Raw genomic sequence first — 70872 nt, 5'->3', positions numbered from 1 at the left:
CAGGCTCCAGGCATGTGGGCTGCACTGTACTACATGGTTTGATTTCAGGAGGTCTCTCTAAAAAACAAAAAACAAATTAAAAAACAGGCTTAAAAACAATAATTATTCATCAGGATCAGTTATGAGAATCACCATAACTTAAATATTAAAATGTTGGGAAAAAAAATGCTAAGCAACATTTAATAATATTAATAATAACGTGTGTTATGTGATTAAATTCCAGAGGTCACAAACAAAAGTTTAGTACAAAATCACAGTGTAGTCTCATGTTCTTACCTGTGACATCAGCTTTTACAGTTTCCTGCTTCATCTCAAGGTTTCTGAGCATGTCCCTGGTTTTCAAAAGCTCCAACACTTATTAAAACAATAAAAATAAGAAAAGACAAAACTCAATCAGTAATATTTTCGGTTTCACTTTATCTCTTTATCTACACAGCCAATGAGACAGTTGTTGTTACCATAACCTCTTATTTCAGTTCACCTGTAGTGCTGATTTATTCACATTTGAGCAGGCTTTGGTAGCATGCAGGTAAAGAATATGTGCATATAACCAGAGACCAAAGTAACTTTTTTAATCTTAAAATCTTTGGCTACTCTAATATTTAATTTTTAATTGAATATAATTTTTTATATATATGCTAGCCTTAACATTTAATAAAGTTAATGTGTTAAAAATAAGAAGCTAGCTAGGTATTCTTCTTTCATCGATGGCTACAGGTGTGTTGCTTAAGATTCATGAAGAAGAATGTCTGAGTCACAGTTTAATTATGATTTTTAACTTAGCGTACAAATAAAAATAATAACATATTAATTATGACAAAAATCATGAGCTAAAAAGCATAGTTTCCCCACAGAGTAAAACACATTCAAAAGTGGTTGTGTTATCCATCCAATTTATGGTTTAGGTCAGCGGTCCCCAACCTTTTTTGCGCCGCGGACCGGTTTATGCCCGACAATATTTTCATGGACCGGCCTTTAAGGTGTCGCGGATAAATACAAGAAAAATAAAACTAGTACCGGTACTGAAAAAAAGAAGATTTATTCATAACACACGTGAAAAGACCAAGGAAAACCGAGTAAACGATAACAAAATAACGCTAAAAACCCTGAAAACTATACATTTCACACCTGAGCCTCAACTCTCGCGGCCCGGTACCAAATGACTCACGGACCGGTACCGGTCCGAGGCCCGGGGGTTGGGGACCGCTGGTTTAGGTCACAACTCAAAAGTTTTTCCTTCACAATTTTATAGTAAACATTCTGATTGTTAATAAATTTATGGTAAATTAGACACTTATTTAATTAAAGCTATGAAGAAAACTACAAACTCACAGAGATAAGTTACCACAAGAGCCGATACCAGGAGAACACAGACAACCAGCGCGGCCACTCTGAGCTTTAACGCATTGTTTGATTTTGCATGTTGAGAATCAAGAGCTTCACCTGATTTAGAGGAGACAGAAAGTGAACACACAAGTACATAAACATTTAATAAATAGTTCTAACTCTAGTGCATCTGAGGACAGATGCAAAGATATTACACTGCTTAATGTCATTTCAGTGTTTGTCTAGTACAAAAGTTTAAAATTGGTGAGAACCACAGCTGGATTAGACCAACGGGAAACATGAAACACTGCATATTACAGAACAACATGGTTTCCTTTGTTATTTTTTTCTTCATAAATGAGGTGTTAAGGAAGAAACGCTTTTATGAGTTTTATGTTGCATTAAAGTATATGTTCATATTTTACTCTTAATAGGAAAAGAACAAAATGTACTACTCGCTCTGTCTCTAGAAACAGGAAGCTCACCCTGTGACATTTACCACAAGAGATTAACACACACACACACACACACACACACACACACACACACACACACACACACACACACACACACACACACACACACACACACACACACATATGCAAAATTAAAGGAAACTGCTATGCTTGTTTCACCCTGCTATAAATAAAGACGATTGCTGTAGCTCGGTGTGAGTCCCTCTCTGAACCCTCACCCGTCCAGCACGTTAACAGTCTCCAAGTGTCTCAGTGTTGTTTATTCACCTAACTGTTTGATAACTGTATATCTCTGACATGAGGTTTTTCTTTTTCTTTTTTTTTTTTTTTTTTTTGTGTCCCGTTTGGATCTTTAGCCATCAGAATTGTTGTCTTAAGGCCAAGAAAGATGCCAAGCGGATTTATTTTACCAAGTAGATCATCATGGCCTTGCCATATTGGTCCATTTGATTGACCTTTATTATAATTATGAATTTATTTTATTTTCAGTTGCTACAAACGGGACAGACATGACTGGGGGATAGGACAGGGAGAAAGAATGAAAGAAAGAGAGGGAGAGAAAGAAAACCAAAGGGGAGAAGAGACGGTGAGAAGGGGGGGAAGAAAGAAAACAAACAAACAAAAAAAAAAACACCTGGATCACCTGTATGGAGTGTTATGTTGTGGCAAGGATTTGTCCACCAGGGGGCAACAGTGGTTGGGGAGCTTTCAGTCTGTGGGGGCGCATGCCCCGGTTCTCTTAATAAAGAAGCAACTGTGAGCTAAACATGGTCTCCGTGGTTCCTTGGTCTTAGGATATCACATATGGCGACGAGGGTAAAAGCCAGGTTTTGCTGTGAAGTTACACCGTGCTAAGTGACTTATGAACTGAGGTTGGCAAGTGGTACAGCGCTAGCATCTGTGGGAAGTGGAGCGTAACCCTCGGTGTGGAATAATGGCTACCACTTTGGGCTCGGTGGCACCGTTCGACAGCGAGCTGCAATCCTGGGAGGAATATTGTGAGATTTTGGATTACTTCTTTGTGGCGAATGATATTAAGGAGGAGGAGAAGAAGCGAGCGGTACTGTTGAGTTGCGTGGGCGCACAGACCTATGCCCTGATTAGGAACCTACTCAGTCCGGTCAAGCCAGGGGATCGTTCTTATGCTGAGTTGGTGGGATTGTTGAACAATCATTTTCACCCTAAGCCGAGTGAAATTGTGCAGCGGTGGAAGTTTAACACACGGAATAGAAGGCCGGAGGAAAGTGTGGGCGATTATGTAGCGGAGCTGAGGAAGCTCGCACAGGACTGTAACTTTGGTGACTCCCTGACGGTGATGCTGCGGGATCGTTTAGTATGTGGAATAAGCGACGACAGAATACAGCGCAGATTGTTAGCAGAGGATTCGCTAACATTTGAAAAGGCGCTGAAGTTTGCTCAAGCAATGGAGGCTGCTAACAGAGACATTGTGGATTTGAAGAGCATGACAGAACAGTCGCGATTCACTAAAGGATTAGGAGCCGTGAACAAGATGGAGGACGGCGGCTCGACGTCACAACAGGTTGTCAGGAAGTGCTACAGATGTGGAGGACTAAATCATGTGGCCAAGGACTGCAGGTTTGTTTCAGAAAAATGCCACAACTGTGGAAAGGTGGGACACATAAAAAGGGTTTGCCGAATGAAAATGGAACAAAAAGGAGGGCGTGGCAGACAAGGTAAACAAGCCCATTTCTTGGAAGAGGAGAATGTGGAGAGTGAGGAAGAAGGAGCTGAAATGCACCACATAAAGGCAAGTGTGACTATGTATAATGTGCATGAGGAGATTAGCATCCCAAGGGAAGAACCCATCAGACAGAAGCTAAAAGTAAATGGACAGAATGTGACATTTGAAGTAGACACAGGCTGTGGTTACACTATCATGTCGAAGGAGTCATTTAAAAAACTTTTTGAAGGCAGTAAGGCGCCCAAAGTAAGCAAGTGTGGAATCAAACTGAGAACGTATGGAGGCCACAAGGTACCCGTGTGGGGAGCAGCCCAAGTGCAGGTGGAATTCAGAGACAGTAAGAAAACACTGGATGTGGTGGTGGTTGAAGGGGCTGGAACTAGTTTGATGGGTCGGGGATGGATTAAGGCCCTCCAATTAGACTGGCAACCTGTACATAAGATCGAAGGCGGAGAGGATGCCTTACAGCGGATACTGGCCAGACATGAAACAGTGTTTAAGGATGAGTTGGGAACGCTGAAGGGGTTTGCGGCAAAGATACATGTAGCTAAGGATGCTAAACCGTGCTTCTATAAGCCCCGATCAGTTCCGTTTGCTATGAAAAAGAAAGTGGAGCAGGAACTGGAGAGACTGTTGGAGGAGAAAATCATCCAACCAGTGAAATTCTCAGAGTGGGCCGCACCCATTGTACCCATACTAAAGCCAGACTCCAGCGCCAGAATTTGTGGTGACTACAAACTGACTGTTAACAAGGTGTCGCCTGTAGAACAATACCCCATTCCACGAATGGAGGACATGATAGCGGGGCTGGCGGGAGGAGAAAAATACACCAAGTTAGATATGAGTCACGCATATCAACAGGTTGTACTTGATGAGGAATCTAGAAAGTATGTCACAGTGAACACACACAAGGGTTTGTTTACATACACCAGGTTGCCATTTGGTGTGAGTTCAAGTCCTGCCATTTTTCAGCGCACCATGGAGAGTGTGTTGCAAGGTCTGACCAATGTCGCAGTGTATCTGGATGACATCATCCTGACGGGAAAGAATGACAAAGAACATCTTCAAACACTGGAGGGAGTGCTGCAGCGCTTGGAGGAGGCGGGCCTGCGCTTAAAAAGGAGCAAATGTCAATTCATGGAGAAGGAAGTGACATTTTTAGGACATCGGGTGGATAAGACCGGTTTACATCCAGTGCCGGCAAAAGTGAAAGCAGTGCAGGAGGCGCCACCCCCAAAATCAGTGACAGAGCTCAAAGCTTATTTGGGGTTGTTGAACTTCTATAATAAGTTCTTGCCAAACTTGTCCACACTGTTGGCCCCACTGCACAAGCTTCTGAGAAAGGGGGAACCATGGTGTTGGGGACCAGCACAGGAGAAGGTTTTCGGCAAATCAAAGGAACTGTTGCAGTCAAGCAGTGTATTGGTACACTATGATGAGCAAAAGGATTTAATTCTTTCTTGCGATGCGTCCCCCTATGGAGTGGGAGCAGTACTAGCTCACCGCATGCCAGATGGTCAGGAAAAACCCATTGGGTTTGCATCGCGTACCCTGAATGCAGCAGAAAAGAACTACTCACAGCTGGATAAAGAAGGATTGGCTGTGATATTTGGTGTACAGTATTTTCATAAGTACCTGTACGGCAGGAAGTTCATGATTATCACGGATCATAAGCCATTGATAAGTTTGTTCCATGAGTTGAAGGCCGTCCCTCAGATGGCGTCACAGAGGATCATGCGATGGGCAGTGTTATTAAGAGCCTATGAGTATGTCATTAAATACAGAGAAGGCAAAAATAACAGTAATGCTGATGGTCTGAGTCGTCTCCCTCTTCCAGAGAACCTCCCTAAAGAGGTGGCAGCTGAGGACCAAGTGTTGATGGTAGATCAGGACCAGGAGGGCGTGATGACATCTGAGCAGCTGCAAAGATGGACAACCAAAGATCCCATACTCTCCAGAGTGCGTGAGTATGCTATGAGAGGATGGCCCACTACACAGCATCCTAATTTTCAGCCCTACAGACAGAGACAACAGGAGCTGAGTGTGCAGGATGGGTGTGTGCTGTGGGGGGCGAGGGTGGTGATACCAGAACGAGGTCGACGCCCCCTTTTGGAACAGCTACATCAGTCACACCCAGGAATGAGCCGCATGAAGGGCCTGGCCAGAAGCTACATGTGGTGGCCGCATATGGAGAATGACATTGAAGACAAGGTGAGGTCCTGCAGTACATGTCAAGAACATAGACACAGGCCACAAGAGGCACCGCTACACCCCTGGGAGTGGCCAGAAAAGCCCTGGAGAAGGATACATATCGATTATGCTGGCCCGTTTTTGGGTAAAATGTTCTTAGTAATAGTGGACGCCCACTCCAAATGGTTAGATGTGTATACAGTTCCATCCGCTACAGCAGCTGCAACCATAGACTGCCTGAGAAATTGTTTCAGCACGCACGGCCTTCCTGAGATGGTGGTCTCAGATAATGCCCAGTGTTTTGTAAGTGCACAAACTAAAGAGTTCATGGCAAAGAACGGAATCACTCACGTCACCTCCGCTCCATATCACCCCGCCTCCAATGGGTTAGCAGAAAGAGCAGTGCAAACGTTCAAAGAACTCATGAAAAAGAGTACTGGAGACACACTGGCAACCAAGTTAAACAGGGCTCTGTTTAGTTACAGAATCACACCACAGTCCACAACAGGGAAGTCTCCCGCTGAGTTGATGATGGGCCGGAAGTTGAGGTGTACTCTTGATCTCATACACCCTGACTTGAAACAAAAAGTGACAGCAAAACAAGATAGCCAAAGACGGTATCATGATAGACATGCCAAGGAACGCATGTTTGTTATTGGAGACACAGTATATACCAGAAACTATGGCAGAGGACCCAAATGGATACCAGGACTTATACAGGAGATGACGGGGCCTGTTTCCTACTTGGTGATGCTGGGCAATGGGACAGTGGTGAGGCGTCACGTCGATCAGCTGTTTGCCCGCCTGGAGCCGTGCCTGGCAGCAGGAATGCCTGAAGGCCACCCAGGCGAGCCCCCAAAGGCAGCCCCAAACATCAGCGCTGAGACAGGAGACGAGGATGAGAGACACATAGAGGTGCAAGTTACACCAGTGGTGAAGCCACATATGGAGAGTAGTGATTCGCTGGAATCACCTGCCACTGGGTTACGGCGATCGCAAAGGACCAAGAGAAAGCCGGAGCACCTGAGAGACTTTGTGCCGTGATTACGGTGAACTGTTATAGGTTAACCTAAGACTGTTGGACTAAAGGTTCACTATTCCGGAGTGAAATTTCAATAAAGGCTGGGGACGGGGTTGTTGCATTTTTTTTATAAAGGTGAAGTTTTTGGTTATGGGTATTTTCTGTAGTGATTAAAACTACAGAGTAGTTCCAGTTTAAGGGGGGAGGAATGTTATGTTGTGGCAAGGATTTGTCCACCAGGGGGCAACAGTGGTTGGGGAGCTTTCAGTCTGTGGGGGCGCATGCCCCGGTTCTCTTAATAAAGAAGCAACTGTGAGCTAAACATGGTCTCCGTGGTTCCTTGGTCTTAGGATATCACAGGAGAAAAAAAAAAACAGAAGAGAAAGCAAACAACAAAGAGCAACATAATAATAAAAAAAAACGGCACCATCACAATTAACTAGCTAGCAGTAGATATCAGTAGATACTAAATAATAAACTATATTGTGCAGCACGCAAGATAGACAGACATGAGGTTTTTTCACATTTTCGTATGATAAAACCCAGAAAACAGGCTTAAGATATTTTACCCAAAAGAGTATTGTTTAATTTCACAACACGTTACGTTGTATGAAAACAACATTGTTCACAAAAAGTGTGTATTTTCTCCTCCCTGTTGATTTACCACCACATGCTGGTTTTTAAGGTTCTTAACGGTACTGCACCTCCTTACCTGGCAGAGCTTCTTAGCATTTACCGCCCCAGGAGATCTTTGAGGTCAGCAGACCTGATGCTTTTAGATGTTCCCAGGTACAGATTAAAGACTAGGGGAGAGAGGGCTTTTGCTATGGCTGCACCCAGACTGTGGAACAGTTCCTCCTCACATCAGATTCTCCACAAGCCTAGGAACTTTTAAAACTGCTCTTAAAACTCACCTCTTCTCATTGGCTTTTAGCAAGGTTTAACTTACTGTATTAACTTATTGTTTTATCAGTGAGGTGTTTTATGTACTTGTGTTTAATTGTATTTTATATTTGTATTTTATTGTACAGCACTTTGGTCAGCCTTGGTTAAATAAACTTGACTTGACTTGACTTGACATTAATGTTCTTACCTTCTATGTATTTCTGTGGATGGCTCATCATGCTGAGGCTTCAAGCTCCTGACTTCAGAGTTAGTCCAACTGTGTCTGAATCACAATAAAAAAACAACAAACCAATTATTTTAATCAATTCCTTCAATATTTACTGAAAATTTAGCATCAAGATTCACCTCTACGACCCTCACCTCAGGCTTTTCAAAGAGAAGTGAAACACAACACCTTTCACAGCTCTGTTAAAAAAAACAACAACTTCCTGATGACTTTAAAGGATGGGGAGGAGAGCCTATCTACAGCGCAGCTCATCTATTTCAAGACAAATTCAAAGAGATACTAGAGCAGAACAAATTATTTCAGCAACAAAGCTTTTCAAACATCAGTTAAAAAACCTGCTCAACACTAATGAGCTGTACGAAAACTAGTTTCAGTTCGTTAAGCTACAAGTATGACAAATATTATCATTAAAACATCAATATTTGTGTTTATTTACCTTAAACACAACAATAAAATATAACAAAGTGGAACAGAAGACCAGTTACTGTATATTTAACAATAAGAATAAATGTTATGATAGGAACTTTTATGCCTTTCTGGCTTAACATGCTAAACATTTTCTTGTGCATGACTCAAGTTGTGTTTTGATTTTTGTCAGAAACTTTGAATTTTAGTTTTTCACAATAAACTTTCAAATGTTTATGAAAAGACATTTCTGTCCTGCTTGTTTACTATTTACTACTTTACTACTTCACAGTGTAGCTTTATGGAGCTACAATGACATTAAATGTGTTTGTCAATTATTAAGATTTCTCTCACTGCACACTCCACATTTCAATAACAATTTAATTTGTCTTTCATTTAAAATTATAAAATTAATTATTTTCAGTATCATCATGGTCAGCTAAGCTCTGGTGGTCCATTTTTAGTTAATATGATTTAAAACAACAAAATATGATTTAGTAATAATGGCAGTTTACTCTAAGTTTTGTTCCCAACTTTCTTTGAAAAAGTAATAAATGTTTTGAGAAAAAAAACTTAATAAGAAAAGCTGGGTAATAATGGATGTGAGCCATCATATCAAATTGCACTGATGGTCCAAGTTTAATCCAGTTTTATAGTATAGTATAGGAGTATCCCATTCTTACCCGTGATATTGCAGTTTTACAAACTTCAAGGTTTGTGACTTTTTCTGTGGGTTTTTTTTTTTTTTTAGCTCAAACAACTGTTTAAGAAATTTAATGCAAATCTATAGCATTTTAGATTCACTAAACTTGATAAAAAATACATCAGATTAAAAATTAGCAATTCAACCTAATTCTTTAGTACCTTTCTAGCATCTGTTTTAATTCTGCTTCTACAACTCACTAGTTGGGGGTTAGGTTAATTTTTTAAGTACTTTTTTAGTTTCTATTTTCATTCTGCCTCTAGTGCTAATTTTATTCACCAATAACATTTGCACAGGTTGTGTTTGCATTCAGGAAAATGGTACAAAGTATAATATTTGAAAAAACGGCATATTAAAACCAGCCGCTATCCTCTGACATTTTGTGAATTCACTCAGTTTTGATTGAATTCACTATATCCAACAAACAATTTGCTTGTTTGTTGAAAAAAAAAAAGTAAATAATTTTACCTTCAACATTTTCAGACATGTGTACCATCAACTCCAGTAAATCAAAAGTATAAAACTATAATAATAACAAAAGGGCAAACCTTTAATTATAAATTAGGTCTTAACTAATGAGACTAACAACACTACAAGGAGGGGCTTGGCAAATATTGCCATGTAAACTCAGATAATAGTAGATATATATTTTTATCTTAATTTAGATGCTGGATTCATCTGTCTTGTAGCTTGTTTCTTTTTCTCTTTTTGAAATTAAAGTTGTGCCAACTGATTTAAAACAAAGAAGTCATAAGCTGGCCATGATGTTTATGCACACAGTATTTCACAACTTTTCCGTGAACATTCACTTCCTCTTATTTATGGTAAATCAGATAGCTGTGACAAACACAGCTGCATGAACCAAACAGGAAACAGAGCACACTGTGTACCAGACAACAACATGGGTGACTGAGGAAACCACTAGTTAAATTATCACATAATCTAAGAACACTAAGCACTACTTTCCCCTCCTGAGTTGATTGAGTAATATTGAAGTCTGTTTACGTAGTTTAAGTTTCTTACAGGCAAACGTTTCAGATGTCGACATGCAGCACATAATATTTATTCACATTTATTTTATTATACACGATGCAGAATTTCTTTTTTCACTGAGCATTTCTGAAAGGCAGCTTTAAATGTTTGTGGTATTAGCTTTACATACTCTGCTCAAGTTGTTTAAAAAAATACATGCTGACCTGAATTTTAGACACATACAAATATATGGTGTCCGACCACTGCTGATTTCTCACAAATACTTCCACGAGATCTTTTGCAGGAGTTATCAAACCAATACACTGGCCCCATCCTACCACAGTCCTCTCCATCAGGATCTTTCCCTTTCCAATCATCTGGCTCAAAAAACCTCCAAAATGTCAAACTAAAGGATGAAAAACAGAAAGAATGTTAAGAGTCAAGTAAAGTAAGTAAGTAAAAGCTGAACTATGATTCTGGAAATGAACAAAAGTGTTTTTGTAATGTGTTCAGTCTTTTTTACGCCACTATTGGATGTCATAAAACTTGTCTTCTCTTTCCCTGTGTTTGTGTTCTGTCCTGGTCTCTGTGTGTGTTTCCTCTCTTTCTTCACTTTCCACTTACCTCCTCACTCACTTTAATAAAATGCTACTGGGATTGTCTGATTTTTGCGGTCCCTTTTTTCCTCACAGTATAATGCACCTTAAGGTGACTATATATGTATATATTAGGAGTGCAACAATACTCGTATCGATATTGAACCGTTCGATACAGTGCTTTCGGTTCGGTATGCATATGTATCGAACAATACAAGATTTTTTATTTATTTTATCAACTTTTCTTCTGACGATGCTGTCTGTGTTGAGCGCTCAGTGGATCTGCGTTCGACTACTCCGCCTAGGCTGCACTGTCGAGTGCAGATCCACTGAGTGCAGCGCAAGCTAGCAAGACAGAAGCTAAGCTCGTTGCAACATGGCAACTGCCCCAACGCTATCCAAAATTGAACCTCCCCACCCTCATTCAGATCTGGCGTTTGGAACTATCTTGGTTTTCATGTGAAGCATGACCCTGATGGTAAGCGCATCATGGACAAAAGTAAAACAGTATGTCGGATGTACCACGCAATGCTCAATTGGTGGGAACTAGTGCGTTAGCCCAGTTAGCTTGTTAACGTGTTGACGCCGTCCAGCCCCACGCACGGGGCGATGCGCGGTAACTCGTTAACGGAGATTTGTGGCGTTATGGCGTTAATGTAATTTTAACGAGATTAACGCTGACAGCACTAGTGGGAACACAACGAATATGACTGCACATTTACGCCGAAAAAATATTGGACCGTATAGAACCGAACCGTGAATTCTGTGAATCGTTGCACCCCTAATATATACATATATATCGATACTTTGGAGTCACGGTTCAATATTTTTTCGATAAAAAAAAATGTCCATGCCTTTTTAATTTGTCATTTATTAAAATTATAAATATATACTTTAACTCAAAAGTACAATTTTTAAATTTAATGTTGCTGAAAGAACAAAATAATAAAAATAATTAAATCTATCTAATCGAGGAATCACTCATCTTTGGAAAAGAGAGTTTATTACAGAGAAATGGCTCTTTCCAAAATAAAAGCTATACTATACGCTTCTTCTGGGCTATATTCTCAGCAGCATATTAAACATATCAGGTCCCCATAAGGAGAATCACGTGCTAACGGCTGTCTAAATGACTCGGGTAAAGTTTGTATCATGCGTGCTTGTTGTTTTTGTCTGCTTCAACTTGTCTGTGCACTAGGATGATGTTGGCGTTTATATAGATCTATCTATCGATATATAGATATATAGATATATATGTGTGTGTGTGTGTGTGTGTGTGTGTGTGTGTGTAATGTTGTATAATCTAATTAGATTGAATTAAACCTTTCATTTAGTGGGGAGCCATCCACCCACAACCATCTGCCCTCTTCTGCTAAGTCTGTCAGTCCGATCCAGAAAGGGATGTCATGTATCTCCATTTTTTGTTGAACATTTTTCCTCAAGAAATTCTAAACAGGAACATTTGATTAAATTATTTTGGGAATCTTTCAGTCCTGTGATACTGAAACATCAGGATGAGAACATGAACCTGCAGAAATGTTTTATACCTGCTCTTCTTCGCTGTCTATTTTAACCAGGTCTCCTCCTTTAGTTTTACATACAGTTCTGCTCTCATTCCAGGAGGATGAATTGGTGGAGAAGTAATAGCAATTTCCTCCATGTTCCTTCCAGTCATCCTCACATTTATAACATGGTTCATCTTTGAAGAGATTACAGGAAGATATTTCTTCAGGTGGAACAAATCATGTTTATGTTTGTGAGATTTGGAGGCAGAAGGAGGTGCCTCTGTGCTGCAGTTACAGTTTATCTTATCATTTCTGTCAGTCCATCAACTTTATTTCAATCACAGGATAAAAACATTGTCAAAGACAAAATCTAAAACTTACTCATGTTTACTTCAGGACGTTGTGAGGTTGTGGTTGTAGGCTTTATTGTGCTGTAAGGTTGTGTTACTGTTATGAAAAAGAAATTTTAAAAAGTTTACTCAATAAATTTTTCATCACAATCGTCTCTTTGTAGCAGGATGCTCTTTTGATCCTGTATATGTTTTTATTCCATCTCTTTCTGCAGATACAAGTCATGGCGAAAAGTTAATAACTTACTTATTTTCATTTCAGGCTGCAATGGACATGTGGGCGTCACTGTATTGCATGGTTTGATTTCAGCCAATTTCTCTGAAAAAAACAAAAACAAAAACAAAACAAACAAAAAAACAGAATAGAAAATGAATGTTGGGAAAGTAAAGTAAAAGTTTAGGAGAAATGTTGTGTTATGTGATTGAATTCCAGAGGTCATAAACAAAATTGAAAGTCCACAATTGCAGTGTAGGAGTCTCATTTTCTTACCCGTGACATGAATTTTTACAGTTTCCCGCTCCAGTTCAATTTTTCTGAGCATTTCCTTGGTTTTCAAAAGCTCAAACACTTAAATAAGAAAAAAAATGTAACTCAGTCAGTACTGTTTTTGGCTTCACTTAATCTCTGTAAAGAATATCTGCCTTTGATTTTCCAGAGTCAATAGCCAAGGAGAAGGTCTTGTTACTAGAACTGCTATTATTTCAGCAAACTTGTAGTCACGATTTTGTTCACACATGAGCAGGCTTTGGTAGCATGCAGGTAAACAATATACCCATATAAACAGAGAGTAGAGTAACTTGGCTGATTTTGGTTCAGCTTAAAATCTTCTTTTTTTTAATTGATGTGTTTATTTTTGTCTTGGACATCACTGATATGTGACAAAGAAGGTGTGAATTCCTTCAGATTTGGTCTGAGTGTGATAAAGAATATTTAACAAAACATCCTGTCAAAATTACATTCATGAGGTTGCACTAAAGCCGGTAATAAATTTCTGACATATTTTGATTATGTCATAACCTATTATAGATATGTTATAACACAATTTTCATCTTTTTTTAGTTATGAATTGATATTTCATTAACTGAATGCAGTATGAATCAAGTATTTTATTATATAACTGTATGGTAAAATCATATGTTTTAAATGTTATATAATTAGTATGTTTATGCAAATAAAAAAATTAATATAATTAATATGTTAAAATAAATGGCAAGTCAGACATTTAGTCAGACAACTTTCACTGATGGCTAGTGTGTTGCCTGAGACTCATGAAGAAGAATGTCTGAGTTGAAGTTAGATTATTTTTAACATGTCAATTACAAATAAAAATAACAAGTTAAATATGTTAACATAAATTACTATAAAAATAATTTAATGTAAAGTAAAACATTATGACTGACTATTTCTGACAGGTTTTAATAACTTTAATAAATACAAATTTGACTGTATATGTTGCTTCTGTAGCGCTACAGGAGCAAGAACTTGATGCTTATTGTGGAAATTAGGTGATAGTATAGTTCACTGGACATTATTAACAGCTAAATTACTGTTAAAAATGTTTTTATTTTAATTAAAATACAGGACAAATGTGTCCTGAAGCCTTTTAGAATTTTAAAATAAAAGTATGATGTAGATTAATTAAAAAGTCATAAATCACAATTTTTTTTTAAAGATCCTGATTCTCATGTAAATTTATGATAAACCAGACACATGAAAAGCTACATAATGCTACATGAATAAAACTACAAACTCACAGAGATAAGTTACCACGAGAGCCGATACCAGGAGAACACAGACAACCAGCACGGCCACTCTGAGCTTTAACGCATTGTTTGATTTTGCATGTTGAGAATCAAGAGCTTCACCTGATTTAGAGGAGACAGAAAGTGAACACACAAGTACATAAACATTTAATAAATAGTGCTAACTCAACGCAACGGGAATCTTGACACACTGTATATTAGACATCAACACACTTTCTTATTTTTTTCATAAATTGATAAAACCCTGAACACAGGCTTAAAATATTTTAGCTACATTGGGATCATTTTCCACTACATATCACATTGTATGAAAACAGCATTGTTCATACAAAGTGTAGATTTTTCTCCTCCCTATTGATTTACCACCACATTAATGTTCTTACCTTCTTTGTATTTCTGTGGACGGCTCATCATGCTGATGCTTCAAACTCCTGACCTCAGAGTTAGTCCAACCGTGTCTGAATCACAAAAACAAAACATCAAACTGGTGCTAATATGGAATCAGTTCCTTCTATATTTAAAAGAAAGATTAGCATCAAGATTCACCTCCGCGACCCTCACTTCAGGTTTTTCAAGTGAACCACAACACCTTTCACAGCTCTCTGTAAAAAAACCAACTTCCTGATAGGTAGGGAGGAGGGTCTTTCTACTGCTTACTTCAACTATTTTGAAACAAATAAATAATACGTCTTTGTACATTTATTAATACAGCAAGTTTGATAATAATACAGTAATTATTTTTAGTTTCTATGCCTGACGTTACATTAGTGTATTATGACATGCTAAAGGTTTTCTCTTGCGTGAGTCAAGTTTTATTTTGCTGCACAGACTTGTAATTTTAGTTTTTTACAATAAACTACCAAATATTTTTTAAAACATGTTTCACTCTTGCTTGTTTAACACTATACAAACATTTCAGTAAGGACAGATCATTCAAAGGAATAAACATGATTCATTGATGAACAAAATATAGATAAATGTTTGGCGGTTTGCCCGTCTCAGCCGAACGGAACCCCAGCTGTGAAAGGGATTAGAGCAGGACCCGAGCCTATACGCTGATGGTGATGATGAAGGTGGCTTGAGAGATGAGAGGTGGAGATGGGGAGGAGGTGGGTTGCACAAAAGCATCTGCAAAGGAGAAAGACAGATGCGCAGTGAGATATAAAGTACGTGGCATGAGTGCTGATTGGCCTGGAAAAGGCCGGGATAAGGTGATTGGACTACACCAGTGATGACACAAACAGCTTGACAGTGTGGCAAAGTGGAAGTGATAAAGCTTATATTTAGCTGGCATAATCAAACTTTATCAAAATTTATTTTATTGCATTCGTGTTGACTTGGTAAAGTAAAACTGTGAATACGTTTGCTTTAAAGGGTATTTTACAAGCTGAAGAATAAACTTTTGTTTGTATCTTTTCACATTGGATTTTACTGATTTGATTCTGATTCAGTTTTGACTCAGACAGTCAGAAATATTATAATTTTGATCATTTATCAGTACATATCCATATTTTTATATAAAAACAAAGCTGACACTTGTGAGACTTCATCAGAGGTGTGAGCATCACAGCAGACACCTTTGTGTCAACGTAACTGAGGAGAAAACAGAAAAACATGAAGGAGATTTTCCTGGCCTGTTTTTTTTTATAGCAGATAAAATGTTACTTAAAAATATTCTGCAGTTGTTAAAAAATGGAAGAAAACCATGAAACAACATATGAACATGCTGCTGAGAGCAAATTTACAGAGGTTTTGTTGGAGACCCAGCTAAGTATTTTGCAATTTGGTATAGTTTGTAAAAGTTTTCTTCATACTGAACAGCAGAAATTAGGCTTTCTTGTCAGAGGTCATTTTTGAAAAAAAAAACAACAACCCCTAAACAGTGGCCTACAGCGCTGTAAACAATGGTAGACTGGTGCGCAATAAGCAAGCAAATAATTCAGAAAACAGAGATTTGAGATGGGAAACTGTTCTTGAAGTACACTGAGAGAGAGAGGGAGAGGGAGAGAGGGAGAGGGCGAGAGAGAGAGAGCTGTGCAGGAAGTGCCATTTTATTGTGGTGAAAACAATAAAATCACAAAACAGACAAAGTAGGAAGTGTACTTTTCATCCTCTTTTGCTGCTGGTTCAGTGAATTCTGGTTGGAGAGTGACGAAACCTACAGCTTCAGAATCTGTGAGATGTCGGATTCCAACACCCAACGGCATGTATATGTACGTGTCGTCGGGTGAACGGAGGGATGTGTTTGTGTCTGTGTTCACATCTTTGTGGAGAATCTGTTTACTTGCTCTCATTTGCTGTTTTAGCTGTTTGGTGGTTGTTGAAATGGTTTTGTGAGTTTTAACCTGAGATTCTGGGGTTTGTGGCAAAATACATTTATATTTAAAAATCGATTCAGGATTTAATGAATCAATATCACGTTATTTAAACTAAAATTGATTTTAATCGGAAAATAAATTTTTTAAACCCACCCTTAGGCGCACCCCCTAGGGTTGTTGAGAATGACTTCCAGACAGATGGACAAACCGATGGTGACTAACCAACCGGACAAAGAACACGACCACAGTGATAGATGTAGCTATACCGAGTGATAGCAACATCAGGTAAAAGGAGCACAAGAGCTCAAGAAGTACCAAGGGCTGAGAGAAGAGCTTGAACTGTCTCTGTCCAGAAGAGCACAATCCTAGGAGTCTCTCCCAGGCCTCTGGTAGAGGACCTGAGCTTGAAGGATAAAAGACCGCCTGCAGGGTGAGAGGGGATTTAAAAAAAATTGAAGCTGTAAACAGCGATGAGAGGGCCCCTGCACTACCAGACCCGCTTAGGTTGTTCTGTGCTGTGGTCGACTTGACTTGCAGCTTGGGTGTGCTGTGGGTCAGCAGAGTGAACACCTCTTATGCCCACTAGGTGGCAATGGAGAACACCCACTAACTGTGTGCCCTGATTTATATCATGCCTCAAACCACCAACTGAGCCAATTTTACACAGGTATCTGTACTGCTACCTAAGTAAAGAATGCCTGGTCTTTTGCCACCTCTGCATTTGCCAATGTTATGGGAATGTTCCCGACTAGCGGAGAGTGCAAAGGAACATTAGCAAAATAGCATGCTAACCCATTAATCTCTTTTAGTAGTACAGCCTTATGCTCCAGCTTAACACAACTAAAAGGAAGGGGGCACCATCTTGTGGCAGTATTATGCAATTGTGCTTTAATTCACAAAGAGGCAGACAATTTCTTCTTCTATGGCATTATGAAAGTAATAGTGGGTCAATGTAGTGTCCAGTCTGGCCTCAGTCTAACATAAAAAGAAGAAGAGAGAAAACTTTTCTTTTTTACAGACTGTGATCATGACCTCTTGTCAATTATACTGAAAGAGTTGAAGCCAGTGAAATAATAAACACAAATATGTTGCTAAACTGATGTATTTTAGTAAACATGTCATTTAATGTCCCTTCTCTGAACAGCAGCGTATACACCCACAGTAAATGAACAATGATGAGCCTGATTCCCTGAATGTGATTTTGTTAGATGTTATGAGAGTGTTTTTCTTACTTACTAAATTATTCTGTCATCATCCACTTTAGTTATCTTCTGTGGGCTTTCAGGTCCTCTGGTGTTGCTGAAATGACAAGTTCATTCAACTTATCAGGCATGCTTTAGCTGCTCCTTGTGTACCTTGCTCCCCCAGAGTACTAATATCATCTCTCCTTGTTTTCCCAGTGTGGATCCCTCCTTTGGCCACAAGAAGTGGATCCCTGTTCATCATTACCTCACCTGCTGCTGCAAGAGCTAGTTGCTTTTCTTGGGGTGGCTGTGGCTCAGGAGGTAGAGCAGCTCACCTACTAATCAGAAGGCTGGTGGGTTGATCCCTGTCTACAAGGCAATTATATTTGAGCAAGATACTAATTCCAGTGCATCCACCAGAGTGTGAATGTTAGAAAACACTTACATAGAAACAGTATGAAAAAGCCTGTGCCTCCCCTAGTCCTGAAAATCCCCATTGGTTCTCATTGCTGTTACCTGTAATCATTTTGTTAAATTACAACAACTTTAGAAACGAATCATGGTCAACATACAACGCATACAAATCAAATCAAATCACTTTTATTGTCACATCACATGTGCAGGTACATTGGTACAGCACATGTGAGTGAAATTCTTGTGTGCGAGCGTCACAAGCAACAGAGTTGTGCAAAATACAATAATGTAAACAAGCAAAATACAAGAATGGCTACATCTGAAACTAATAAATATATGTACAATATATAACATCTAATGTGAATTGCAGAAGCATCAAGTGAGGATTGATTTCTTTTTTGTGGATTATTTTTTAAGTATATATGTTTTTTTCCCTTATTTTTAACAGGCTTTAGGTGCATAAATGTAAACAGTCATTGTGCAGCATAAAAGAGGAACTTAGTGGCCAAAATACAATTGTTCACTATCTATGGAGCATGACTTAGCTTTTTCTTAACTTTTCAAAATGTATCAGTGTTTGTGAACAATGACCTGTATCTACCTTTAGCATTGTTGGTGGCTTTCCAGATGTACACACACATTCAAGACAAGCTGGATGATCGCTCTCATCTTTAGTCCAAAGGATGTGGGGTTCATGTTTTCCAAATATAACTTTAGATTTCAGTTTGTCTGATTATAGAACAGTTTTCCACTTTGCCTCAGTCAACTTTAAATGGGCTTTAACCCAAAGAAGATGGTGGTGTTTCTGGTTTCTGGGTTATGGTGCCATCATCATGGCATCATCTCTACATGACAGAGCTTTGACCTGCATTTGCGGATAGCACAGTTAGCTGTTTTTACAGACAGTGATTTCTGGAAGGGTTCCTGAGTCCATGCATGGATTTTCAGGTTTGCCACTTGTGAACAGAGTTTGTTCAAGATTGTCTGAATCTTTTGATTTATGTACTGTAGATAAGATATTGAAAATCTTCTCAATTTTTCACTGAGGAACTCTGAAATTGTTCAATTTGTAGACGGGTCATTGATGTGACATGGCAATTTCACTGTCTTACCAGACAAAAACGAAGCTTATACGTAAGTTCATTAAGGAAGATCTGTAGTCACACATCGATCTGCTTCCTGGATGATTTGGATGCTTTGCATCACTTTCATGCTGTTAAGCTCACATCCAATCATCTTTCTGCCTGCCTTCTTCAGGCCAATCAGCCTCCACTTGGCATGCTTTAAATCTCACTGCTCATCTGTCACTCTCCCTTGCAGTCGCCTCCCTGCAACCCACCTCCTCTCCCATGTTACTCAGGCTCCATCCAAACCTCCATCTTCATCGCCATCACTAGCGTCTAGACTGTGGGAAGTACTTCCCTAATTCTTATCACCACTGGGATTCAATTTTGCTGTCATGGCCCATCTGAATCTAATCACCAAATAATTTAATTAATTTCTGTATATCAATAAATCATGTTCAGTTGCTTCTAATGATCTCTGCTTATTGAAATGTTAGTTAATATTGTCCTCATTTAAAATGCTGCAAATGGTTCAAAATTTATGTTTTACATGGACGTGTTAAAAAAATACTTTATTTTTTAAAAACTTTGTGCCAAATACTTGGCCCTGTGTGAAAAATTCAGCCTTTGTCTCGTCAGTTCATTTTTCTTTAGATGTTGTTCTGGCTTCTTTTGTGAGCTCATGCATGAGTCGTTGATGTCTTCTTGGAGTAATTTTGGTAAGTTGGCCCCTAATTGAAAGATTCCCCACTGCTTTCTTCATTTGTGTATAATGACTCTCACTGTGGTCACTGGAGTCCCAAAGCCGAAGAAGTGGCTTTGTAACCATTTCCAGACTGATAGATGTCAATGGCTTTAAGTGATTTTCTTGATTCAACAGGTCTGACAGCAATCAGTAACCACATTATTTTCAAATATTGAAAACACAATGACAAGAAGTCAGCAGACTGGAGGTGTTTATTTCCATCAAGCACAATAGTTTTTTCTGGATCAGTGTCATTCAAACTCTTCCAGGAAATAGTTTTTGCAAAAGCTTAAAAAAATAGAAAAAAACAAAATAAATGGTTGGAAACTGTTTCACAGAAAGCACGAGAACAGCGGCTCATAATAACAATGTGAATGAAGACAAAAGATATAAGACACGAAATATTATTCAAGTATATATCTGGCATGTAACTGGTGACCTGTTGAGGGCGTACTCCTCCGCTCGCCTTCTGACACTTGGGACTACACCCCTCCCCCTCCTTCTCCCCCCACCAAAATTTAATTGATTAAACAGGTAAAGCAATTAGAAGGATAGGTTTTCCATGTTATATTATTCAACACTTCTCTTTAAGTTTGTCCTTGTAGTTTCTTTTAAGAGTTGGTGACATCAGAGTTGAAAAGTGTCATTTCACTATCTTTACCCTGTACTTAGATTGTTTTGTACGTGAACTTGATGTAAACTGAATACAAACTGTCCAGTTAAGTTATTTCTTTGAGGTATAGTGCACCATTTATCAAACCAACACTTCAGGCCAGGAGCGCCACCTTTTACCTCCGTCCTGTCACAGACTTCTCCATCAGGATTTTCCTCATACCAGTTGCTGGTATGAGGAACCAGTTGTCTGGTTCTTTGTTGTTCCAGTAAATCACCCTAAGAGATAAAAACAAACAAACAATAATAGCTTCAGTAAAAACTGGTATTTTTTAATTCCGGGAATAAAAAACTATTTTAATAACAGTGAAACTTATTTATTAGTGATGAGCTGCTCACCCACAACCATGCACCCTCTTTTGTAGTTAAGTGTTCTTTTCTAAACACTAATATAGACTTAAGTGTCACCTCAGTTGGTACAATCCAACTTTTATTATGCACAAGTATTGGTTAGCATTGCTGCCTCACAGCAATTTCAATTCCACCATTAGTACTTCACAGCACTAATGTACAGTAGTTTACAATTTCACAGATAGTGACAGAAGTTCATGTTACAGATAGAGACCATTGTGCATTAATGCAATCATCAGAACAAATGAAAAACCCATCGTGGTAGTATATCACTTTTATCCAGATCAGTAGATGTTTAAAGCGTGGAGACTGATTCATGCTGTTTTTATAATATACTGCAGGGGTGCAGGGGAAGGTAGGACCGAGTCCCCAGGAGGGGCAATTGCAAGCCTTGAATGAAAAGGTGTTTTTGTTTTTTTGCATTTTTTTTTTAAATTTCTTGCAATATGTGTCATAATTGAGACAAATGATGCAAAATGGTTATGCCCACCCTGCACTTGGACTCAGTCACCTACACAGAATAACTGCATTAGCAACTTTCTGTCAAAAGAAATGTGCGCAGACACAATGAACAGGTTAAGAATGATTTAGCAATAAGCAGAATCAGTGACACAATCGAAATAACTCAGCACAGCTTAACACCATCAAATCCTTTAATTTCAAAAAGAGCCAGAGAGAGTGAAGCAGCAGCAGGTCTGTCTCCAAATGATGTGACTCAAACTGAGATCATGTAGCACCAACCAAACGTTATTCCAAGCGATCCCTCATTCACCTGTAAGCTTATCAACACTAACACCAAATGACATTAAGCTTTATTGTATGTTGGCCCAGTGGTTCTTAACGGGTGTGCCATGAGGTAAGCAAGACATTTTGAGGAAGTAGGTGTTCTTCAGGGAGATGAAACAGCATTTTAAAATGCCACAATGAAAAAAAAAGAAAAATGTAGGGAGTCACATATATTGTCTATAACAATTTTTGTTGCTAGTTTTAATTTAATGTGAGCTGCAAGCCTACACTCTTGCCAATGTTTTCATGTCTTGTGTGTGTGTGAATTGTCTTGTGTATTGACTTTCAAGTATCTTTCATGTCAGATGTGATTTTGTATTTGATGAGCGTGAAATCGTCTCTTCACAGACTTCCTGTGGCTGCAATAAAGTGCTGAAGTCAGAAGATGGCCAGTGCATTTGTGAGCTGACAGCACATATAAATTCTGTTTCTTTGGTAATTTAAAGCAGATCAGAAATGTTATTGATTTTAAATAAAGTTTATGAATAAAAGTGTTTAAACTCACAGAAGTAGAACGTCAAAAAGACAGCAGTTGCCAGGAGAACACAGACAACCACCACCGCCCCTATTTTTGTGGTGACCATTGACCCTCTGTTTACTTGTTCATGTTGAGGTTCAAAAACTTCGTCTGTTGAATATTTAGAGGAGACAGAGGGTGGAATAATTAAATAACACAAAATAGTGTAGCTGTGTACAGGTAAAAGGACTGTAATATTTATTAGTAATGATCTAGTATTTATGAGTTATAGCATTTAAAGGTTGCAGGACCACAGCTGCAAAGAAACACTGACATGCTAAATAAGGGATAACTACATGTTAAATACATCACAATCCCCAATCGTTCCTCTTTTTTAAATCATTTTCTAAGTTACTTTAAACTTACAATTAAATATCTGTCTTGGCATTTTCTTCTATCAATAAAACTAAAACTTAACAAAGTCTGAATGCTTATATTTTGCAAATGTGCAAAGTAAATATCATCATCTAGACTTGCAGCATGATGATAGATTTTAAGATATGTGCAGATGATCCTGTTTTTATTCCAGAATAAACATATTATGTTCAAATAGCTTTTATACAGAACAAAAGAAGAGTCGTCTTTACCTTCCCCCACATCGCTGTCTGAATGGCTCATCGTTTCAGGCTTAAAGATCCTGAGTTCAGCGTTAGTCCAGCTGTCTCTGAATAATAGAAGTACTTTAATAAAGATTTATGTTTTACTGAAGCTTTTGACAAAAGCAGAAAAACACAAGTACTTGGCGATATTTCTCCTGAAGCTATGTTTGCTCTTACCTCTCTTTAGAATGTTCAAAAGAAACACTGTACCTAATTTTCATGTTTCACAACTTTTTCATGAATCATAATAACAGGGAGGAGACTTTCACCACAGTCTACTTCCTCATATTTGAATAACACTTTTCACAAAATCCATTTTTATACATTTCATGGAAACTACTGTTCTTTTGTAAATTAATAAAAATAGCACAAGGACCACAGCCCTGCAGGCGCTGCAATCTTCTCCAGAGTTTGATTGCAGGACTCACAACCTTCATCTCTTTTCCCCTTCCTCTTTCCAGTTGTTCAGCACCAAGAGCTCAGACAAAAAACTGACATCACCAGGAATTAGGCATAGAGAGCTACTAAATGCAAAATATAACCTCACAGTGGATAAGGAACAAAAAGAAAAAGTAGCCTTCAAAATAAAACAGGAAAAACTCAGAAGACAAAAACCATATAATCATTTTCCAGAGAGGACTCTCTTTTAACTTGTGGATTTTACATTTTAATCAACTATACATGCATGCATGGTTGATAACCCACTATCTTCTTCAGGTCATCTTCTACCTTTACTGGTCTTGTGGTCTCAGCGAAAGCTCAAGAGAGACAGAGTATTCTGAACTCTTGTCTTTCCTCTTTCACTACTAGCTGTCAATCTCACTCACACTGCATCCTGTAGTCATGAAGTCACAACTGCTCTCCAAAGTTTTCTTTTTACCATTACATTGTTGTCTGCGTATGACAACAATGAACTTGAGTGACATCCCATTTTCATCTGAAAGGTGTTTTATTGAGTTCAGGTCAAGACTCTGTCAGTCTTCCACACCAAACTCACTTATAAATGTCTATATGGACCTTGCTTTGTGCACTGGCAGCAGTCATGTTGGAACAGGAAGGGCCAGCCACAAACTCTTCCCACAAAGAGCATTAAATTGTACAAAATATCTTGGTATGCTGAAACGTTAAGAGTTCCTTTCACTAGAACTAAGGGCCCGGGCCCAGCTCCTGAAAAAACAATCCCATTAATGTACAAACTGTAGCTGCCTCTGTCCTCTAGATGGAGCTTTAATAACTGAATCAAGACCATCTGCTGGATTAAAATAGGAGGCTAGAGGCAGAGATAAGGTGCAGACTAACCAGGCTTTTATTCACCAAGATTAACAGAAAGCAAAACATAAGAAAAACTAAAACAATACAGCACAGAGATGTAGCAGGACAGTTATCCAAAGTGTAAGTCACTTGTTTTCCAGCCATAGGACCTGAGCACCTTGCAGTCATTGTTTAAACCATGAACTTCTCTGTACACCAAAGTATTCAAGAGTCAAATGTAACGCAGAGAGAACAATGATCCCAGGAACAGCAGCAAATCTGCAAAACAATTCTGAAAAGGAAAATAGTCAACATGTTGCAATGGCCCAGCCAAACTACACACTTCAGCAGGGCCGTGCAGAGAGGTTTAAAGGGGCGGGTGCTCAAAGTTAAAAAGGGGCACATTGAACCAGGCTGAATAACAACAACACACATTCATCAAGAATCTAATATGGGCAACAAGGCAAAGCAAACGTAGCCAATGTTTTAGCTGTTGAGGGGTTGCTGCTGATAGTGCTGGAGGGCAGGGCTGTGTTGATCTGAGACTGTAGACAGTAAAAAGTCCATAGGAGAGATGGTAGCTGATTAAACAAGTATCATGAGATAATAACAAAATGCAAAGATTGGTGACAGCGCTTGGAACCATAAGGCAACAAAAAACTGTGAAAAATAAATTAGGCTCTGCCTGTGATTCACTCTTTGCTTCTCTTCTTCCTTCCATCCCATCATTTCATATATCACTCTCCACTTGCTGTCTATGTGAGAACAAGGCACAACTTGCTATTGCGATAAACTATAATTTAATTATCCACACCTAACAACTCTTGCACTTAATCTATAATAAAATGATGACAGAAAAATGTTATAGCACTGCCTTTAGTAGCCTCACACAGCTCCTGCTGTTTCCTCCTCATGTCCTTACCAGGCATGTCTGGACAATGTTATATCATGAGTAATATTTTTTTTTTTAAAAATCCATCTAAATAAAACACACATGCACGCACACACAGGGACATTTTAGACCTTCTTCAGAATACTGTATATACTATGGGCATCATGGTGCTGATCCAGAATCTTTTTTTTATTATTATTTATTACTAGAGCTACAATAATAAAGCAATGAGGAGGGGGAAGTAATAAATATGAAATAATGTCATTATGATGATTCCATTTGTTTCACTATCCACTCTGTGCAGGGGCAAAGCTTATTACATTTTTAAACTGTAGAGATACAATAATTTTACTGCTGTAAAATCCAAATTTTGTCTTATTTAAAATATAAATCTAATATAATCTGCTTCTTAATGTATGTTCTTTAAAATACAGCGTGTGTTTTTAATATATTATAATTATAATAATGCATAATTGCGAACATGCATATTAGATCATTTTTTAGTGAAATATAATCCCTCCAGAAAGGCAGGAAAAGCCCGGAAACTTACTTTAAAACTAAATATGTTCCCTAAAACGGTGACAGAGCTACAGACCCATGACAGCCTTACACAGGTAGCCAGCAGCTGTGACCAGCACTACTTGTGCAGTTAATAAAAGGACAGGTAATGTTTGTCGCGCTGTTGCACACACAGCACGCTCGTTTGTTTCAGTTCGTCAGTTGCAACAAGACAGCTTACCAACGTGTACGTAATAAGCTAATACTCCTGGGTGCTACACACTACAGTGTACGCTGTACACCTACTTACTGGTTTTGTCGCATCAGTCTGTGTCTCTGAGTTAACTTGTGTTTCTCCTACAGCTCCGGACCGCTAAAAATGCGCGTGCTCTTTGTGAGCTCGTTCCCGGCTCGTAACCAGCGCGTTCTGCCGTCAAGGGCGATCATTGGTTAAATGTGATCATGTGACTGATGCAAGCCAGATCCTTTTATTTAGCAAAACTGTGATTAATAGTTAAATATTATTGTTGAGGGGCACAGACAGGACTCCGCACGCACACACACATTAAATTTTTTTTTTTTTTTTAAAAGTTGCCTCAACAAAAGGGCACTTTGGGCACCCATCAGGAAAGGGGCGGGTGCTCAAGCCCCTCTAGCCCCCCCCCTCTGCACGTGCCTGCTCAGCTTGTGGTACTGTGGTGAGAGATTAATGAGCGGAGTGAGACTGATGGTCATACTGCTGCTTCTACTACTGCTAATATACTACTAATAACGAGGTTATTGCTTCTAAAGGTGATAATCTTTGCTGCTAATCTGCTAATCTGGAACAGTATAGTTTGACATATTCAAGTCATCAGGACTTTTTTACTTCCAGTTTTGTTTTGTTATTTTCTGAATGAGTGTGAATCCCAGGCCCACATCACAGGTGTAGGTGTAAACAAAGGGAAGGTCTAATTGTAGGTGTCCTAGAATGGGTGAAAAGAGCAGATGAGTCTGGAGATCTTCAAAAGTAATCTTACACTCAGGTGTTAGCTTAAATTTGGCCGCATGTTTATGTTTTAGTGGATTCAACAGTTTGGAAAGTTGGGAGAAATTTGTGGCAAGCTAGCACAGGCAGTGTGGTAAATTTAGCCAAAATAAAGTAATTGAAATTTACTCAGTAGATATTCATCATGATAAAAGAGGATCTTTGTAAACCAGTTCGACCAGGAACTCGGACATTACATACAAATGGAAGATACTTCCAGGGATGAACAGCTGGGCTGATGTTTGGTGAAGAAGTTTGGGATCGAACCGAAAAAAAGACAGAATTAATAAATGTCAATTGCTGAGAGGCTGCCACGACCACTTGGGACAGCTTGACCTAATAGCACGGCGTTTCTTTTTGTTAATGTTAATTATGATAATGTAAGAATACAAACCTGTAAGTAATGTTTTATATTGCATTCATTTCTCTCATCTTAGAAATAATATTAGTTTATTTTGAACTCAAAGATGAAATTCATGTCAATGTCGGTTTCCCTAATATTTAATCAATGAAAGTTAATTTGAGGCTTTACAGAGAAAAGATAAGTGAAGCTTTGCATCCCTCATCTAAAAGATACAACTGCAGTTAGCTATAAGATATCGGGAATTTGATTTTCAAAACTTTAAATGCTGACATTTTTTGCTACTAAAGCAATACTGCGTGATACATGAATAGTATAAGTGTCAAGTTTTACATTGATAGTAAACATTTATCTGCTCTGGGTTTCATGGTCTGGAAACATTTACCACAAAAGTGTAATGGAAACATTTTGTTATCTGATCAAGTGACGTGAGAAAAAGTCAGTCCCTTCACTGCTGCTTTTAGTTTAGATAAAACTTTATTAATCCCTCGGGTGGGTTACTCCGGGAAATTCAGTTCAGTTCACTTTTCGCCTCATTATTAACACTTGACTGATTCTATTCTTTCTTTAAATTTCACCAAGTATTCTTAAAACACTGAAAGTGGCCTCAAGTTTGCTGGTACTTAAATAAAACTTCCTAGTCTCACTGACAAAAAAAAATTAAATAAAATTGTACAGAAAGCAAATTCATAGAATCAGTGGCTAATCCTCGTACATGTCTTAGGATTGTGGAGGAAGAGAAAATGCAAATTTCACAGTGAAAGGCCCAGGAAGGTTTGAGCCCAGAATGTTGTTGATGTGAGGCAACAGTGCTAAACACTGCACCACCATGCCAACTAAGTTTTATGCAGATAAAAATATTTTACTCCAGGATACATGTTTTTCTTCTATTCTGGGAAGTTTTGTTCAGACTGGTGGTTGTTTGATGATCAACACTCACGTCTCACTGGAGCTCTGTTTTTCTTCATCTTCGTGTTGATGAATTTAAAGGACTGAGAGTTCCTCGTGCTTAAATAGTTAAATTTTCCTTAAATTCACATCAATGAAACATTCTGTCATTTTAGGATATATATCCTAAAATGACAGAATGTTTCATTGAAGTGAATATATATATAAGTTGTTGGTCAATAAGCTGATATCTTTTAGACATCTGGTATATTTAGCTTAGATTTAGAGCAGGGATCGTTTACTGAGAAAAGTATGACAGTGTTCACTGAAACCACACAGTAAATCATCTTCGTATGAACTGTTCTTGTGTGGAAACGTGTGAGAGTAACATCAACAAGATGAAAGTATTTATTACTCAAAAATACAGTACAACTAATATATATTATATGAGTTAGTTATATTATATTTATAAAGCATAAAACTTGGATAAATGGTAACCAAACTCTTCCATTAAACTGAAGTTTTTGTATTTTTTTATAAATTTCTTAATGAAAAAATGAGGCAAATTTTTCATTTCCACAGCAGCAACGCCGCCGTACACCACAACAATACTGTTAATAAAAACAAATCACCAAAATATGTTATTCAGATTTATTCAAGTATATTTTATTTTTTACTAAAAGCAAATCTATAAGAGATATACAGTTTAGATATTAACTTTGTAAACAAATCGCAACTCCAACGTCTGTATCTTTTACTGACACTCTTTTATAGACTGACTGAACTTTAGACAGTTGCACATTTACAATGTTCAGTCACTGTTTGTTTCTCACAAATACTTCTATGACGCGTTTTGCAGGACAAAAGCTTAGCTCCACCTTTTGCCTCCAGCCTTAAACAGCTTTGCTCATCAGGATTTGCCCCTTTTGTCCCATTCTTTAAGTCTTGATCTTTGTTTTTCCAAAAGGTCAAACTAAGAATTAAAACAAAACAGAAGATGTTCAGTAAAAAATGGTGACTTTCATTCTGGAAATGAATACAAATATTTTCACAATAATTGAACCTTGTGTTCAGCGGTGATCCGTCCGTCCAAACCCATGTGTTGTTTTTAGCTAAGTATATCAGTCCGATCCAGAACTTATCATCAGAGTTATTGGTTCCTTTTATTTTACTCTCCAGGAATTCCTGAAAGAATTTGTATTCAAATTATTCTGAGATGTTTCTGTTATGAGATGATGAAACAGCAGGATGTGATAAAATACATGAGAACATGAATCTGCAGCAGTGTGTTATACCTGCTCCTCCTTGCTGTTTATCTTAACCAGATCTCCTTTTTTAGCTCCACATTCATCTCTGCTCTCGTTCCAGGAGGTTTTAGCGATGGAGAAATAATAGCACTTTCCTTTATGTTTCTCCCAGCCATCTTCACATTTACAACCCGTCTGATCTTTGAAGAGATTACAACAACAACTTCAGTCTGGCGGAAAACGTCATTGTTCATGTTTTGTCCTCTTTCTGTCACTCCAACAGTCAATGTTTCTTTAAGCATCATCAGAGGATAAAAGTAATAAAAAGAAAATATAAAAATATAAATGTAACAAATACTTGAAAATTTACTTTTTGCATCAGGACATTGTGAACATGTAGGCCGCACCGTGCTCCATGGTTTTGGTTCTATTTTGGGGAAAAAAGGGGATCGGACTGTCATCCGTCTGATTTAAACTCGTCTTCGTGTGGTTTGGGAGCAGCAGGAGGCTTCTTCTGTCCTCCGTTTATATTCTAACTTCCTCTTTCTGTCAGTCCATCAATGTTTATTTAATCATCATCAGAGGGTACAAATATGTCAAAGACAAAATTCAAAACTTACTTTTCATTTCAGGAGACTGTGGACATGTGGACTATACTGTATTGTATAGCATCTTAGCACAATTTTTTTTTAAATTAATCTCTTGTTCATCAAGAATGTCTCTGTTTTTCAAATACTGAACAGAAATTAACAAAAGTCTTATACAACAGGGTTTGGATATTCATGTAAGATCAGCTGTTGTGAACGTTGTAAATGAGAGTTTAGATGTCTGAAAAAATCCACCTTCGATCCAGCATTGCAGCTTTGGAGTTTCACATGCTTACCTTTCTGTTTGTTTCTTCCCTCTCTGTGATGTCCTTGCTTGAATGCTGATTTAAAAAAGTGTAAGACAAAAAACAAACAAATCAGTCAACAGCAAACTAAAAGACATGTAGATGTTTGAATTCCTTAAATTAAAAAAAGTATTTTATGACATGAGCCCTAAAAAGTTAAAACAAGTAAACACATCCACTTGAGAAATGTTAAACAGAAAGATTATCACTTTGCCCTCATTTAATTTTTTTTTAGAACACTATCCTTGTAAATATTATGAAAGAAAATTAAAATTGTAGCGCTCACAGGTAACACACAGAGCAATGACAGCAGCAGCCAGGAGAGCAATGACAACCAGCAGGACCGCTCTCTCTGAGAATAGCTTCGAATGTCCGCTCAGCTCTGCTCGTTGAGGAAGCTCTGAAGAGTTAGCAAAGACAGAGATGTCACAGATATGAGAGATAAACGTGTACAGATTGCTGTCACAACAACGTGAGTTTAGAATATACAAGGTGTGATCAAGAATTTCTGACTCAGAAGAGTCACAAATAAGATGCTTCTTACAGCTGACAGTTTAGAAAATAAAACACAATAACCCAGGTAATTTTATGTAGCTGATATTAGATATAAAGACTGTAGTCCTTCATGTGGACTTTCATTAGATCTGCAGTTTACTGGTTCTCTAAGTACCACCCAGGAAGACATGAAATAGCTTTAGCTGAGAACTCCTCAACCAAACAACCTCAAACACAACACTTCACTTCCTGTGGTTTCCAGCATTGCTCTTACTTTAGCATCAGATTAAGAGTTATTGAGAAATGTTAAAAGAACACAAGAAAACCTCTGAGTAAATGTTTGATTTTGTTTTTAATATTTTTATGATCCACTTTGTGATTTTGATCCTGAAAGCTCCTGTATATTTATATTTTACCTTTACCTTTTGCTTGAAGTGAGATGAAACTCCTTTAAAGATACTTTCTCAGTTTCCTTTTTTCTGGCCTTTTTCTGGCTTTATAAAATAGGCGAAGCGAAGAGTGACAGGAAAGTGGAGGGAGAGAGAGGGTAAGACATGTGGCAAGGCCTGTGATGAGCAGACGATTGGCAGCTCATTCCAGTGAGCTAAACCAGCACCCACTTAAATGAAAATTAGACACCAGTATATCTCGATGCTATATACTGTCATGTTTCGGCTGTGTGGCAGGCAGGAGAAGGACCCAAACGCAAACTCACGGAGACAAAACGTAAACTCAAAAACACAGCTTTAATGCTGGCAAAAGGTGAAACACAAAAACAGTACTAAACTAAACTGGGAAAGCTAAACATAAAGTATACCATGAACCACGGGGAGAATCACACACAGCATGAGGGAGAACGCGACGCCGAACAGAGGGAGACGCAGACAGAAATACACAGAGGATTAACGAGGAAAAGTGGGAACACACGGGGAACACAGCTGACACAGATAACCATAACGAGACAGGGCGGGGTGAACATAACACTGACGGGAGACGGGCAGAGTCAAACAGGAAGTACAGAAGTTCAGACAGGAGGAGAGAGAGCACGGGGAAAACACAGACATAACGGGCTGGGGAAACATGGAACAACCACAAAGGGAGACGAGGGCTCATAAATACACAGAGGGCACACAGGGGGGAGAGAGAGCACGGGGAGAACTTAGACATAATGGGCAGGGGAAACATGGAATAAAACATAAGGAGAGACGAGGGCTCACAGATACACAGAGGGGCACACAGGGGGTAAAAGCCACGAAGGGAAAATACTTAGGGAACAACACAACAGGGCAACTCAGGAAACATGGCCTAAATAGGGAACAAAATACAAACATACAAGAAAACTAGGAATACTGGGCCAACATGGCCCAGGACCATGACATATATACACACACACACACACACACACACACACACACACACACACACACACACACACACACACACACACACACATATATATATATATATATATATGTGTGTGTGTGTGTGTGTGTGTATGTATGTTTATAATTACATGTAGACAATATCCATATCAATTTTATTTCCATCATTTTAACACTGACAGTCTACGACACCACTATAAGTTTGTTAGTAAACAAATGCACATCTTTCTTTCCCTTTTACGGGAACGCTGTCCATTGAATAAAATTCTGTCCATGTAATTTCTCTTATTACCTTCTATTACCTTATTAAACTTTAGATTAAAAAAAACTTTCTGTTTTTTCAGTACTACTTTTAATGTTTGAAGCCGGTCACGGCAGATTGCTCCCTTCTTCTGGGTTCTTCCTTGTAGAGTCTTTATTGATTGTTGGGGCTGTTTTTGTGAAATGCTGCCATATAAATAAACTAGTTTCCAAAGTCAGCGCTCTGTGTGACTTAAGAACATGTTTTTATTTTTAAGTAAAAAATACAAATAGATTTATCTGATGACTGTTTGTTTCCTGGTCGATACTGAGTGCTGTTCAAAGTTCATCCTCCTGTTAAATAAAACCTCGTCTGTACCTACCAGACACATCTGTCGTGGACGGCTGAGTCCTTGAAATATTGACTTGAGAGAAAGTGGGATTAGCCGCTGGAGAAGCTCTTTCTACAACACAAAACATGAAACCAGACTCTTAGTTAGTTAGAAATTCTTGTCTGTTGATAAATTTTATTTTAAAAATTCCCTACAAGGTTGTACTTAAAAAATAAAACAAGAAAACCACAAGAAACTGCTATTTTGAGAGTTTTTTTTCTGAGAAATCTTATTACTTATTAGAAAGATGAATATACAGACTCACCATTGGTCTCCCTCTTTGCTTTTATAAACCTCACATTAGAATAAAGCACTTCTTCTTCAGGCATTTTAATGCTTTGTGCTACCATCAGTGAGACTGAAAGAGAAGTTACACAACACGCAGACAACATGAAAAACAACTTCCTGTAAAACGGAAGAAAGGGGAGGGCTTTACAAACCACAACTCCACAATATCTGACTTTTTTAATCTCATGTCATTTTCAAAAGAAATGTTTCACATCCATTTTTTGTGTGGATAAAATAAATAAATAATGAATATATAAAAAACGAAGAGGTAATTGAGATGACCAGACCGAATAACTGTTCGTAAGCACAAAGAAGTTGTAAATAATTCTCTTCATCTGTAATGAATCAGTGTGCAATGCTTTCCTTTAAAAGTTAAGATCTTAAAATGTCGAAATGTCTTTTGTTATGACCTAAGATAATCTGTTGCCTTGAAGGTGTGTGTGTGTTGGTGGAGCTGCTGATTGGTTTGTAAAAGTTCCTGTGGCTGGATTGGATAATTGAATGGACAGCAGCATCTTAAACACCAGCTGACAGCCACCTCTGTCCACTCCTTGTCGCGTCTACAAAGAACAAAGAACCAAGCAGTTGCAAGTAGCACCAAGTAGTTGTATGAGAAGCCTGAACAGAAGTCCATTAGGGAATTTTGTGAGCTAAGTTGTGTTTCTGATATGCTGTTAGTTAAGAGTGTTTTGTAGAGAAATGTAAATACTTATAAACTGCATATATTGAGCACTGCAGCAGTAGCAGGAGTGAGACGAGTGTTTGTGTTGAAATCCATTTTGGTTATTGGTTAGAAACATTGGTTCAATAATTGTTTTTTGTTTTCCTTTTATTGTCGCTTAGAGAACAGTAGGGATCACTGGATACTTTTATTTGTTGACATGGCACTGCTAACCTCCAAAGCAGATAAACTGCTGCTTAGCATCTTCAGCTGTTCTGTGTTGCTAGCCTTTTCTGAGAGTGGCAGGAGTGAGGAGTTGTGCGTCATGTTATGTCGAGGGTACCCCTAGACCACTAGGCAAAGTAACACTTTCCTGTTCTAGGCAAACAGATAATTTGTTATTACATAAAATAAGCTGTAAAATCTTTTAATTCTTTTTATTTAGCAAGTGTAACTCGTGGCAAAACCTGCAACAGACAGCCCATCATGTCCATTTCAGGCTTTGCCTCTCCAAAGCACGAAAAGCACACACATGCAGAAATTGCAGTAACAACAGATACAGATATTTTATTTCAAGGCAACATAAAAATAATCACCGGAAAGTGATTAAACAGACATTATTAACACATTTACATATTAGCATCTACAGCACCTGGGAATGTACTTCATATGTTTTTTTTTTTATTCACTAGCAAATTCTTGGCTTTAAATATTCTCTCCCCCTGCTGGTAATGAAACTTCTGCATGCACATCCTTTCACATTTTGGGAAGGCAAAGCATTTTGAGCACACCCCACCTCCATTTTTGACCTATTTTTGATGGTTTGAGGTCAACAAGTCATTTATAGCAGCTTAAATTCCTGCCATAATTTTTTAAGTACCACAAATCACTTTTGTCAAGCGATCACTTTTTGGCACTGGCACATGAAACAAGCATTCCTCAAGCTGCTGGGTAAGGTGCTCGTAGCTTTGCTCATTTGAGTCAGGGAAAAAAGTCCCTCGCATGAGTGCGGCTTGAACCGTGGTGTCCCAAGTGCACTGTCTCTCGATGAGGACGTGGTCCTCTGCGACCAACCCAAATGCATCAGTGGCATCATCATCATCATTGTTGTCATCGGCACCATCGGCAGTGTCGCCAACAACATCAGCAGGAGTAGGACCGAGGACCGAGGACACAAAACGTGTGTCGGAAGGTGCAGCAAGTACATATGTAGGGGTTGTACTGTGCTGTACTGTCCCACGTGTGCAAGCTGGGTCTAGGCAGGTAAGCATTGTAAGTTGGTGTGTAGGTAGGTGGATAGAGAGCAAGTGGTTTCAGGGACACAGAAGAAAAAGAAGAACAAGAACAAGAACCTCATGGTGGGTCAGAATGACTCTTCTGTTTTGTTGCAGGTCAGACTGACCCATCTTAAAATTAAATAATCTAAATTAAGTACAAGAGCAAAACAAAGAGTCAAGGCCGCAATCAGTTGCAAAAGCACTAGAGTCTAAATGAATGTTGTCTCTGTTGTCATGAGTAAATGGACACTCGCCCTGCAACGCCTCTGTGTGTGTATCGGGCACTTGTCACCGTTTTATTTTCTGGAAGGCACCATGTGGTTCACTTGAGTGCTGAACTCAGTCCTGTTGCGTCTCCAAAGACAACATCCCACCCCCAACAAAACTCACACCCAAACACCCAAATAGTGATAACACTTATACACCCACCCAAATCCATCAAGTGAATGCTGGTGTGATACACTTTTAATCTTGCAACCACGCAATTTAAACAGAGCTTTAAAGTCAACATTTGGCATTACAGTCTTTGTTCTTCAACAAAGGCTGAACTCTCGTGAAACGCTTTCATGTTATTTCTTTAAGTAGTCTCCAGGACCAGTTCTCCAGGCTTCTTAAATGACATTCAAAGCGCTTCTTTATATGTTTGCTGTCATCTGTTACTTTAAATAAATTTGGTGATTTGCAGTACAAAATGTATAAATGGTCAAACTGACTGTAAAGTTTCATCCATTTATTTTACATTTTCAAAAGTTTTTATATTTTAACAGGTGAAAATATTTAATAATGAAATGTGTTAAAAGAATGTGAAACTATAAAAGTCAAAGTTTTTGTGAACAAAGCGCCATCTGTAGATGACACTCTGCAATTGCATTAAAGTGACGTATGTGCCGTGGAAAGTGCATACCAGTGGCAATTCTAGGTGGCTGTATCTGTGAACAGTAAACATTTTTCTTTTTAAAGAAAAGAATTCAAAGTGCCAAAAAAAGACGTGTTATCACCCCGGGATCATGATATATGTGTTGTGCAGTGATAGTGCAGCAGAAAATGTTAGCGGTAAAATCGTGTGGATACAAGTACCAAATCAATTTTTACAACCATTCATCATACTCTTTTCATGAAATCCATTAGTCAGGCTAAATTTAAAAATGGCAACCATTTTCAAGATGGCCACCAACTGGTAAGAACATTTAGAGACAAATTCAACAAGACTGGGCTTTGTGAGTTTCTTCATGCTTAGTCTTGTAAAAGTTGAGTTTAGAAGTCTAAAAGTAATCAAAAGCTATATAAAGGTACTTTTGACTTTTTGTTATGTAGATGACCTTCCTGATGCAACCCTACCATGTATCCGGCTTTGGTATCACCACAAGGATGCCACCAGCTTGTGATATCCTGAAGATTCTTTTTTTGTCATTTCTTCACCTTCTTCACATGTTTTGCATGTAATAAGCGCATATTCTGGCCTGTGAGACTCATTCAGACACTCAGACACCCAATATCATTAAAATGAAGACACAAGATACTCATTTTACATTTTCGCTTGTTTGTTCACTCTTTCCCAACATGCTTGCATTGAAACCGAGTCCCCTGTCTCCGCTATGATACCCGTCTCTCTTTGTATGTCATTTGCTGTTCCCATTAAGTCCAATCCCTGCCTTTATGAATTCTCGGCAGAGCTGAAGATTTGGCTCCCACATAGCCACGGGCCAATAATAACCAACATATGAAATTATCTGGGAGGCTAGTATAACGTCCTCAGCCTAGGGGTAATTTGGGCATAACAAGAAATGTGACCGGAAGAGAGGACGCTCTGCTTATTCCTAAATAAAAACCAGTTAAACTAATCAATTAATCAATCAATATTTATTTCTATAGCACATTTAAAAAGGACAGTGTCCATGCAAGTGCTTCATATAAGGTAGCAAAGCAGATTACAACAAAAGGCAACAATAACAGTTTAAAACAATTACAGTGACAGTTAAACAGCACAAATGCAGACCAGGTGGAAGTCTGAACTAATTTGCTTCAAAGGCAAGATGGAACAAGTGAGGTTTAAGTGTGATTTGAACGATTGAATGGATTCTGACATGCGGACATTTATAGGAAGATTATTCCAGAGTTTAGGTGCGGCAATTGCAAAAGCTCGGTCCCCTCTAGTCTTTCGTCGGGGCCTTTGTTACACCAAGAGCAGTTGGTTAGAGGATCTGAGCGCTCTCTTGGGGCTATACACGTCAAGAAGGTCTGTTAGGTAACTGGGTGCAAAGTTATTTAAAATTTTAAAAGTATACAAAAGGATTTTGTATAGGGAACTGAGGACACTTGTTTGTCTAATTTGAGAGAGCTGTCAAGGACAACTTCAAGATTTCTAACGGTATAAGAGAGATGGCTGGCATAGGACCCCAGTGTATCAGTTAAACCCTTTTTCAGTACAAGCTTCAATGCATGAGAACGCTTCATTGGGCCATCGCTAGGTCTCATCTTAGAACCAGAAACACAACTCGATTTATATTCAATAACGCAATGTTTGGCTAAGATTTTCACACAGAAACACTAAAAGCAATGAGCAGAACCACAGGCTGTTTATTGGGTGGTGAAGCCCAGGACAGAGGGGCGAGGTGGCTGTCATCTGGTAGTTCACAGCTTGCTGTCCAACCAATTATCTAATCCTGGAACAGGAATAAATTCAACCCAACCACTCAGCAAGCCTTTGACTCGATCAAGACACACAAGGAGGGAACAGAGAGAAAAACCCACAACCATCCTCTGGTCGGAGGAGGCGGACATATGAACACACATGACCAACATGATGTTAGGACACCAGATGCAGTTGTACTGCGGGCCACCGTACATTTGACAGCCCTGCTCTAGGTATAAAACAAACACCCATCCATTATATATTCTGCAAAAAAAGTTTGATAAGGATAGTAAATAAAGTAAAGTAAATAAAGCCACTTCAAAAGAACCATCAAATCCTTTTTTGAAAATTAAATTTGGTATTCTTAAGTTTAAGATTTGGTTGACCTCAGAACTGCACAAATAATGCTTAAGGCCGCAAAAACATCTTTGCCTCACAACTTTCAGAACTTGTGCCATTTAAAACCAAATCATCTTAATTGTCCTTATTACTGGCTGTTCAGCAAGCCAGTAATAAGGACAAATATAAAATACCAGCATTACAGTCACAGGAGTTAGTTTGTGGAAGAACTCTATAGAGGAATTTTTTAAAAAAAAAAAGTACATCGATGCATAACTTCATACCTTTTTTTAAAAAAACAAACAAACAATAAATTCCATGAATATAGTCATTGAGAAGTCTCACTGTATTCTAATGAAGCCCTGTCTTCATTTTTGTTGATTAGAGCGAGAGTAACCCAAGCTGAAAGTATTCATTAGGATATGTGTTACAGAAATACACTTTCATATTAAACATGTACAACCAGAACTCAGTTTTTAAACAGAGAATAAAGGTTTTTTTTTATTACAAGGCACAGAGATTTAGAAGTGTGTTAATAACAGGGTGTATAGTTCAAAGTAAAAATGTAGTTAGTTTGTAAACTTATATTGTTTTATGTGTGTATTTTGCATGTGAATAGACTAGGATCAAATGGTGTAAATTTCATTCTACTACTTTTTGAGCATTTAAGTGGTACACACAGATATTCATGACCACTCAATATCTTTTACAATGCATTCTCTTGTTAGTTCAGTTATATTTATATGTTTGAAATAAAACAGTCAGTCAATCTGTTTTTACCCATTTTTCGCATATGCTCTTATTAGGAGCTTTGCAAAACTTATCATACCAAGTCTTCAGGGGTTCTTCTCCTTCTTCTTCCCCCAGCCTTACACAATGCTCTCCATCAGGATTTTCATGAGTCCAGTTGTCCGGCTCATGGTCAGCCCAAAAAGACAAACTATTGGATGAAGGCCGAAAAGAAATGATCACGTTAACTTCCAAACAGCATATTGTAAATGGAAAAAAAATGTTTATGATAATCAAACCTTGTGTTTAGTGGTGAGCCATCCAACCACAACCATCTGCCCTCTTCCACTGCATCTGTCAGGCCAATCCAGAACATGTCGTCAAAGTTCTCCATTTTTCCATTCAATCTGGTTCTTAGAAAAATATGAAAAGGAGATGTTTGAGTGTTATTGATATAACACTGATCTGTTTTGAGAGAAAGATCTTCTAAAGCACATTTTAAAATTTAAAGATGTGAAACAAATGAATGATGAATGAAATGAAAAGTATGTGATTTATACCTGCTCACACCAGTTATCTATCTTAACCAGGTCGCCTCCTTTAGCCCTACATTCATCTCTGCTCTCTGTCCAGGATGATTTATTGGTGGAGAAGTAATAACACTTTCCTCCATGTTCATCCCAGCCTTCATCACATGCACATGGCCCGTCTTTGAAGAATTACAGAAAAGACTTTAGTCAAGTGGAAAATATTGTACAATTCCAACTTTACAGTCATTAGTGGATATCAATTAGAGAAACACAAAATCCATAACTTACTTATATTTACTTTAGGAATTTCAGGACACGTGAGATTCTTATTGCTGCATGATTTTACTTCTATAAAAAAATAATATATATATCATCTGATGTGTCTTTGATTTAAGAAAAGCAGTTTGAATGGTCACAGAATATATTCTATTAAGTTGTGTTACTGGGAAAGATTTGTTTCCCGTTTTGTTTGTTTGTGTACATTAATGCAAAACTCAGTTGAAGAGGCTCCTGTCAGTCTGCTACTGTCAGCAGCATAAAGAGGAATTCACACAGGAAGGGACGAGCAGCTATGCAGAAATGAGAAATCACAGGTTTGGTATGGGGCTAGAAGTTAAATATATCTCAACTTTGAAATGAGCAACTAAAGCAACAGCCAATGGAAGAAAAATATACAGCTGAAAGACATGATGATATGCACTTAAATGCTTCTCTTACTTTAGTCTCACACTGCCCTAACAATGTCAAATAAGAAGAAGCACTAATGCTAGTTCTTCAAACAATAGTTAGGTTGAATACTATTTTCAGAGCAGCTGAATAACATTGAATCTTTTAGAGTTTCTCTCACCCGTGAGAGTTTTCCTCAAAGCTGCATTCTCTTCATTCAGTGTTTGGAGATTTTTTCTGCTAAGCCAGTTTTCAACAGCTGATTTCATAACAAGAGAAAAGTAGTTAGAGTAACACTTTTTGGTTTCACTAAAATGGGACAAAGATTTGTCCTTTCAGATCTTTTCATGACAAGATTTTAAAACAATGCCTTTGAAGTAAAAAAATGGAGGAAAACATCAAGGGAACATTTCTTTTTTAAAGTCAAACTTATATATATATATACACCTGTGCACACAATAGCTGAAACAGTTCATGAAAAAAAAGACTGTCCCTTTTGGTTTGTTTATCTCGGTTTCAGATGTGTGTGTTGTTCGATTCAGGACATACACAAAAAAGCCTTGCACCAGTAATGAAGGGCAGAAAGGTCGAGTGTCTACTGCAGCAACCAAGTCATGGAAAAATGAAAAACGGTAAAGACAAAGCAGGCCCAGCGATACAGGATGTGCCAGTAGCAGCATCATTTCCATCTCCTGTTTGGGCCCGCTTTGGAGTTAGTGCTACCTAAGATGATGGCAGTAAGAAATTGATTAATTAAAATCCAAAAGTGTGCAAGCACTGTGCATGTTGCTTATGCCAGCTGCAACAAGTCCAATATCTATAGAGATGTCACCCCAATGTCTCAACTTTTAAACAGTCTCTCAGTGAAAATTCAAAACAAAAACACTGGCAGGTTTCATAGATAAAGATATCCAGGCTTATGTCATAGTAGAGGTGACAGAGTCAGTCATTTTAGTCATTATGTTTTGAACATGCAGAAAGGTCTTGAGGACGGCAGGATCATTGCATTTTTAGCATCAAGAAAAAACAGTCTTTTAGTTAAAATGCGATGGTGGATTATTAGTTATGCACTTGCATAATTTAAGTAAACCCTTTAAAAAAATTTTTGACAAACAAATGAAAAGCATTTTTAAAGCATCAGTGTCTCCAGTTTTACTTTAACCTAACTTTAACATAAGAATGTGACAATGACGTCCATTCCAGGCTGCTTCATTCTTTCAGTTTTGCATGACTGCATGGCACGTCCTCAGTATGCGTCCTTGCATTTTAAACACTATAAATGGTATATGAATGGCTTCTTATATTGCACTTTTCTACTCTGAGCACTCAAAGCACTTTACACAACTTCCCTCATTCACCCATTCATGCAAGCACTTTTTTCTTTGTTCTATGTATTTGGCAAGCAGACTGGAGGGATCGAACTACCAACCTTACGATTAGCAGATGACCTGTATACATGTCCTAATATATATTACCTGATACCAATAGATTTACCAAAATGAACCAAAAAAACCATTCCACCCCTAGTGCACACACAAAAAAACTTACAGAGACGGTAAATAACAATGACAGCTGCTGCCAGGAGAACACTGAAAACGGACAGGGCTATTCTCTCTGAGGTGACCTTTGACCCTTTGGTTGATTTTGCATGTTGAGCGTCAGGAGCTTCATCTGATGAATCACATAAAGAAGACAGAAAGTGGACACATAATAAATGGTTCTAACAAAGTCTACGTAGTGTAGTTAAGGGCAAATAGAGAAACATTTAACTGTTTACGAATGTTCAGCCTTTGTCTGGTAAAGGCTGGTTTGTCTGGTTCATCAAGCTGCCAACTCTGAGAACCACAGTTAGATTAGACAAGATGCATGTGAAATGTGACACATTTTCAGATCCTCATTTTAATTCTGACTTGAAGTCTACTTTTATATATCAAGTTAGTTTATATATCAGTGTGGGTTTATTCCAGTTAACTTCAAACTGCTGGTTCTACCCTTCTCCTTTCTGTTGAATTAACATAATATTCTTACCCTCTGTGCAGCTCTGTGGACTGTTCATCTTGCAGTCTTCAAGGTTCTGACTTCAGAATTAGTCCAGCTGTCTCTAAATCACAAAATCTAAATAACAAAAACTAAAACTATTTGTGCTTTTCTCATTTTTGTGATTTTTTTTTAGATTCAGTTACATTTAAATGACAGATTAGCAATGAGACTCACCATAAATGTTTCCTTGACCTCGCCTTAGCCTTTTAAAAAGGAAATGCTAAAAAAAACCCAACAACTTCATGTTCTCAAAAAACAGCTTCTTGTGAATTAAAGAAGAAGGAGGAGACTTCAACTACAGTTCGTACCGTATGAGTAACTGTTTTCATTTTGACTGGGACAAAGTTTTCTTGTGTGTGGAAATGCTGCACACACGTTTGCCATCACTGAATATTTTATTCATGTGCATTTGTTTGTGATTAAAAAACACATTGTTTTTAACACTGTTTATTCTTTTAACTCTTTTATTATTTGATGTCTATGTTTGAGTTCCTTCATTTTCCCTGATAAAATAATTACTAATTTTCAGTATTTTCTAAATTAATTTCATTTATTTTGCCATCTGTCTTGGTTGGTGAGAGAAAAATGACCAGACAGCGTTCCTCCCTGGCCAAGATGTGTGTCTTTGCAGTCTATTTACACCTAAAGGCCAGTGGACACTCTTTCAAGGATGAGGATGTTCACATCTTGGACAGATAGGAACGCTGGTTTGAGCGCGGAGTCAAGGAGGTCATTTACGTGAAAAGGGAAAGACCATCTCTGAATCGAGGAGGAGGCCTAAGGGTACATCGTTCGCCATCTTACAATGCTGTGATTGCAGCCATTCCCCAACTCTCTGTGAATGGCAGTCATGGCCATTGATCAGTGGTCTTTGATCAGGGTGTTGCGGGAACTGCCGTCTTGTGTGTGACTGGGTGCAGTAAGGAGTGTATGTGATGTGTGTGTGAGCATGCGCGTGAAGGAAACGCGGGGAGCGAAAGAGAGAAACATGGAGAGAGTGTGTCATGGGTAGAGAGGGCGACCGGGAGCAGCGTTCTAACAGGCTACAGGCTATGCAGTGTGTTTTTCGAAGTGTGCAGTACTGTTATTAAAGCCTCATCTCTTCAGTACTCTCCGGTGCCTCGGCTGATTTCTGTCTGCCTCACTACTCCACAAAAGTGAAGGGAGTTAACCCCGAAGGAGGACAAACTTCGGCCCTGGAGGAAGCATCTCCCCTCGTGTCTCCCGACCACGGTCAGGGGACTGACGGCGAGGAATGGTTAACAAGGGGGTTTTGGTCAATGGTTGTTGATCAATGGTCATGAGAATTTGCATAATTAAGATTAATGAACTGACCTCCCAGCCCATTGTTCCTTCGGTGGGCTGGTTTCAGTCATTATGCAAATGTACTGTTTATAAGATTGAAACCTGCAGTCAGCTGAGGCTGAAGAAGTCACCTGGATGAGAGACGAAACGTTTCTCCCACAAAACGCTACGTCCAGATGAACAGAATCAACTTTTGGAAATTTACTGTCCTGGATGATTGAGAATGCATCAAGAAGATTATGTATGAATGATTTTCCCTGGGTTGTGTGAAATCCCAGAAAAAAAATAAACCCATACAAACCGAATCGGTGCACTAAGGTGTAGGTCTGTTAGGTTATGTTGTGGTGATTCTCGGGTTAGGGGATGGGTGTTGACACTGGAGTGCAAAATTAACACCAATGGAAGATAGACATGAAAAGGTCAAAGGGAGGGAGTGTTTGCCCAGGGCACCAAACAGGCTAGGACCGCTCCTGTGATCATGTGACTCAGATAAAGACATGAGAAAAAGTCAGTCCCTTCACTGCTGCTTTTTGCCTCATTATTAACATGTGACTGTTCTAATCTTTCTTTACATTTCAGAATGTATTCTTAAAACACTAAAGGGCCCTCCAATTTGTTGGCATATAAATAAAACTTGCTAGTCTCACTGCCAAAAAAAAATATAAAGAAATCAAATTCATGAATCAATGGTTAACCTATGTACATGTCTTTGGATTGTGGAGGCAGAGAAAATGCAAATTTCACAGTGAGAGCCACAGGAAAGTTTGAACCCAGAACGCTCATGATGTGAGGCAACAGTGCTAAACACTGCACCACCATGTCAACTAAGTTTTATGCAGGTAAAAATATTACATGTTTTTCTTCTATTCTGGTAAGTTTTGTTCAGACTGGTGGTTGTTTGATGATGAACACTCACGTCTCACTGAAGCTCTGTTTTTCTTCACCTTCGTGTTGATGAATTTAAAGGACTGAGAGTTCCTCATGCTTAAATATTTTCCTTAAATTCAGATCAATGAAACATTTGCATTCTGTCATTTTTAGGATATAGACAATTTGTTGGTCAATAAGCTGATATCTTTTAGACATCTGGTATATTTAGCTTAAATTTATAATACAGAGCGGGAATCTTTTAATGAAAAAAGCATGAGAGTGTCCCCTGAAACCACACAGTACATAATCTTTGTCTGCACTGTTTGTGTGGAAAAATGTGTGAAAGTAACATCAACAAGAAGTCAACAGACTGAAAGTGTTTATTACTCAAAAACACAGCACATCTAATATATGATGTTAGTTAGTTACACTATATTTATAGTCAAAGGAGCTTGTAAAGAAAAAAAAAAAAAAAAAAAAAAAAAAAAAAAAAGAAAAGTGTCTGGACTTCTTTAAGTTGCTTGAAGACGTTTCACCTCTCATCCGAGAAGCTTCTTCAGTTCTAAGGTCAAATGGTGGGGAGTCCCAGATTTAAACCTAGTGGGAGTATCCCCCCAAAGAGGGACAAAAGGACCCCCTGATGATCCTCTAATCGCCTGAGCCATCCATCCATCCATCCATCCATCCATTCACTTCCGCTTATCCTTTTCAGGGTCGCGGGGGGTGCTGGAGCCTATCCCAGCTGTCATAGGGCGAGAGGCAGGGTACACCCTGGACAGGTCGCCAGTCTGTCGCAGGGCTAACACACAAGGACAGACAACCATTCACATTCACACCTAGTGGCAATTTAGATTATCCAATTAACCTATCCCCACAAGCTGCATGTCTTTGGACGGTGGGAGGAAGCCGGAGTACCCGGAGAGAACCCACGCAAACACGGGGAGAACATGCAAACTCCACACAGAAAGACCCCGGCCTGAGCCAAGGTGTGAAAATGGGTGTGGGTCCCAATCAGCCAGGATTTCAGGTGAGCTCATTGTGAAACCTGGCCCCACCTTTTCATGCGAATTACTGAGGTCAGATGGCCCAGGATGTGAGTGGGCGTTCAGGCGTCTGGGGAGGGAACTCAAAACTGGATTATAGATGTCAGACAGTTGGTAAATGGCCTGTATTTGTATAGCGCTTTTCTAGTCCCTAAGGACCCCAAAGCGCTTTACACAACCTGTCATCCACCCATTCACACACACATTCACACACTGGTGATGGCAAGCTACAATGTAGCCACAGCCACCCTGGGGCGCACTGACAGAGGCGAGGCTGCCGGACACTGGCGCCACCGGGCCCTCTGACCACCACCAGTAGGCAACGGGTGAAGTGTCTTGCCCAAGGACACAACGACCAAGACCAAGTTGGTGTCGTAAACCAGCGGTCCCTAACCCCCGAGCCTCGGACCGGTACCGGTCCGTGAGTTTTTATCTATATAATATATTTATAATATATTTATATTATATTTATAATATTTTATTATAAATATATAAGAGATTTTCCTTGTTTGAGGTGACCAAATACTTATTTTCCACCCTAATTTACGAATAAATTCTTTACAAATCCTACCATGTGAATTCATGGATTTTTTCTTCACATTCTGTCTCTCACAGTTGAAGTGTACCTCTGGTGCAAATTACTGACCTCTGTCATCATTTTAGGTGGGGGAACTTGCACAATCGGTGGCTGACTAAATACTTTTTTGCCCCACTGTAGCTGAGAATCACTCAAGCTCACTACTCTCCTGATTAACACAAGTTTTCCCCTTCTGTGTGTTTGCAGATGATATAATGCAGATGCAATTGCTGCAATGGTCCCTTAGAATTGGAAAGGATGCATTAAATTTGACAAATTAAAAGTATCTATTTCTCAAATAGATACAAGTTTACAATAGTTAAAGGATCATACTTACCAGTTGTCCGTTTAGAGAATATTGAAACAATTTCTCTCAGTTATCTCAAGAACTGTTTTTTTTTTCACAATTTGCCAGTTTTGGGGATTGAATTGCAACAATTTTTCTTGACACAGAAACAAAGAAGCTCTGGAGAAGTTTTTTTTTTAGTTTTGATTTGATTGCTACATAGTGCAAAAACAGAAATCAAGAGTCAAAACTCTGTTTTTTTCATCTGTTGATTCGTTTTAGATGAAAAGAATCAGCTTTCTGGGATTTCCTTTTCTGAATGATTGAGTACGCATCAAGACATCTTAAATTGATTCAGTGGCTGAAATTCTGTAGTACAATAGCTGTTTCCTGTGAGGTAAATGGTGACCAATTTGAAAATTAAAATGGCTAATGGGATTTTTCAAATTAATGCCTCCAGAGGGACAAACATACAATGTTTGGTGCTTTTACTCAGAGCATTCAAAATGTTTTCAGTTATCAATAATACTGCTCAGTACTGCTCAGGAAAGAGCATCACTCCAGAGGGTCATCAACACAGCACAGAGGATCATTGGCTGTCCTTTTCTCTCCCTAGAGGAGCTGTATAGGTCCTGCTGCCACAGAAAAGCCTGTAGCATCCTGAAAGACACATCCCACCCCACATATCAACTGTTCCAGCTGTTACCCTCAGGAAGGCAGTACAGGATCATTAAAGCCAAAACAAAAAGACTAAGAAACAGCACATATGCCAGGGCTGTTGCATTAATAAGTACACTTGGGGGATAAATCACTGCGAAAACACTGATGTATATTTTGCAACATGAGCAGTCCCATTCTGCTGCTGTCTGCCTTTATGGAGTCATTATTTCAAGTAAACACCGCATGCCTTTTTTATTTTATTTTTTTTACATCCAGTAAGCAAACATTCTTCTACATTATTAAACTGTATCATTGGAACATTGTTGTTTTTTTTAAATGAAACATTTTATAAATGTTACAAAGTTACAAAGGGAAACATAACTGTAACTAATGATTTTATCTTTATTTATTAAATACCAGTCTAATAAATGTAAAATGTGGTGACATTTTTGCAGCAGCTATAAAATATAACAATAAGATACATTTAAAAAAATCACAAGATTTTGTCTTCAATTTTATTTTTAAAAATCCAACCACTTTGAAGGTTATCCAGTTATTTCTGCTTTCTCACAAATACTTCTGTGAGCCACGTTGCAGGAAGCATCAAACCAACTGTTCAGATCAGAGGTTTCATCTTTTACCCCATTCTTGCACAATCCTCTCCATCAGGATAATCCCCTTTCCAATCATCTGGCTCGTCGTAGTCCCAATAAGTCAAACTAAAAAAAAAGAACAGAAAGAGGTGTTCAAGTGAAAACTGATAAGTTTGATGCTGTAAATGAACAAAAATATTCCCAATAATCAAACCTTTTGTCCAGTAGCGAGCCATCCACCCACAACCATCTACCCTCTTCTGCTGAGTCAGTCAGTCCAAACCAGAACTTATCCTGAGGATAATTCATTATGTCTTTCAGTCTTTGATCCAGGAATTTCTGAATAGGAAATTCAGATGAAAATTACCTTACAAGACTTCTAAATATGTGATAAAATAGACGTAAGAACATAAACCTGCAACAGCTTCTTGTACCTGCTCCTCCCTGCTGTCTATCTTAACCAGGTCTCCTCCTTTACTGCTTCACTGAGTGAATGGGTTAAATGCAGAGAGGGATTTTCCCCACGGGGACCAATAAAGTACACTTTCTTTCTTTCTTTCTTCTTTAGATCTACATTCACCTCTGCTCACAGTCCAGGATGATTTACTGATGGAGAAATAATAGCACTTTCCTCCATGGTGCTCCCAGCCTTCTCCACATTTAGAACATGGCTCATCTTTGAAGATGTTAGAGCACAAAATTTCATTTAGGTGGAAGAAAGAACTGTGCATGTTTGTGTGATTTAGACTACGTTCACACTGCAGGTCTTAATGCTCAATTCCGATTTTTTTTTTTTTAACAAATCCAATTTTTTTTGTTTGGTTGTTCACACTACAAATAAAATGTGACTGCAAACGCGCTCTAGTGTGAACCCTCAAAGCGGCCCGCATGCGCACAAGAAGACGTCACACACAACACGCTCTGTTTAGACCCGGACCAAACAGTATTGTTTGACTGATGGCCTTAATACAAAGACTTGTTTCGGACTTTACGTTTCCCAATTTTCCTTTAAGTTATAAAGTTATTTTGTTATTTAGATGTGGCCTAATAATGATCCTTATTGGAGCGGTGCTTCAAAGGATAGTTGCAGATTTCTGTCAGAATCTGCAGATTATACAGTACAAATAAAATGTTCACGTTGTCTTCCCAACAGTTTCACTAACATCTACACGGGATGGCCAGCAAGTGTTTGCGATGTCTTCTCGGGCGCTGATTGTTGGCGTCTGTCTTGTGTCAGTGACGTAAAAGACGGATTTAGTGCGACATGACCATTTAAATAGCAGTTGCATTCTAAAACATCTAATATGGGTCGCATAGGGTCAAAAAAGTTGGATTTGATGCGCTCTCGCCTGCATTGTGAACGTAGCCTTAGATGTGACAGGAAATGATTTCTGTTCTGCGATTACAATCTAACTACTTCAGTCATCAATGCTAGGCTGGTTAAAGGTATGAACAGGGGTGGGCCTAGCCAACCCACTCAGGTCATTTTGCCCACCCAGTCTAATAAAAAGAAAAAAAAATCTGTATTAAAAAAAACTGAAAAAAGTGATAAGCAGAAAAAAAAATTAGACAGAAAACACGAGTACTGTTTCTAACATGTGGTTTGGTGTGCCTGGTTCAATGTTTTCTACTACCCACTCTCTTTACATGAACAGAGGTGAAATCTGAGGTGAGATCGGAAAAAGAAGAGACCACCAATCTGAAGTGGTGCTAACTCAGAACTCACAGGAAGAAGTAAATGCCGCACGCACGCACACATGCACGCACACACACACACACACACACACACACACGTGCACACACAGCCCTACTGCTTGTGAAACAATGAAAAAAAAATTGCTTGACTATGACCACATTCATTCCAGCAGTATTTGAACTTCTTTTCAAAGAAGTAACACACTGTGCAGAGAGCCTTCATCTTTGTCTCTTAACTGTGTTTCTGATAATACACACACACACACACACACACACACACACACACACACACACACACACACACACACGTATGTATGTATGTAAATATATATATATATATATATTCTTATTTTGAACTGTTGGAACACTCAGAGCACTTTATACAACATGCCTGATTCACCCATTCATATCAGCACATTTTTCTACACCTAGTGCATTCTATCTAACATCCACATACTGGGGTTCAGCATCTTGTGTGATACCTTTGGTGTGCAGACTGGAGAAGCCAGTGATCAAACCACCAACCTTCCAATGAGCAGATAACCTGCATTACCTCCTGAGCTACAGACACCCAAATTGTACAGCTACAATATGTGGACCCAATAAATCAGTAAAAAATTGTATAATATAAATATTATTTGGGTGAAGTTTTTATTCACTATATGTTTTTTTTGTTGGAGATTGTGTAAAAACAATAATCTCAGAAATCATCAAAACAGGAACTCAGACCAACAACCTACTGATCAGGATAGCACATCTATAACCTACTCAGCCTAAAGCAGGGTGAATCCAGGACTGCATCAGAGGATACACACATGTCAAAACAAATTCCATAGCTTACTTATTTTTACTTCAGGTTGGGAACATGGCTTTGATTCTGTTAGGAAAAAGAAAAAGAAATGCTTTTATCAATTTTTCAACAGGGTCATCTGTTTTTTATTTGTCTTGGGGGTTTTTTTTTTCCAAATCCACTAAAGTTATAAAAATCTTCATGATGGTTAAAAATGTTCCTTAAAGATGAAACTAATATAATTACACGAGTTGTTTAACTGAGGTAATCACTCTTTCCCCCACAGTCCTACGATTTTTCCCTTTTTCTGTAAAGCAATGCAAATACATTTTTAATACTTTCAGTCAAGTATTTAATATTCATACAGGAATAAACTACAACAGAAACACAGTCACAAATATAGGCATTAAATATACAGACACCATATTTACATACACATTTAGTACAAATATAATGTTTAAAGGGAGTCTGATTCTTCAACTGATAAACATTTGTGTAGAATATATATGTACTGGAAGTGCTGGGTATACAAGTCTGGCCTAAGTCTTCGGTCAGAAAGACTGCAGCAGTCCAGGAGTTTAGTTCACCGTCTTTAATGAAGCTTCACAGAAGAAATGGTTACAGCAGGGCTTGCCATGATTAATCCAACCGTGATACAGCCAGATATGCACTTATAATCGTGGCAGATGCAGTATAGGTGACTATAAGCATGGTTGTCTGGAAACAGAAACAGGTAATACTATAATTGGTAGGTTCCACAAGGGGTCGCTGTAAGACCAGAGGTTGGCTAAATAGCACATATCTTCCCAGTTGCTAGTACTAAGGCAAGAATGTGGCAAGCTAACAACAGTTAAACTAAACAATAAACAACAGAAAAATCCTTTAACCGCGGGATGTAATCATTGGAGGAGATTCTGGCAGCAATAATTAAAGCTGACATGGGCTCTTTCACAAAATCAGGAGGATGTGTGCTCATCTTCCAGCACCACACAGCACAGAGGATGCAAATATCACTCAGTATAAACAGGTGAAACGGCGCAGTCCTGTACCGCGTCTTCACCTCGGCAAAATGAAACCAGTCGAAATACCAAATGAGGCCAACAGTGGCTCGATGAAGCCATTCTCCACAAGGACTTTCCATGAAGTTCGTCTTGGCTGTGCAAGCGAAGAAGAATAAAACTAGCCAAGTGCAGATGAAGTGAGCGAAGATGAACCAGGGTAGCACGGAGGCGAAAAGAACGAGGGCAGTGAGACGAGAAGAGATGAGTACCAGTGTCACGGCCTTTTAAGTTCTGGCGTTTATTTCGTTGAAAAATATAAACAAAAATCAATCCAATAATTTCAAACATAAACGAAAGTTAACTTAACCTGATTTGAGAAGTTCAAAAAGTGGCTAAAATAAAATAAAATAATTTTAAACCCTCCCGTCGTCCCAGCTGATATTTGGTAAATAAAACTTTTCCACCACACCCTCCAGGGTGCTCTTAATCCCTTAATTAATGAGAGGGTCCAGAAGTAAACAAACTAATCACTTTTACAAACCTTTTCCAAAAGTAAAATTAATGGCTGGGGCAGCAGTCGTGTGGTGTTGCAAAGAAGGACCCAAAATGCAGGCACTTGCTGTGATGCATGGGAGCTTTATTGTGGACGGTGAAAATAACAAAAGCGAGGACAGAACTAAACATAAACCTAAACTGAGGAAACCATAACTCACGGAATAAGACACAGGGGGAAAACATATGGAGTTGATATGGGGATGAGAGCGGAGACTGGAGAGAGAGACGCGATTACCAAACAACACAGATGGAGCGACGACGAGCAGAAGCAAACACACAGTAGAAATACACACCAGGTGATTAGGAAAAGACACGCAGGGGTGGACACAGCTGAAACTAATGGCTATAACGAGACACAGACCTTCCATCAGCGTGAATGTGTGTGTGAATGGGCGGATGTCTGAATAGCGTTTTGGGGTCCTTAGGGACTATAAGTAAAGCGCTATACAAATACAGGCCATTTACCATTCAAAGTAAAAACACCAGGAAAGGAAGCAGGTAGGGATAACAGAAACACTAAACACAAGACCCAGCCCCTAAGAACGAATACAAAAACAGAAGAAACTAGAAAATAAAAACAATAAACTCAAAACACTGATTCAGCAACCCAGGACCATGACAATTACAAATTTTCATAGCAAAACTAGGTAAGCATATTCTTACTGTTATAACAAACATAACTTTTTAACAAATCTGTATTTTTATTGCAGTGAATAGGTAAGGTTAAAGTTTAACACTCACTTTTGAGATTTGCAGACATGAAAAAACGGGGATCCAAACACTGTCTCGCAGCCTTTTCTATTAAAATACCTCATGTAGCACTAAATCCGGTATCTGAACATAGTGAAATATCTTCATTTTTAACATATTTATGGCTGTGATGAACCAGCATCTCTCTCATGTGTTCTACTACGTGTGACATGACGGTCATGAGTCTGCACACAGACGTCGTGTCGATGGCGCTGTGGTGAGGTCAGAATAACTAAGAGCTGATTGCGCTCAAAACGGAGACTTTTTTTTTCTGATTGTAAACAGCCTTGAAAGTTAAATGTTGCTACCAGGGGCGTCATAGTGGAAGCAAAAGTGATGCTCAGATAAAGACACCCAAGGAGCCAAAGGAAGGAGGCAGCCGCAGGTCTCTCTCTTAAGGATGTAACACAAGATGAGCTCATACAGTGGCAATTAAACGTTATTAAAACAGCAAATATATTTTATCGGTGTGGTTGGTTTTAAGGCTGATTTAAAAAATTGCGTTCTTTTCTAAACAGAGGAGAGTTCAGCTTTTTTCATTATAACACAGAAAACGAAGACGTCATTTATTCATTGTTGAAAATCAGCGCAGTTTCAAGTAAACTGTGTGTCGGAAACATTAATAGATCAGTGCGCCCGCTTGTTTGAAATATTATGAGTAAGCCACAGGACCACAGGCAATAATCTGGGAGTGGGCAAAAAGACGTGATAGAGGCGGATAGAAGTGAAGAGAGCGTGGAAACTAAAGGTTTTCTACCACAGAGAAGAGCTTTTGCGTAAGTGGTGAAAATGGTTTTCGGGCCTTTTTCAAACATTAAAGGAAAGAGAGAATCAGGCCATGACGTCAGAAACTCTGACAGCCCGTTCTTTGTGGGCGTTACCTATTTTCAATGAGACAATATGGAACGTTGTTGTGGGCGGGGCCTGGTTCAAAGATGAAAGGCAAGAGAACCAGGCCGTGACGTCACAGTCAACCCAAGTCTATAAATTGCAGGTGAAACCCACACTGGACCAGCACGTTTCTTACAGTCACGAGCGATTCACTGGATGAGATTTTGTTCTGCTACCCTCAGTCATATTTGAATGTTTGATTCATTGTAACATTGTAGCTTAAATGTCAAAAACGAGTGACCAACAAGCAAAACCAGAATTAGTGTGCACTCTGCCAGAGAGTACACTGGGCGACCTGGAGGTCGAGGAGGAAGAAAATTAAAAAAAGTCCTGGAAGAGCAGAAAATGGTGAAGGACACAAAAGAAATGCAGAACAAAGTGGACGAGCAGACAGAACCATTAGCCGAGGCTGAGACAGAGAAAAAAGACACGGCAACCCCAGATTCCTCCTCAAAGTTGTGTGTCAACAAAGCTGTTCAGTTGATGGTTTCAAACGCCACAGAAAAAGCTGAACTGAACCAAGTGAAAAATGCACTCGAAGAAACGACCAAACTGGCAAAGAAAGAGTGTGAAGAGGCCAAAAAAGCAGTGAATGAAGCACAGGCAGCACTGTCAGAGGAGAAGACAATGGTAGAGGACGCAAAGAGACAAACTGAACAGGAAAAACAAGTGTTAGAAGAAGTGCAGTTTGTACTCAAAGATGAGACCAATCGGGCTTCAGCTTCAGCTTTGGAAAAGACACTGAAGCTGCAGAAAAAGGTGCGCGTCAACTGGGTTATTCAGTTGGTGGTTTTACTGGCCAAAGAAAAAGTCTCCTCCAAATACAAGATCTTCACAGAGCGCCTCACTCCTAACTGCATCAGCCATCGTCTGATTGAGAAAATCTGGCCTGAAGTTGAGGAGAAACACTTGAATTTATCCCACGACAGCATTTTCAAAGTGGGCAAGGCCATTCTCAAGGATCTTTGCAAAACACACAACTGCAAAGAAAACCTTTTGATTTTTAATCTGAGGGAACAGCTTGACAATATTACCGTCTCAATCTTCACCAAACACCTCTTGGCATTACCAGCAAGAGTACTCAGTGTCTCTAAAAACAGGCAAGAGTACAAGGAAGTTGTAAAAAATGTGACCAAAGATCTGGTAATGCACGCCATGAGCGAAGGAAATGAGACGATGACACTGAATCCAGTAGCATCCGAGTTTATTGTAGAGAGGCTTTTCCAGAAGATCTGGGACAAAATTTTGTCAAAAAAGTACAAAATGTCCTTGGAGAACATTAGAGAACTCGCCCTGACAATATACAATGAACTCCATGACAGGTGGGATTCTCCAATACTCTTAATGTGGTCAGAAAACCCAGTAATGGATGAAGCAATCGTCAGCAGCTTCAAAAAACATGCAAAATTGAGGAGCCAAAACATCATCTTTAGGGCTTTCTCATGTGCACGCTAAAATCGAACCAACACGTGCATGTGAATATTCATTTCAATTGGGCTTTCTAAATTTAATTTTGAAACCAGAGTGGTTAAAAATCACTACTCTTCTTCTCCCAACTTCCTTCCCTCATCACCAACTGGCCGAGGCAGATGGCCACCCCCATCTCAGAGCCTGGTTCTGCCGGAGGTTTCTCTCTGTTAAAAGTGAGTTTTTCCTTCCCACTGTCGCCAAAGTGCTTGCTCTAGGGGATTGGAGTCTTTGTGCATTATTGTAGGGTCTTGACTTTACATTATAAAGCACCATGAGGGAAGTGTTGTTGGGATTTGGTCTGTTTCTTAACTCAAAAAGTCCAGTTACAACAGGACATTTTGAGTTAAAAAACAAAAATAAAAAAATGAAAAAAAAAAAAAACTTTGAATTTGTGCTTTGTTTCATTTACTATTTAAGAAGTTTGTTCTTCCTGCAACTTTTACAAACAACAAACAACAAATAGCTGAGCTGTTGGATTTACTAAGTGCATCCAAGAATACACTGTAAAAAAAAAAAAAAAAAAAACGTTGCTAAAACTTAAAAACTCAAGGCAACCGACTGCATTTACGTTTTTAGGTTCTGATGGATAACTTATAATTTCAAGTTTAGGTGATAAGTTGCTTTAGCTAATGATTTTGTGTTGACAAAATTAATAATTGTCCTTTTTCTCAACTCATATTTTATTGTTTTTGCAACGTATTTCCTAAAGTTTACACAAGGTATTAGTTTTAGTTTTGGCAACGTATTTCCTAAAGTTTACACAACATATTTTTTTTTGTTTTGCCAATCAATTTCCTAAAGTTTAGAAAAAGTATCTTTCATAGTTTTCATGAGGTGCTCCCTGTTGTACCAATGAATGTTTACACAGTTGATTTTCAAATAACTTTGTGTTCAAACACAACTGCACCACTGACAATGTTGACTTTTGAGATCAGCCATTTTTAACATACTGACAACATTCAGCCACAAATAAAGTCCTTCCAAAAACACAAAAAAAGTCAAATTTTTGTAACAAATGTTACTCATCCAATTTTAAAGGTGGTGTTGTCAGACAGAATATCAAACCTATCTTGATAGATAGTCACTAACAAACAGATTCAAAACATCAGATGGCAGGATGTGAACAACTTCCTGGTTTCCATACAGCTAACAACTTTCAAACAAATTTTTCCACCACTTGTCTTTTAATAGTAATGGTATCAACACTCCAATTTCCTGTGAAGTTCAGTATCGCGCCACATTTGTTATAAAACTAATACAAATGTACCTAAAACCAGATTATAAAAATTGTTTAAAACAGCTCAAGTTAGAATAAAACCTTTCAACATTTTATAATAACATGTTATACATGAAATCTGCAATCAGCCATGCAAGCTACATTAAGTAAAGTTAGAACAGAAGACATTGATTCAGAACTTTCTGCACCTTACCGTTTTCTTAAAGACAGAAATTAACTTTTTTCAGAGCAACTTGCCACGAAACCCAAAAACAGTAAATCAAAACAAATTGCCATTCTGTTTTACACAAGTTGCATTTGAGTTGAACATGTTGTCAAATAGGTTAGACTTTGGTTAAGAGCTTGGTTTTGAAGCTTCTTATCCTCTGGGAACAGGTAGATGTCAACTCCATAAAAATGTGTTGCACAGCTTCAAATGTGTACTTGAGTTCTTTGGGAAACTCCATGTTGAGCCCATAAAGTAGGCCAAACAAGTAGGCAAAGGCAGTGGGAAGGTCTGGCAGATCATCAAGAATAATGTCCTCTTCCAAAACAATGGCAGTGTTGACCACTGTGGACTGCGAGTTGGGTCCCACGTAGTCCTCCAGAACAGTGAGGATGCCCACCGTAACACCTCGGGTTGCCCTCTCAACTGGATCTGTATCCTATGCAAAATAAAAAACAACAGTACATATAAGTCTCTGAAAACCAAAACTGAAGATTGAGTAGATTTGCATACTCACCAGACATGTTAAGAAGAGTTTGGTCTCGTCGTCGCGAACAAATATCGGTAACCCTTCCAAACTGATGGTTCGTCGATGCTGGACTATGTTTGAGACCTAAAACAAGGAAATCAAATAAGACTCAGTCTCATTTATAAACCTACCATTTTGTTTTTAAAACACATTAAGTGTTGTTGCTCAAAATACAGCCTTAAGAAATAAGATGTTGAAATGAGTTATTACAGATAATTGGTCATGTTTTTGTCAGTTTTTTTTATTTATTTATTTTTTAAGTAATTTTGATGTGCAACAAATGTAGCACACTTATTACAACATTTATAACAAAAAGTGCCATGAGTGGGATGAGAGTTGAACTGTCTGTCATTACCTGCAATCTGCCAAACACAGCGCTGCTTGTTAGCTTATAATCCCATTCAGGGGACACTTTTTGAAAACTAACAATTTTTACATCAATTTAGTAAATATTTAATAAAGTATCTTTCGTTACAGTGGGAACTTCAGGTTCCTCATAAACCAGACACAAATACATTTTTATATATTACCTGTTCATCAAACTTCTGCAACAGGGAATCCATGTCATTGCGGAAAGCAGCTTTTCTAATTCGATACAGCTTAATCAGCCGAAGTGAGTAAGTGTCGAGGGCAGTCATGAAGGTCCCCATGAGATCCTTGGTGGTAATGCGTGAGAATTCCGCACAAATCTACAAAAAAAATATAGAAGAAAACTTTTAAAGGTACATTATATAAAAATCACATTGTTTTCAAATTTGGTTAAAAGAGCTTAATTTCAAAACATTTAGTTAGTCTCGGTTGATCTATTGGTCAGGCCTTGATTGGATTTTTTTTTTTTTTTTCTTTTAGTGGTAGTGGTGGTACAAATTATAACTGACGTATTAAAAAAAAAAAAAACAAAACAAGAAAAATCTGATCGGCAGATTTTACAGTAAGTCTATAGAATACCTAATCAAATGTTGATAAGACAAAATAATGGTTTCAATTGTTACAGGATGTATTGCAGAAAAGAAATAAATCAATAAATTGTATTTTAAATTCATTGAAAAAATTCCATTAATTTTATAGTTATGTAGAAATGAAGTAAGAATAACATCCTGTGGTCAAATTTGTATACTTTCATAACACGTAAGTGACTTTCTCAATCCTGTTCTGTGAGTTTCATGGCTGTTGCCCGCTAAGGGTCAGCACCAAAAGATTCTAGATGCCCAGTGAAGACAAGTCATTGCGGCGACCGTGGTTCAGGGGGTTGGGAAGCTCATCTGTAACCGGAAGGATGCTGGTTCTATCCCCAGCTCTCTCTGTCCTGGTCGTTGTGTCCTTGGGCAAGACCCTTTACCCCACCGCTTACTGGTGTTGGCCAGAGGGGCCAGTGGCGCGATATGGCAGCGTCACTTCTGTCAGTCTACCCCCAGGGCAGCTGTGGCTACAACTGTGGTTTCCCTGCACCGATGTGTGAATGTGAGAGTGAGTGAGTGAGTGAGTAGTGGAATTATAAAGCGCTTTGGGTGCCCAGAGAAGAGCGAAATAAAAGCAATCCGTTATTATACACAGCAAGTTGACAAGTAAATAGATTTCACTTCAATAGAGTTCATATTTTTAGAGCCAAGTATTTTTTTATATTTTACCACTAGCATTGTTAGCTCAACGGTAGCCTTCAACCTTTTCTACAAGATATTGGAGTGATACAAACAGATGCTTCTCAAGGGCACAAGAAATGGAGCTCACGTTCATTTACTCACCCAGACAAGTTTCGAGGTATTTGGAGTTGTTCAGAAGGAATTGTAAAGGTCCTATATCATGTAAAATCAACTTTTTGGAGCTTTTAAACACATTTTAATGTTATTTCCTTAGATTAAAATCCCTCCAGAGTGGTTTTTGGCTTAATTCAGGCATTTCTTAGTTGTCTCAGTGAATCCTTTCCCCATAACCGTGGCTCAGCTCTCTCTTGCAAAACGACTGACTCGTAACATTGGGATTAAAATTTCTTTCTAACAACTCCAAATGCCTTGAAATTTTTCTGGGTGAATAAATGAACGTTTTCAATTTTAGAAATAAGACCACACTGGGGAAAAAGGGAAGAAGAAAAAAACGGAAGTTTTCCTTTAAATATTTAAGAGATTATCTTACCTGTTCTTTCAAGAAGAGAGCTGGCCATCTGAGCTGCATTTCCTTGACCAAGGGCTGCATCTCCACAACTTCTTTCCTCCTGAGAGAGAATGTGATGTCCATCTTTTGGGTGATGAGTGCCATGTTCTTATCCCTCTTCTTCACCTTTTGGTTCTGTTGAGATAATTAATGGGTTGGTTTTGAAAAGTGCATCATTTATATTTTTAATTACATCATCATCTGCCTCAATGTTCTGTTAAGCAAGCACCTGTTTGATTCTTTGAAATGAATGAACCTGAGAAAATTTTAAAATGTCACTAATTTCCTCAATAATTCTCTGCAAAGCACTTTTAGAAACATGTAACAATGTTTGCATGCATAGAAAAAGTCTAGCTATTTTATGTTCAAGACATTGGTAATCTACAAACTCATTGTCCTCTTTATCACTTGATGCTACACCTGAACCACTTGGTAATGTCTCTGGCTCCTGAGAGGTATTTAAGGATTTATCAGGGGAGCTACTTTCACTAGGACATGCATTTGCATGAGAAATCAGTCTAATACAGTTTTTTATATCTTTTGAGTTTTTGTGCTTTCTGCTTGTGTGTGACGTAAAGGTTGTTAAATTGTTGGTAGCATAGTCACATTTTTGGAAAGGACAGGATACAGTCTGATTTTTTTTTAAGTGCCTTAAAATATGTGAAATAAATGTATGCTGTGAGCAGTTTTCCTTAAATTCACAAAAATCACAAAAAAATGTTGAGATCTCCTGCCTTTTCTTAGCCCTGTTGTGTGATCTGCTGAGGTGAGACTTCAATGCCCCTCGTGTCCTGAACGAACAGACGCAGTCACTGTAAACACAGGGCAAATGAAATCCTCTTCTATGTCGTAGCTGGTGATGTCTTAAGAGTACTTCTTGGCTTGAACAGACAAAAGAGCAGAACTGGCACTGCATACAAAAGCTATAATGAGAAGAGAGGAGAGGACAGTGTCAACAATTCAAAAGAAACCTGAATTAATCTCAAATTACCAAAGTTACATTACCTGATAATGTGTTTGGGGCGGGGGGCAGGCACTCCTGTTCTGATTCCTCTCCTTACCAACTCCTCATCAGTCCCTCATAAATCAGGACAAGCAGTGGTCTGGAGTTGGCTTTTAATTCTCTAAATAAATAAAAATAGCAATTAGTTTTAAAATAAAATACCAGCTTCCTGACATTACTTAAGAATTTTTTTGGCTCACTAAAGTGAGCTGATTCTGCCTTGTAAAATGCCATGTGAAACACAGTAAAACAAATAATTTACAAAACATACATTACATCAAATGTTTAATTTATTTAATTTATTATTAACAAATTGTATTCTACATGGAATGCACCAACAGTATACTGGGATGTATTATGTAAGCCAAGGATAATTTTGTGTGATTGGTTTTACAACTTAGAATGACAAACATTGGATTGAGAGTATGAGTGGGATAAAACTCCTGAAGCATCTGTTTAAATTATCAGTGCATTTATTAATGGTGCTCCATAAATAAACCAAAACAATGTTGTTTTGTGCATAACAAAAAGCTCACAATTGTGCGATCAAAATGTAAACTAAAAGATGCTGAGCATAATAACAAAGACAGATTTTGCAGCTGCTCTGTTTCCAAGTTCTACTGCGCAACTGACAGCCTGGAGTTTGAAATTCTCTTTGTAACCGTGTCTCTTACAGGCGCCATTTATGGTCCTTACACGCATAATATGGTAATATTACGTTGAAGCAGAGTACGTATCACTCTGCGAGGCTCCTCGGTAGCCGTAATGCTCCAACAATCCATCAAGCAGTGCAGCTTCATAGCTTACCAAAGTCGTACCAAAACATTTTTTGACATATTTTTTTAAGCTGTGTACCACATAAAATTGGTTCGAGGTCAGTAAGCACAACCAGAATTCATACATAAGGCAGACTGTCGATTTTTGAGATGAAAGGATTTTAGGCCGTGCGTCAACGCGTTAGCCCGGTTAGCTCACTAACGCCACCCAGCCCCACGCACGGGGTGATCCGCGGTAACTAGTTAACGGAGATTTGCCCCGTTAATGCAGTTATGGCATTAACTTTACGCTGACAGTACTAAAATAGTAATCTTCAAATGTTTTCTTTTTACCGACCAGCTCCTCTTTGATAGCTGCCGTGTCCATCTTGTCGTTGCCTGCAGGTGAAGCGATGGGGGAGGGGGAGTTGTGTTCAGTGAAGGAGAGAGGCGGAGTAACACAGCGTAGAGACAAAAGTGGACGAAAGAGAGGCAAACTTGCGGCTCCACGAGTATAATGATAATGTAGACTATATCGATATAAACTATATTGTCACATCTCATATTTCATTTAGTGGAGCTCGCTGGCCATGAGGACTCCACCACCCCGTTCACACAGAAACTAAAGCACACATTTTATTGGCTAGATGTGATTCGAACAAATTAAACGACATGGCAGCAGGCGCCCCCGAACTTTATTTTATTTTATTTTATTTAAATAGCGGCGGGGGGTTGCTGCCGTTGGTCATGAGTGAGCCAGCCTATTTTGTTTCGTTCGGTGGTATGGCGGCCACAGACTGCACTTCATGAAATACGCATAGGGGGTGTCGTGGAGGCTTGTCAGATATGAGCGCGCCTCTTTAGTAGCGAAGTTTGTCGGATTTTCATTGTTTTGTGACATGGCACGTAGTTTGTGACATGGAATCTTAAATGATATAGTAAACACATACCCATAAGCCACAAGGCTTCTTAGCCAAGAAAGTAATGCTATGCTAAGTTTCGGAAAAATACGAAGAACTTCAGTTGTGATATTTCTAACAGACAAATTTTTACAGTGCACTGTAAAAAATCAAACTTGCAGTTGTTGAGCTTACAGTCATTTCTTTCACAATTCAACAATAAAAGTTCAGTTGGCCCATAAACTCAAATACATTAAGGGTTTCAACTAATCATTTAACGTTTTGGAGCAAAAGTTGGTCTCAGATGAAATTTATTGCTGGCAAAATGAATGAATTCAAGTTTTACATGAGTTGAAGCTGTTGGCGCCTTTCTGTGCCTGAGTACGCATGCGCATCTCATATTTTTGGATGCTACGGGGTCTACTTTGCGCTTTTGCAAGGACTGAAAGCCACCTGCCCGTCTGCCTTAATGAGAACGTGAGGCTAGGAGCTGGATAGATCGTTCATCTCAAGTTTCTAAAGGCAAGTAATGTTTCTTTTATTATATCAGACAGTATATGTTTGAACAGTCTCAATTTGTCTGTTAGAAATATCACAACTGAAGTTCTTCGTATTTTTCCGAAACTTAGCATAGCATTACTTTCTTGGCTAAGAAGCCTTGTGGCTTATGGGTATGTGTTTACTATATCATTTAAGATTCCATGTCACAAACTACGTGCCATGTCACAAAACAATGAAAATCCGACAAACTTCGCTACTAAAGAGGCGCGCTCATATCTGACAAGCCTCCACGACACCCCCTATGCGTATTTCATGAAGTGCAGTCTGTGGCCGCCATACCACCGAACGAAACAAAATAGGCTGGCTCACTCATGACCAACGGCAGCAACCCCCCGCCGCTATTTAAATAAAATAAAATAAAATAAAGTTCGGGGGCGCCTGCTGCCATGTCGTTTAATTTGTTCGAATCACATCTAGCCAATAAAATGTGTGCTTTAGTTTCTGTGTGAACGGGGTGGTGGAGTCCTCATGGCCAGCGAGCTCCACTAAATGAAATATGAGATGTGACAATATAGTTTATATCGATATAGTCTACATTATCATTATACTCGTGGAGCCGCAAGTTTGCCTCTCTTTCGTCCACTTTTGTCTCTACGCTGTGTTACTCCGCCTCTCTCCTTCACTGAACACAACTCCCCCTCCCCCATCGCTTCACCTGCAGGCAACGACAAGATGGACACGGCAGCTATCAAAGAGGAGCTGGTCGGTAAAAAGAAAACATTTGAAGATTACTATTTTAGTACTGTCAGCGTAAAGTTAATGCCATAACTGCATTAACGGGGCAAATCTCCGTTAACTAGTTACCGCGGATCACCCCGTGCGTGGGGCTGGGTGGCGTTAGTGAGCTAACCGGGCTAACGCGTTGACGCACGGCCTAAAATCCTTTCATCTCAAAAATCGACAGTCTGCCTTATGTATGAATTCTGGTTGTGCTTACTGACCTCGAACCAATTTTATGTGGTACACAGCTTAAAAAAATATGTCAAAAAATGTTTTGGTACGACTTTGGTAAGCTATGAAGCTGCACTGCTTGATGGATTGTTGGAGCATTACGGCTACCGAGGAGCCTCGCAGAGTGATACGTACTCTGCTTCAACGTAATATTACCATATTATGCGTGTAAGGACCATAAATGGCGCCTGTAAGAGACACGGTTACAAAGAGAATTTCAAACTCCAGGCTGTCAGTTGCGCAGTAGAACTTGGAAACAGAGCAGCTGCAAAATCTGTCTTTGTTATTATGCTCAGCATCTTTTAGTTTACATTTTGATCGCACAATTGTGAGCTTTTTGTTATGCACAAAACAACATTGTTTTGGTTTATTTATGGAGCACCATTAATAAATGCACTGATAATTTAAACAGATGCTTCAGGAGTTTTATCCCACTCATACTCTCAATCCAATGTTTGTCATTCTAAGTTGTAAAACCAATCACACAAAATTATCCTTGGCTTACATAATACATCCCAGTATACTGTTGGTGCATTCCATGTAGAATACAATTTGTTAATAATAAATTAAATAAATTAAACATTTGATGTAATGTATGTTTTGTAAATTATTTGTTTTACTGTGTTTCACATGGCATTTTACAAGGCAGAATCAGCTCACTTTAGTGAGCCAAAAAAATTCTTAAGTAATGTCAGGAAGCTGGTATTTTATTTTAAAACTAATTGCTATTTTTATTTATTTAGAGAATTAAAAGCCAACTCCAGACCACTGCTTGTCCTGATTTATGAGGGACTGATGAGGAGTTGGTAAGGAGAGGAATCAGAACAGGAGTGCCTGCCCCCCGCCCCAAACACATTATCAGGTAATGTAACTTTGGTAATTTGAGATTAATTCAGGTTTCTTTTGAATTGTTGACACTGTCCTCTCCTCTCTTCTCATTATAGCTTTTGTATGCAGTGCCAGTTCTGCTCTTTTGTCTGTTCAAGCCAAGAAGTACTCTTAAGACATCACCAGCTACGACATAGAAGAGGATTTCATTTGCCCTGTGTTTACAGTGACTGCGTCTGTTCGTTCAGGACACGAGGGGCATTGAAGTCTCACCTCAGCAGATCACACAACAGGGCTAAGAAAAGGCAGGAGATCTCAACATTTTTTTGTGATTTTTGTGAATTTAAGGAAAACTGCTCACAGCATACATTTATTTCACATATTTTAAGGCACTTAAAAAAAAATCAGACTGTATCCTGTCCTTTCCAAAAATGTGACTATGCTACCAACAATTTAACAACCTTTACGTCACACACAAGCAGAAAGCACAAAAACTCAAAAGATATAAAAAACTGTATTAGACTGATTTCTCATGCAAATGCATGTCCTAGTGAAAGTAGCTCCCCTGATAAATCCTTAAATACCTCTCAGGAGCCAGAGACATTACCAAGTGGTTCAGGTGTAGCATCAAGTGATAAAGAGGACAATGAGTTTGTAGATTACCAATGTCTTGAACATAAAATAGCTAGACTTTTTCTATGCATGCAAACATTGTTACATGTTTCTAAAAGTGCTTTGCAGAGAATTATTGAGGAAATTAGTGACATTTTAAAATTTTCTCAGGTTCATTCATTTCAAAGAATCAAACAGGTGCTTGCTTAACAGAACATTGAGGCAGATGATGATGTAATTAAAAATATAAATGATGCACTTTTCAAAACCAACCCATTAATTATCTCAACAGAACCAAAAGGTGAAGAAGAGGGATAAGAACATGGCACTCATCACCCAAAAGATGGACATCACATTCTCTCTCAGGAGGAAAGAAGTTGTGGAGATGCAGCCCTTGGTCAAGGAAATGCAGCTCAGATGGCCAGCTCTCTTCTTGAAAGAACAGGTAAGATAATCTCTTAAATATTTAAAGGAAAACTTCCGTTTTTTTCTTCTTCCCTTTTTCCCCAGTGTGGTCTTATTTCTAAAATTGAAAACGTTCATTTATTCACCCAGAAAAATTTCAAGGCATTTGGAGTTGTTAGAAAGAAATTTTAATCCCAATGTTACGAGTCAGTCGTTTTGCAAGAGAGAGCTGAGCCACGGTTATGGGGAAAGGATTCACTGAGACAACTAAGAAATGCCTGAATTAAGCCAAAAACCACTCTGGAGGGATTTTAATCTAAGGAAATAACATTAAAATGTGTTTAAAAGCTCCAAAAAGTTGATTTTACATGATATAGGACCTTTACAATTCCTTCTGAACAACTCCAAATACCTCGAAACTTGTCTGGGTGAGTAAATGAACGTGAGCTCCATTTCTTGTGCCCTTGAGAAGCATCTGTTTGTATCACTCCAATATCTTGTAGAAAAGGTTGAAGGCTACCGTTGAGCTAACAATGCTAGTGGTAAAATATAAAAAAATACTTGGCTCTAAAAATATGAACTCTATTGAAGTGAAATCTATTTACTTGTCAACTTGCTGTGTATAATAACGGATTGCTTTTATTTCGCTCTTCTCTGGGCACCCAAAGCGCTTTATAATTCCACTACTCACTCACTCACTCACTCTCACATTCACACATCGGTGCAGGGAAACCACAGTTGTAGCCACAGCTGCCCTGGGGGTAGACTGACAGAAGTGACGCTGCCATATCGCGCCACTGGCCCCTCTGGCCAACACCAGTAAGCGGTGGGGTAAAGGGTCTTGCCCAAGGACACAACGACCAGGACAGAGAGAGCTGGGGATAGAACCAGCATCCTTCCGGTTACAGATGAGCTTCCCAACCCCCTGAACCACGGTCGCCGCAATGACTTGTCTTCACTGGGCATCTAGAATCTTTTGGTGCTGACCCTTAGCGGGCAACAGCCATGAAACTCACAGAACAGGATTGAGAAAGTCACTTACGTGTTATGAAAGTATACAAATTTGACCACAGGATGTTATTCTTACTTCATTTCTACATAACTATAAAATTAATGGAATTTTTTCAATGAATTTAAAATACAATTTATTGATTTATTTCTTTTCTGCAATACATCCTGTAACAATTGAAACCATTATTTTGTCTTATCAACATTTGATTAGGTATTCTATAGACTTACTGTAAAATCTGCCGATCAGATTTTTCTTGTTTTGTTTTTTTTTTTTTTAATACGTCAGTTATAATTTGTACCACCACTACCACTAAAAGAAAAAAAAAAAAAAATCCAATCAAGGCCTGACCAATAGATCAACCGAGACTAACTAAATGTTTTGAAATTAAGCTCTTTTAACCAAATTTGAAAACAATGTGATTTTTATATAATGTACCTTTAAAAGTTTTCTTCTATATTTTTTTTGTAGATTTGTGCGGAATTCTCACGCATTACCACCAAGGATCTCATGGGGACCTTCATGACTGCCCTCGACACTTACTCACTTCGGCTGATTAAGCTGTATCGAATTAGAAAAGCTGCTTTCCGCAATGACATGGATTCCCTGTTGCAGAAGTTTGATGAACAGGTAATATATAAAAATGTATTTGTGTCTGGTTTATGAGGAACCTGAAGTTCCCACTGTAACGAAAGATACTTTATTAAATATTTACTAAATTGATGTAAAAATTGTTAGTTTTCAAAAAGTGTCCCCTGAATGGGATTATAAGCTAACAAGCAGCGCTGTGTTTGGCAGATTGCAGGTAATGACAGACAGTTCAACTCTCATCCCACTCATGGCACTTTTTGTTATAAATGTTGTAATAAGTGTGCTACATTTGTTGCACATCAAAATTACTTAAAAAATAAATAAATAAAAAAAACTGACAAAAACATGACCAATTATCTGTAATAACTCATTTCAACATCTTATTTCTTAAGGCTGTATTTTGAGCAACAACACTTAATGTGTTTTAAAAACAAAATGGTAGGTTTATAAATGAGACTGAGTCTTATTTGATTTCCTTGTTTTAGGTCTCAAACATAGTCCAGCATCGACGAACCATCAGTTTGGAAGGGTTACCGATATTTGTTCGCGACGACGAGACCAAACTCTTCTTAACATGTCTGGTGAGTATGCAAATCTACTCAATCTTCAGTTTTGGTTTTCAGAGACTTATATGTACTGTTGTTTTTTATTTTGCATAGGATACAGATCCAGTTGAGAGGGCAACCCGAGGTGTTACGGTGGGCATCCTCACTGTTCTGGAGGACTACGTGGGACCCAACTCGCAGTCCACAGTGGTCAACACTGCCATTGTTTTGGAAGAGGACATTATTCTTGATGATCTGCCAGACCTTCCCACTGCCTTTGCCTACTTGTTTGGCCTACTTTATGGGCTCAACATGGAGTTTCCCAAAGAACTCAAGTACACATTTGAAGCTGTGCAACACATTTTTATGGAGTTGACATCTACCTGTTCCCAGAGGATAAGAAGCTTCAAAACCAAGCTCTTAACCAAAGTCTAACCTATTTGACAACATGTTCAACTCAAATGCAACTTGTGTAAAACAGAATGGCAATTTGTTTTGATTTACTGTTTTTGGGTTTCGTGGCAAGTTGCTCTGAAAAAAGTTAATTTCTGTCTTTAAGAAAACGGTAAGGTGCAGAAAGTTCTGAATCAATGTCTTCTGTTCTAACTTTACTTAATGTAGCTTGCATGGCTGATTGCAGATTTCATGTATAACATGTTATTATAAAATGTTGAAAGGTTTTATTCTAACTTGAGCTGTTTTAAACAATTTTTATAATCTGGTTTTAGGTACATTTGTATTAGTTTTATAACAAATGTGGCGCGATACTGAACTTCACAGGAAATTGGAGTGTTGATACCATTACTATTAAAAGACAAGTGGTGGAAAAATTTGTTTGAAAGTTGTTAGCTGTATGGAAACCAGGAAGTTGTTCACATCCTGCCATCTGATGTTTTGAATCTGTTTGTTAGTGACTATCTATCAAGATAGGTTTGATATTCTGTCTGACAACACCACCTTTAAAATTGGATGAGTAACATTTGTTACAAAAATTTGACTTTTTTTGTGTTTTTGGAAGGACTTTATTTGTGGCTGAATGTTGTCAGTATGTTAAAAATGGCTGATCTCAAAAGTCAACATTGTCAGTGGTGCAGTTGTGTTTGAACACAAAGTTATTTGAAAATCAACTGTGTAAACATTCATTGGTACAACAGGGAGCACCTCATGAAAACTATGAAAGATACTTTTTCTAAACTTTAGGAAATTGATTGGCAAAACAAAAAAAAATATGTTGTGTAAACTTTAGGAAATACGTTGCCAAAACTAAAACTAATACCTTGTGTAAACTTTAGGAAATACGTTGCAAAAACAATAAAATATGAGTTGAGAAAAAGGACAATTATTAATTTTGTCAACACAAAATCATTAGCTAAAGCAACTTATCACCTAAACTTGAAATTATAAGTTATCCATCAGAACCTAAAAACGTAAATGCAGTCGGTTGCCTTGAGTTTTTAAGTTTTAGCAACGTTTTTTTTTTTTTTTTTTTTACAGTGTATTCTTGGATGCACTTAGTAAATCCAACAGCTCAGCTATTTGTTGTTTGTTGTTTGTAAAAGTTGCAGGAAGAACAAACTTCTTAAATAGTAAATGAAACAAAGCACAAATTCAAAGTTTTTTTTTTTTTTCATTTTTTTATTTTTGTTTTTTAACTCAAAATGTCCTGTTGTAACTGGACTTTTTGAGTTAAGAAACAGACCAAATCCCAACAACACTTCCCTCATGGTGCTTTATAATGTAAAGTCAAGACCCTACAATAATGCACAAAGACTCCAATCCCCTAGAGCAAGCACTTTGGCGACAGTGGGAAGGAAAAACTCACTTTTAACAGAGAGAAACCTCCGGCAGAACCAGGCTCTGAGATGGGGGTGGCCATCTGCCTCGGCCAGTTGGTGATGAGGGAAGGAAGTTGGGAGAAGAAGAGTAGTGATTTTTAACCACTCTGGTTTCAAAATTAAATTTAGAAAGCCCAATTGAAATGAATATTCACATGCACGTGTTGGTTCGATTTTAGCGTGCACATGAGAAAGCCCTAAAGATGATGTTTTGGCTCCTCAATTTTGCATGTTTTTTGAAGCTGCTGACGATTGCTTCATCCATTACTGGGTTTTCTGACCACATTAAGAGTATTGGAGAATCCCACCTGTCATGGAGTTCATTGTATATTGTCAGGGCGAGTTCTCTAATGTTCTCCAAGGACATTTTGTACTTTTTTGACAAAATTTTGTCCCAGATCTTCTGGAAAAGCCTCTCTACAATAAACTCGGATGCTACTGGATTCAGTGTCATCGTCTCATTTCCTTCGCTCATGGCGTGCATTACCAGATCTTTGGTCACATTTTTTACAACTTCCTTGTACTCTTGCCTGTTTTTAGAGACACTGAGTACTCTTGCTGGTAATGCCAAGAGGTGTTTGGTGAAGATTGAGACGGTAATATTGTCAAGCTGTTCCCTCAGATTAAAAATCAAAAGGTTTTCTTTGCAGTTGTGTGTTTTGCAAAGATCCTTGAGAATGGCCTTGCCCACTTTGAAAATGCTGTCGTGGGATAAATTCAAGTGTTTCTCCTCAACTTCAGGCCAGATTTTCTCAATCAGACGATGGCTGATGCAGTTAGGAGTGAGGCGCTCTGTGAAGATCTTGTATTTGGAGGAGACTTTTTCTTTGGCCAGTAAAACCACCAACTGAATAACCCAGTTGACGCGCACCTTTTTCTGCAGCTTCAGTGTCTTTTCCAAAGCTGAAGCTGAAGCCCGATTGGTCTCATCTTTGAGTACAAACTGCACTTCTTCTAACACTTGTTTTTCCTGTTCAGTTTGTCTCTTTGCGTCCTCTACCATTGTCTTCTCCTCTGACAGTGCTGCCTGTGCTTCATTCACTGCTTTTTTGGCCTCTTCACACTCTTTCTTTGCCAGTTTGGTCGTTTCTTCGAGTGCATTTTTCACTTGGTTCAGTTCAGCTTTTTCTGTGGCGTTTGAAACCATCAACTGAACAGCTTTGTTGACACACAACTTTGAGGAGGAATCTGGGGTTGCCGTGTCTTTTTTCTCTGTCTCAGCCTCGGCTAATGGTTCTGTCTGCTCGTCCACTTTGTTCTGCATTTCTTTTGTGTCCTTCACCATTTTCTGCTCTTCCAGGACTTTTTTTAATTTTCTTCCTCCTCGACCACCAGGTCGCCCAGTGTACTCTCTGGCAGAGTGCACACTAATTCTGGTTTTGCTTGTTGGTCACTCGTTTTTGACATTTAAGCTACAATGTTACAATGAATCAAACATTCAAATATGACTGAGGGTAGCAGAACAAAATCTCATCCAGTGAATCGCTCGTGACTGTAAGAAACGTGCTGGTCCAGTGTGGGTTTCACCTGCAATTTATAGACTTGGGTTGACTGTGACGTCACGGCCTGGTTCTCTTGCCTTTCATCTTTGAACCAGGCCCCGCCCACAACAACGTTCCATATTGTCTCATTGAAAATAGGTAACGCCCACAAAGAACGGGCTGTCAGAGTTTCTGACGTCATGGCCTGATTCTCTCTTTCCTTTAATGTTTGAAAAAGGCCCGAAAACCATTTTCACCACTTACGCAAAAGCTCTTCTCTGTGGTAGAAAACCTTTAGTTTCCACGCTCTCTTCACTTCTATCCGCCTCTATCACGTCTTTTTGCCCACTCCCAGATTATTGCCTGTGGTCCTGTGGCTTACTCATAATATTTCAAACAAGCGGGCGCACTGATCTATTAATGTTTCCGACACACAGTTTACTTGAAACTGCGCTGATTTTCAACAATGAATAAATGACGTCTTCGTTTTCTGTGTTATAATGAAAAAAGCTGAACTCTCCTCTGTTTAGAAAAGAACGCAATTTTTTAAATCAGCCTTAAAACCAACCACACCGATAAAATATATTTGCTGTTTTAATAACGTTTAATTGCCACTGTATGAGCTCATCTTGTGTTACATCCTTAAGAGAGAGACCTGCGGCTGCCTCCTTCCTTTGGCTCCTTGGGTGTCTTTATCTGAGCATCACTTTTGCTTCCACTATGACGCCCCTGGTAGCAACATTTAACTTTCAAGGCTGTTTACAATCAGAAAAAAAAAGTCTCCGTTTTGAGCGCAATCAGCTCTTAGTTATTCTGACCTCACCACAGCGCCATCGACACGACGTCTGTGTGCAGACTCATGACCGTCATGTCACACGTAGTAGAACACATGAGAGAGATGCTGGTTCATCACAGCCATAAATATGTTAAAAATGAAGATATTTCACTATGTTCAGATACCGGATTTAGTGCTACATGAGGTATTTTAATAGAAAAGGCTGCGAGACAGTGTTTGGATCCCCGTTTTTTCATGTCTGCAAATCTCAAAAGTGAGTGTTAAACTTTAACCTTACCTATTCACTGCAATAAAAATACAGATTTGTTAAAAAGTTATGTTTGTTATAACAGTAAGAATATGCTTACCTAGTTTTGCTATGAAAATTTGTAATTGTCATGGTCCTGGGTTGCTGAATCAGTGTTTTGAGTTTATTGTTTTTATTTTCTAGTTTCTTCTGTTTTTGTATTCGTTCTTAGGGGCTGGGTCTTGTGTTTA

The 70872-nt window shown here is 38.6% G+C and overlaps 5 protein-coding genes, 2 long non-coding RNA genes and 1 pseudogene across 7 annotated transcripts in view; 1 reads left to right on the top strand and 7 right to left on the bottom strand.

The window, feature by feature from the left end:
- Positions 1 to 1821, bottom strand: part of LOC146643290 (C-type lectin domain family 4 member E-like) — a 3143-nt gene extending 1322 nt beyond the window's left edge. The window contains exons 1-3 of the mRNA XM_085396974.1: positions 1812 to 1821; positions 1333 to 1443; positions 277 to 354 (exon numbers count right to left, since the gene is read on the bottom strand). Of these exons, the coding sequence (XP_085253100.1) occupies positions 277 to 354; positions 1333 to 1443; positions 1812 to 1821 (199 nt within the window). The remainder of the gene's footprint in view (positions 1 to 276; positions 355 to 1332; positions 1444 to 1811) is intronic.
- Positions 1822 to 10158: 8337 nt separating this feature from the next.
- LOC146643289 (C-type lectin domain family 4 member F-like) lies at positions 10159 to 14556 on the bottom strand. Its single transcript, XM_085396973.1, has 8 exons — positions 14526 to 14556; positions 14134 to 14244; positions 12869 to 12946; positions 12626 to 12697; positions 12410 to 12475; positions 12071 to 12222; positions 11847 to 11971; positions 10159 to 10333 (listed from the first exon to the last, which is right to left on the bottom strand). Exons 1-8 carry the CDS (start codon positions 14554 to 14556, stop codon positions 10159 to 10161), a joined length of 810 nt encoding a protein of 269 aa, XP_085253099.1.
- Positions 14557 to 20069: 5513 nt separating this feature from the next.
- LOC146643288 (uncharacterized) lies at positions 20070 to 25988 on the bottom strand. The gene is made up of 4 exons (XR_014909283.1): positions 25744 to 25988; positions 22781 to 22857; positions 22182 to 22304; positions 20070 to 20758 (listed from the first exon to the last, which is right to left on the bottom strand). It is a non-coding gene; the product is annotated as an uncharacterized LOC146643288 (long non-coding RNA).
- Positions 25989 to 28495: 2507 nt separating this feature from the next.
- Positions 28496 to 32707, bottom strand: LOC146643287 (uncharacterized). The gene is made up of 7 exons (XM_085397141.1): positions 32623 to 32707; positions 32349 to 32429; positions 30135 to 30248; positions 29840 to 29884; positions 29005 to 29156; positions 28773 to 28894; positions 28496 to 28682 (listed from the first exon to the last, which is right to left on the bottom strand). Exons 1-7 carry the CDS (start codon positions 32705 to 32707, stop codon positions 28496 to 28498), a joined length of 786 nt encoding a protein of 261 aa, XP_085253267.1.
- A 6144-nt stretch (positions 32708 to 38851) lies between these two features.
- On the bottom strand, positions 38852 to 41098 carry LOC146643286 (uncharacterized). The gene is made up of 4 exons (XR_014909338.1): positions 41028 to 41098; positions 39661 to 39738; positions 39102 to 39161; positions 38852 to 38992 (listed from the first exon to the last, which is right to left on the bottom strand). It is a non-coding gene; the product is annotated as an uncharacterized LOC146643286 (long non-coding RNA).
- A 5592-nt stretch (positions 41099 to 46690) lies between these two features.
- On the bottom strand, positions 46691 to 47584 carry LOC146643285 (C-type lectin domain family 4 member E-like; annotated as a pseudogene).
- A 7586-nt stretch (positions 47585 to 55170) lies between these two features.
- Positions 55171 to 60328, bottom strand: LOC146643284 (uncharacterized). The gene is made up of 7 exons (XM_085395445.1): positions 60241 to 60328; positions 59130 to 59248; positions 58859 to 59047; positions 58107 to 58259; positions 56507 to 56665; positions 55965 to 56060; positions 55171 to 55886 (listed from the first exon to the last, which is right to left on the bottom strand). The coding sequence occupies exons 4-7, from the start codon at positions 58227 to 58229 to the stop codon at positions 55566 to 55568; spliced, it is 699 nt and encodes a 232-aa protein (XP_085251571.1). The 5' UTR covers positions 58230 to 58259; positions 58859 to 59047; positions 59130 to 59248; positions 60241 to 60328; the 3' UTR covers positions 55171 to 55565.
- Positions 60329 to 61956: 1628 nt separating this feature from the next.
- LOC146643283 (uncharacterized) lies at positions 61957 to 67113 on the top strand. The gene is made up of 7 exons (XM_085395444.1): positions 61957 to 62044; positions 63037 to 63155; positions 63238 to 63426; positions 64026 to 64178; positions 65619 to 65777; positions 66224 to 66319; positions 66398 to 67113. The coding sequence occupies exons 4-7, from the start codon at positions 64056 to 64058 to the stop codon at positions 66716 to 66718; spliced, it is 699 nt and encodes a 232-aa protein (XP_085251570.1). The 5' UTR covers positions 61957 to 62044; positions 63037 to 63155; positions 63238 to 63426; positions 64026 to 64055; the 3' UTR covers positions 66719 to 67113.
- Positions 67114 to 70872: the final 3759 nt, after the last annotated feature.

This window comes from Rhamphochromis longiceps, linkage group LG22 (genome assembly GCF_057381845.1).
Source record: "Rhamphochromis longiceps isolate RC_006_pf linkage group LG22, R_longiceps_female_GT1.1, whole genome shotgun sequence".
Taxonomy (NCBI): Eukaryota; Metazoa; Chordata; class Actinopteri; order Cichliformes; family Cichlidae; genus Rhamphochromis; species Rhamphochromis longiceps.
Note: the sequence above shows the minus strand (reverse complement) of the source record. Positions and strands in the feature narration are given on the sequence as shown.

Coding starts and splice junctions, on each gene's coding strand:
- LOC146643289 (XM_085396973.1), bottom strand. CDS start 14,556: ATGATGAGCCGTCCACAGAAATACAAAGAAG. Junction 14,245..14,525: donor TCCACAGAAATACAAAGAAG/GTAAGAACATTA, acceptor CCTCTAAATCAG/GTGAAGCTCTTGATTCTCAA. Junction 12,947..14,133: donor TCTCGTGGTAACTTATCTCT/GTGAGTTTGTAG, acceptor TTCTTATTTAAG/TGTTTGAGCTTTTGAAAACC.
- LOC146643287 (XM_085397141.1), bottom strand. CDS start 32,707: ATGGTAGCACAAAGCATTAAAATGCCTGAAGAAGAAGTGCTTTATTCT. Junction 32,430..32,622: donor AGCAAAGAGGGAGACCAATG/GTGAGTCTGTAT, acceptor TTTGTGTTGTAG/AAAGAGCTTCTCCAGCGGCT. Junction 28,895..29,004: donor TAAACAGCAAGGAGGAGCAG/GTATAACACACT, acceptor AAATTCTTTCAG/GAATTCCTGGAGAGTAAAAT.
- LOC146643284 (XM_085395445.1), bottom strand. CDS start 58,229: ATGGCACTCATCACCCAAAAGATGGACATCACATTCTCTCTCAGGAGG. Junction 56,061..56,506: donor TGCAGAAGTTTGATGAACAG/GTAATATATAAA, acceptor TCCTTGTTTTAG/GTCTCAAACATAGTCCAGCA. Junction 55,887..55,964: donor AACTCTTCTTAACATGTCTG/GTGAGTATGCAA, acceptor TATTTTGCATAG/GATACAGATCCAGTTGAGAG.
- LOC146643283 (XM_085395444.1), top strand. CDS start 64,056: ATGGCACTCATCACCCAAAAGATGGACATCACATTCTCTCTCAGGAGG. Junction 64,179..65,618: donor CTCTCTTCTTGAAAGAACAG/GTAAGATAATCT, acceptor TTTTTTTTGTAG/ATTTGTGCGGAATTCTCACG. Junction 65,778..66,223: donor TGCAGAAGTTTGATGAACAG/GTAATATATAAA, acceptor TCCTTGTTTTAG/GTCTCAAACATAGTCCAGCA.